Source organism: Haematobia irritans, chromosome 2, assembly GCF_050003625.1.
Source record: "Haematobia irritans isolate KBUSLIRL chromosome 2, ASM5000362v1, whole genome shotgun sequence".
In the NCBI taxonomy this organism is placed as follows: Eukaryota; Metazoa; Arthropoda; class Insecta; order Diptera; family Muscidae; genus Haematobia; species Haematobia irritans.
The window spans coordinates 53,043,593-53,115,681 of NC_134398.1; the positions used below are offsets into that span (position 1 = coordinate 53,043,593).

The following is a 72,089-nucleotide window of genomic DNA, read 5'->3' on the forward strand; positions in this document are numbered from 1 at the left end:
CACTCATCTTTAGCATTTTCAAAATGTTATGATTTTTGCTCGGCATTTTGAAATGATGCAACAGCTGTTAAAGGATTCATTTTGGAGTAGTTTTCTGTCTCATAAGTACCATTGAGAGATATTGATGGATGCTGTTCTTGCTGCTGCTGATCCTGTTGTTGTTGTTGATGATGTTGCAATAAAAAATTACGCGATTGCATTTGAAAATATCTAAAGAGAATGTTTGAGTATCAGTAATGTACACCGCCTGGAGTTGCAGAATTTGGATTAGAGGTTGTCGTATTCGCCGCATCGCCAAGCCAGGAATCAGGACTGGGTGGGAAATCGGGAAAACCTTGTTCAGGACTAGAGTCATTACTAAGATCCGATACAGCACTGCCAGGATGTAAGCGGGATTGTGATTTAGCTCCATGTAGATTCGATGTGGAATTATGATCTATGAATGAGAAATAGGAAATAGAAAAAAGAAAAAATAATGAATTAATACAACAATAAATACTAGGGTGGCTGATATGTTTTATAAGAAAATTCAGGTTGCTATCATTTCTAAACCGCTCGTGTGACAGATGACAAATTTATTCGAGTGAGTTTTTATTTTATTGTTTACAAGCTTAAAAACCATTTTGATCTATTGCGTTCAGAAATAAAGTTATTCGTGATGGAATTGAATGGAAAACAGCTAATGTTTATCATTTCAACCTCCAACATTTGAATATGAATAAATTTTTCAAAATTCAAAAAAATTAGACAACAAAGACAAAAACGCCAGAAATTAACCGAAAAGTGCGTGTTAGATTTGTTCGAAATCAAAGCCGTGGTACACACAAAAAAATTTCACGAAAATTTTTCCAATTAAAATTTTAATTGAGTTTTAAAAAATATTCAATTAAAAATTTAATTGATTCAACAAATTTTTTTAATTGAAACAAAAATCAATCACAAAAATAATAGTATAAATTAATTTTTTAATTGGATCAATTAACTGTTTAATTGACCTTCAATTAATTTTTTAATTGATACTATCATTTCTGTGATTGAAGACATTTCAATTAAAAATTAATTGGATCAACTAATTTCGTGATTGAATCAGAAAAAAACTTTTTTGTGTGTAGAAAACTTGCCCTTGAGTTGAACATAGCGTGAGAACGGATGCAACACATATTGAAGAAAATACTTGGAATTAAGCCTTTGAATTCCAAACAGAGGAAGAACTAACCGGTGACAAAAAAAGTAAATCGGAAAATCCAAGGAGTTGCTTCGCATGTGCGAATGTGTCCAGTTACCGAATTAAGTTTTCTCCAATGAGAATGGTGCAATTTGTGAAGAAACAAGAAAACGACGTCTTTCCTTGTCATGGGAACGGATCCTAACAGACTATGCAGGAGAGCAGAAAGGGTTCTAAGGATGGCATATGTCTGGGCAAGACCCAGGTGCCTGAATGTTAACCCGGAGTATATAAAATTATGGATTTTCACTAGAATGACCAAAATTGTCCATTATATTAAACTGAGTTTTTTGGCCAAGACGATATCAGTGTCTGATAAAGCCTACAAATGTTGGTCACTGTGTAGAAGATCGGTGGGTCATGAATCCACTGGATATATGCGAGCGTAATAATACCAGCAATGACATATGCGTCTGCTTTCTGGTGGACATCAATGGAGACGAAGTGAAACATAGAATTTTTACAACGGGTCCAACGGTCATGTTGTCTTAGCATAACTGGGACAATAAATACCACGTCAGAGCCTTGGAAACGAAACTGGACTTAAGACCTATAGAGGTCCAAAAGCGTAGCCGCAAGGGCTGCGATGAGAATGAAAACATTGGGAGAATGGATGGAAACACGAAATTTGACGAATCATCAAAGGATACAAACAAACAAAATTTTTTTCTGATTCAATCACGAAATTAATTGATCCAATTAATTTTTAATTGAAATGACTTCAATCACAGAAATGATAGTATCAATTAAAAAATTAATTGAAGGTCAATTAAAAAGTTAATTGATCAAATTAAAAAATTAATTCATACTATTATTTTTGTGATTGATTTTTGTTTCAATTAAAAAATTTGTTGAATCAATTAAATTTTTAATTGAATATTTTTTAAAACTCAATTAAAATTTTAATTGGAAACATTTTCGTGAAATTTTTTGTGTGTACTAGGGGAAATGGTGGGCGAAATGGCAGATGTCGCAACAATCCATAATGATATAACTGAGGAGATCATACCTGCCGAGTGTGACATTTTGACACCAATAAAATGATCCTGGGCTAATGGAACCCCAAAACAGATATCAGAGGGAAATAACTTCTACAACGTTGAATTGAAAATGGATGAGAGGACGGGACTGGTCGTATATATTTAGAGGACCCAGACACCGAGAAGATATTCCATTTACACGGTAACAGCACAATTCTGCAGACAGAAATGCGTGCCATAACAGAATGTGTTAAATGACTCGAAATGAAGTTAAAAACAGAGATTGCGGTTCGATCGTGAATTAAATATATTGGAATAAAAAAAGCATAATCAACGAATACGGCATGATTCGCATCATATGGAACATGCTGGAATAAGAGGAAACGTAAAGACAAATGAACTAGCGATAAGAGCTGCGACACATAGAGAAGGGGACTTAAAGAACGCAAAGCTAATAGAGCCAACGCGGGCCGAGTTGGATGAATTGGACCAATGCAACGGTCGGTGTCAACCTGACAGGCGATAAAATGACACCATGCGCTGTTAAAACAACAATCAGCGTTCATGATCTGAAAACGCAATAGTTACAAATTTATAAAACAAAAATTCCTCTAACAGTCGCTTTAGCACATTGCATCAGAGAGAATAAAAATACAAGAGGACGAAGGTTTATCGTCTGCAAAAACAACAAATATCAACCGTATAGATGCCTGCAGCCTTGGTACTACCGACGTTGCTGTCGAAGCGCTGTTTTTATAAATTATTTATAAAGGCATCGGCTGACAAAAACTGCATGATATTAGAGAAATTTTCCTCATGACTGCAACCTACTGACGCAGTTTCGCTTCGCAGTTTCGTCCTCTTGTCTTTTTATTCTCTCTGATTGCACCACCGACGGAGTTGCCATAAAAACGTGTAACGATTTTTTTAAGAGATTTCGTGGCCAAAGAAAAACGAAAGCCGTTCATGAAATCGTGAACGCCCGTGGATGAAAACGTCAACATTCCGTTTTGATTTTTCGTGAACGTTTCCGTTTCATTTTGTAACCACGATTTTTTCTATTAGTGTGGGAGTAATTACCGAGCATGCAGAATTGAGAGCACACCTGTGCCCAATAGGAGCAGCAGATAATGGAGCATGTAGGGCGTGTTTTGTGGATGATGAGACCTAGGAACATTACTTTTGTCACTGCCTTCGCCATATCGGCGACGATGTGATTCGAGACCTGGCTCAGCAGAAAAAGTTATAGCGCAGAGAAAACAATTTTACGAACATTTTTCCGATTAAAATTTTAATTGAATTTTAGAAAATATTCAATTAAAAATTTAATTGATTCAACAAATTTTTTAATTGAAACAAAAATCAATCACAAAAAATAATAGTATCAATTAATTAATTTTTTAATTGACCTTCAACTAATTTTTTAATTGATACTATTATTTCTGTGATTGAAGACATAACGGAGTAACGGAGTGAGATGATGTAACGAACGATGGTCGCTCTCCGCTCGTATTCATCGACCTTGGGTCAAAATAAATGCCGAATTTTACCGGGAAAGGCAATTAAAGCCCAGGGTAGACGAACATTTCCGCTTCATACAAGAAAGGTGGTTCCTAGCTACATTTCTACCGCACAATGGTTCTAAAATCTCTGGAACTCAATCTGTTGGACTTTTGCCCATGAGGAATTTTGGAGAGTAAATACAAAAGAACTGATTATTTCAAGATGGCGCTCCCTCAGAAATGGGCCAATATACCACAAAGCCACTTTTGCGAAGCGTGTGATGGCTTTTCCGGCTGTTTGAAGGTCATAATTCGAGTCACAGGTAATCAATTTGAGCAAAACTAAACGGATTCTAAAATTTGATGTTATATCCGTCAGTTTTAGATTTTGAACAATAATATTTAAAAAATATATTGCTTTACTTTGTTGCAATACATATCTGTCACCCTCTAATATCATTAGGTTTGTTAATTAACATAGACATTTTGAATGTATAAAACTCTTCTCACTTACCTATATTTGTATAAACGATATTGTCTGGATATGATCCAAATGAATGATTTTGCCCCACAGGTGGTGGTGAACGACTAGATGGATATTGTGAAGGACTCGAACTACCGTGCAGATATGAGCCACGCAATGAATGTGGTGAGGCTCCTTCATCCAAACCCAAATTGACGGTACTATAGCTGTCATTACTAAGGTCTGCAATTAGAGATATTTTTGTTTTTCAATCAGTTACGTATGTATATAAAATAAAATGTGTACGAATTAAATATTTACCATGGTGACTAAAACTATCATAATCCACTTTAAGATCATCTTTGTCTAGGAATTTTTCAGTTCTTGGCGAGCAATTGCCTTTCATTGAGCGGAAATATTGACTCCATCGTGTTCGTCCCGCATCCTTTTTCAGGCGTTTTTCTTTCGCTCTTCTGTAAAATAAGAAATATAATAGATATGAAATAAATAAATAGCAAATTGAATATAAATTTATTGTTTTTGTTGTTTTAGACTTTTCTCTATGGTTTTTGTTTGAATTCAATACTAGGCCTGTTTTCTTTAGTACACGATGCAACATTTGTATAAGAACATCTCATCAGAGAATATCTCGTCAGTCTTTCCAGTGACGTAAAGTGACGTGTCTTTGATTCACAATAGCAATTAATTGTGATTGATTAACCCTTTGACTGCCGGTGTCAACTTAGGAGGACGTTCGAAAACGGTAACAAACTCGATTTCCTCACTTAGTTTCGATTTATTTCTCGATGTTAGTTTAACGTAGAGGTTTTAATCCAAATAAGCTATAAATATTACCCATATTAAGCCTAGTACTTAGATCACGTTTTCGCACGAAAAACTGTTATACTCCACATAAAAACGTTAAGCCTAGTACTACGATCGCGTTTTCGCACGAAAAACTTTTATACTCCATATAAACAACGCTAGCGCGGAATAAATGCGAAATCTTTGTTTTGAGCATTTTCAAACACATATTTATACAACCCTGGATTTTTGGCACGAAAAAATAGGCAGGCTATTATATTGTATAAATAAGTCAATATCCCTGTGTTAGAGACCCTATTTACGGAGATAGATGAAGATATTCGTTTTTCGCAGAAACGACCTTAGTACTAAGCATTACACAAAGACTTTTTCAATTAAACAACAAGTGAGTAAAGTAGAAAGTCGGGCGGTGCCGACTATATGTATCATACCCTAAACCACTCCTACTGAATTAGTAAACATTGTTTGTGGGGTATCAATGGTATTGGTTTGTTCCATATTTAAGAACATTAAGGAGTACATGGTTATGGGAGTTTTGTCACAATCTGAACAGAAATGTCTGATATTAGGACCTATAGTTAGTATGCCACTAATATTGAGTCCTTTATTAGAAAGAGGAAATCGCTCAATTAGTGTGAAACAGTACTACCTTTTATGCATCTATACTGCATGAACTGGTTGCAATAACGGAAACGAATGATCATAAACTAGTTTGATTACTCGTTTACGTTATTGCCACCGATTCATGCAGTGTTGATGCACTGCCTACTTTATTGTATACCAAAAAGCGCAACTAACTTTTACTGCTGAAGTATTTTTTGCTTTTTATGTTAGCTCCCATATCTAAATTTCATCCGATTTTTTCCAAATTCAATAGGGTTCGTCCCTTTACCAAAAAAAGCCACATACAAAATTTCATCAAAATCGGTTAATAATTGCGACCGGAATCCTGCGAACAACAAATACATGGACGGACGGACGGATACCAACCGCTAGATCGACTCAGGAGGTGATTCTGATTTGATCGGTGTACATTTTATGGGTTTAAAATGGGAGCCACCGTGGTGCAATGGTTAGCATGCCCGCCTTGCATACACAAGGTCGTGGGTTCGATTCCTGCTTCGACCGAACACCAAAAAGTTTTTCAGCGGTGGATTATCCCACCTCAGTAATGCTGGTGACATTTCTGAGGGTTTCAAAGCTTCTCTAAGTGGTTTCACTGCAATGTGGAACGCCGTTCGGACTCGGCTATAAAAAGGAGGTCCCTTGTCATTGAGCTTAACATGGAATCGGGCAGCACTCAGTGATAAGAGAGAAGTTCACCAATGTGGTATCACAATGGACTGAATAGTCTAAGTGAGCCTGATACATCAGGCTGCCACCTAACCTAACCTAACCTAACCTATGGGTTTAAAATCAATATTTCTGATATGCACATTTTTTGGCAGATCAAAGTTATTATACCTTGATCACTATGTGGTTTAGGATATAATTAATTGTATCAACTTTTTAATCAAACTAGAAACATTAATTCAGTTAAGTCAATGATTGAAAACGTCAAAATCTTTAATATAAAAATTAATTGATACAATTAAATTGTTAATCAAACTAATCAAAAAATAATTGATACCATCAGTTTTTTAATCAAAGTAATAGCACAAAGTCAATTAAGAACGTGGTTGAAAATAGTTACGTCTTTAAGTAAAAAATCAATTGCTAGAATAATTTTTTGGATTAGAAATTTTCATTCTATTCGATCTTTCTTTTACTCAATAGAAAATAATTATTATTTTCTATAAATTTTTTGAAAAAAAGTTTTTTTTTTGTAATCAAGATCAATTAAATTTTCATATCAATTAATTGTTTAATTAAATTTTTGTTATTATTTAAATTTCCATATCAATTAATTGTTGAATTAAATATTTTTTATGCCCAATTAAAACTATGATTGATACCATCATTTTCGAGATTGAAGACATTTCAATTAAAAAATTAATTGGAACAATTAATTTTAAGATTGAATCAGGAAAAAAACTTGTTGTGTGTTGTGAGCACTTAAATGCATTTTTATAAACATCTTTAAACTTAAAAACTAAAGCTGAAAATTTTCGGGTTCTTTTTTGTATTTTTTCTCACACTTCCCTAGATATTACAGGTCACAATTCAAGAAAATAGTTTGCAGAACAAACTGATATAGCTTTTGAACTAATTGAGGTAAGTCTACAAAATTACAAATTAGTACAAGTAAAAGGGAAGAACAATTACTGTTTTTAAAATTAGGTTTATTTCGGTAGTGAAAGTGTTAATAATGTCATATAAAAAGTAAATCGCACTTTTTTCCTTCTTCGTATTTGAACAACTGATGCCAGAATTGCGAATTTAGAATTTACATGTTCTGAATAAATGCTTATCCTCCACGGCTCGCTTATTCTCTACTGAAAAAACAAGCCTATTGTTCTTTATTGGATAATTTACGCATTCATGTACTATGGTACATACAAATGTACTCCCTACATTATAGTCTTGGATGCGTATCATAGATTAAATACGATATGAAGTTAAATAAATTTATATTTTTAAAGCTTTCATTATAAACAAAGATCCTTAATTCATTACATTTGCAAATCGATTCATTTTATTATCCTGGATTATTTGTGACAATTCAATATCTTAGAGAAAATTCTTATATGTTTTTTATAGTCTTATAAGTTCAATAGATAAGATAACATTACGATAATCTCATAAGTTTGCAATAGAGCTACGCAGTTGCTTAAAATAAAATATTTTCTATTATATTTTTTTTGAGGAATAGACAATGAGAGATAATACCATGAATGTCATTTCATATGATGTTCCTCACGTGAGTTTATGTTAAAGAACCAATTTATTTGATAATGCAATAAGACAGATAGCCTTAATGTTAAATAATATATTTTTCTTTAAATCAGGAACTGTTGTTTTTTTTATTACAAACTAGAAAAAAATGTTATTAAAACGTCTTAGTTCGTCGAACCAAACCTTGAATACCCTCGACCAGGGAGTATATACGGTACACCGGTACTTTCCATTGTACTATGTACGTACATAAAAATACATGTTTAATACTACCACTCAATGCTACTACTTAGCTACGAAGCGAATAAATACGAGGGACGAGATACTAAAAACAACAGACCAATTTTTAACACCTATTCCTTAATAGATAATATATTTATCCTCAATACTTATAGCATTTCAGAAGTCAAAGATATCGTATATCTGCTTTATCACACTTCTTCACACTTACCTATTTTGAAACCAGACTTGTACTACTCTCATATCTAAACCCGTATCCTGTGACAGCTGTTCACGAACATGACGCGCAGGTTTCGGACTATTATTATAGGCGGTTTTTAATGTTTCCAATTGTTTAGCGGTTATCGTAGTGCGAGGTCGTTTATTCGGTTGGTCACCATCTAAGGAACCATCCAAATATAAACCTAAACAATTAGAAATGGGACATCACATTAACATCTCTCTTCCTTGCGATGGCAATAGGACTTACCTTTCGCCTTGGCCTCTTCATAATCACGTTTACACACTAGCTTTCTATCTTCCATGAGGTAGAATTCATCGCCGGTATTGAGGGTGCGCGAACAGATCGTGCATAGGAAACATTGCAGGTGATAGACATTATCTTGAGCTCGTCGCACGACTTGCGTTGGCGGTATACCCATATCACAAGCGGAACATTTCGTTCCGTAGCGCCTATTAGAAGACCCAAACATTGGGAAAAAGGATGGTTATTATTAATTAATTATTTTAACAAGGAAGGAATATTAAAACAATGGAATAAGATAATAAACAAATGTAACTACACTAAAAAAAAAATGAAAAAATAAAACAAAAACGATTCCCAGATTTGACCTCCGGGACCTCTTAGATGAGTAAATTTCATCTGATCCCGTTGAAATTTGGTACGTGATGTTAGTATGTATATGCCTTCTACCAATCTGCAGAAAATTTGGACCACAATTTGGAGAAAATTTTACCAAGAAAACTACCACACCAAAAAAATCTTATTTTATAAAAGTTTATTTCCATAGAAATTTCTTCGAAAATGTTATTGCTATAGAAAACTTTGTGAAAATTTTATTTCTATCGAAAATTTTGTCAAAATTTTTTTTCTATAGAAAATTTTGTCAAAATTTTTTTTCTATAGAAAATTTTGTAAAAATTTTTTTCTATAGAAAATTTTGTAAAAATTTTATTTCTATAGAAAATTTTGTAAAAATTTTTTTCTACAGAAAATTTTGTAAAAATTTTATTTCTATAGAAAATTTTGTCAAAATTTTATTTCTCTAGAAAATTTTGTCAACATTTTATTTCTATAGAAAATTTTGTCAACATTTTATTTTTATATAAAATTTTGTCAAAATTTTATTTCTATAGAAAATTTTGTCAAAATTTTATTTTTTAGAAAATTTCGTCAAAATTTTATTTCTATAGAAAGTTTTGTCGAAATTTTATTTCTATAGAAAATTTTGTGAAAATTTTATTTCTATAGAAAATTTTGTAAAAATTTTATTTCTATGGAAAATGTTTACCAAATTTTATTTCTATAGAAATTTTTTTCAAAAATTAATTGTATAAAAAACTTTTTCAACATTTTGTTTCTATACACAATTTTGTCAAAGTTATATTTCTATAGAAAATTTTGTATTTTTATATTTTTTTATTTCTATAAAAAAATTTCTCACAATTTTATTTATATAGAAAATTTTATTTTTGTAGAAAATTTTGTCAAAATTTTATTTCTTTTTATTTGTTATTGTTGGTTTCTCTTCAATCATTATTGTTGTTTTTCATCTCAGCTTAAAACCATGCATTGACTAAACTACAAGTGTAGCTTAACCAACAGAGGAAAAGTATGCTTGTCAAATTTATTTGGGCAAAGCCCTATAGACTGCAAGATAGTTGGATGTACAGCTGTTTCGGAATTACAACATTCCTCATCAGCATCCTCTACTTGCAGAAAAACTATCAACCAATTATCAGAATTATTTCGCGTAATTCACTCGGCCCAAATAAATTTGACAAGCATACTTTTCCTCTGTTGGTTAAGCTACACTTGTAGTTTAGTCAATGCATGGTTTTAAGCTAAAATCAAAAACAACAATAATCAATTTTATTTCTATAGAAAATTTTGTCAAAATTTTATTTATGAAAATTTTGTCAAAATTGTATTTTTATAGAAAATTTTGTCAAAATTTTATTTTTAAAGAAAATTTTGTCAAAATTTTATTTCTATAGAAAATTTTTTCAATATTTTTTTTTTGTAAAGAGATTTTTTTCAAAATTTTATTTCTTTAGAAACTGTTGTCAAAATTTTTTCTCTATAGAAAATTTTGTCAAAATTTTGTTTCTATAGAAAATGTTATCAAAATTTTATTTCCATAGAAAATGTTGTCAAAATTTTATTTCTATGGAAAATTTTCTCAAAATTTAATTTCTATAGAAAATTTTAAAAAATTTTATTTCTATAGAAAATTTTGTCAAAATTTTATTTCTATTGAAAATATTTACCATATTTTATTTCTATAGAAAATTGTTTAAAAAATTAATTCTATAAAAAACTTTTTCAACATTTTATTTCTATACACGATTTTGTCAAAATTTTATTTCTATAGAAAATTTTGTCAAAATTTTATTTTTATAGAAAATTAGTCAAAAGTTTATATCTATAGAAAATTTTGTCCAAATTTTATTTCTTTTGATACATTTCTATAGAAAATTTGGCCACATTTTATATCTATAAAAAATTTTGTCACAATTTGATTTAGAAAATTTTGTCAAAATTTTATGCCTATAGACAATTTTGTCAAAATTTTGTTTCTATAGAAAATTTTATCAAAATTTTATTTCGATAGAAAATGTTGTCAAAATTTTATTTCTATGGAAAATTTTCTCAAAATTTAATTTCTATAGAAAATTTTTTAAAAAATTTATTTCTATAGAAAATTTTGTCAAAATTTTATTTCTATTGAAAATATTTACCATATTTTATTTCTAAGAAAATTGTTTAAAAAATTAATCCTATAAAAAACTTTTTCAACATTTTATTTCTATACACGATTTTGTCAAAATTTTTTTTCTATAGAAAATTTTGTCAAAATTTTATTTTTATAGAAAATAAGTCAAAAGTTTATATCTATAGAAAATTTTGCCAAAATTTTATTTCTATAGAACATTTTGTCAAAATTTTATTTCTTTTGACACATTTCTATAGAAAATTTGGTCCACATTTTATATCTATAGAAAATTTTGTCAGAATTTGATTTAGAAAATTTTGTCAAAAGTTTATGCCTATAGACAATTTTGTCAGAATTTTGTTTGTATAGATTTTTTTATAAGTTTTATATTTAAAGAACATTTTGTCAAAATGTTATTTCCATAGAAAATTTTGTTAAAATTTTTATTTTTATAGAAAATTTTGTCGAAATTTCATTTAAATAAAAGTTTTATTTCTATATATTTATTTTATTTCTATAAAAATATTTTCTCAAAATTTTATTTCTATAGAAAATTTTGTCAGAATTTTATTTCTATAGAATTTATTTTTTTAAATTTTATTGTTAAAGGAAATTTTGTCAAAATTTTATTTCTATATTTCTTTAAATTGAAAACGTAGACAAAACAAATATATACCATCGGAAGTATATAATTACAGTGAAACCTCCCAAACTGGGACACTCTCAAAATCGGTTACCTCCCACACATGCACAGTTGTATGGGGCCGTTTGCTATATTAACACATTAAAATTAACCTCTTAAACCTGGACAAAATTCAGACGAAAATTTTTTTCATATCATTCATATATCATATACCAACTTTCGACCTTATATATGTACTTGTTCTGTCTACGTTAGTTGCTGGTTTTTCTTTGATTGTTGCTGTTCATTATTATACCGAAAATCTACGACATTGAAAATATATTCATGGCTTTTTTAAACCATCTAGCGATTACTTTAAAACAATACTATAATTTTAAGTAACTTAACAATGTACGGAAATTTACTTACTTAAAAAAATCCTCCTTACAAAACAATTGCCCATTACGGGCAAAGCATTTATCATTCAACTGGGCATGACACTCGCTACACTGCAAACACTTCGCATGCCACGTCCTTTCCAGCACCTTCAAAATAAATCGATCCAATATCAGTTCATGACAACCTCCACATTTCGGTATCGTGGCTGTAAATAAATGATGAGAGGCAAAAAGGCAATGTGAGTAAATGAATGGGGAGAGAGATATATATATACATAGATGGTCACAAGGTTGTTGGTTGGATAAGGGGGATGGGGAGAGTAGCATGATGTTGATAAATGGACATATGTATATGTAAGAGTAGAGGAAAAAGGAAAATATAAAAGAATCCTAAATAAGATAAACTGAGTCTAATACAAAGCAAATCGTAAAAAGATAACAGGATTTTTGTCTTAAAAGATTTACACACGAGTAGCCTGAACCACATGTATATCTGTTGATAATTCTTTAAAGTGTTATATTACCATTTGAATTTTGTGAATTTTTATATAGCTTTGATTTAATATTTTGGTGCGTATTATTAAAATGATTTTGGGATACACATACATAGTTTAGGCTTGATATGGTGGCAGTCCGATATTTTACATTCACGTAGACTATATACATATATTCCATTGTAATAAGTACCACAGTTGATTAACTTTTCTATTATCAATCAGTGCTGCCCTGAGAGCCACAGTGGTGAAATGGATAGCATGTCCGCCTTGCGCATAAAGGGTCATGGGTTCAATCCCAGGTTAACATTTATCTAAGTGGTTCTGGATTATAAAAGTGAGGTCCCATGTCGTTTAGATAAACATAGAATCGGGTCAGCAGCAAACTTAAAGTCAAAATAACAAACTCTCCAAACACACAAAAATAAAAACAAATTTATATGACCACACATACATACACAGTCTCACACAAGTATGCATACGGTTAAAGAATTTATATATTATTTAAATAATCAAATTTTAAAAAATATGCATATATATCCTTTAGTTTTAGTAAATTAATTTGAAAATCAAAGTATTTGTTAATTATCAAGGAGATTTTTTGGTGTGGGTTATAAACAACAACAAGAAACATACATCTACAATGAAAATGCCCACAGCGTTGAAAAAAATCAAGTTTGAGTACTAAAATCATAGTTGTACAAGGTAGCGTAGTGGATTTTGAACGAGATTTTGTTTAAATCCCATTCAAAATTGGAGATGTTTTTCATATCTCTATTTTTAAGAGGCTTTTCTTTGAAACCTTCCTGAATTTGGATATTTAAGTTTCGTTAACACTTTTTTAAAGGACTTAGATAGCACATGAAGCTGAGAAACGAATAAATTCCTCCGCTGACAAAAATGTTGACCTGATATGAAAGATTATGCAGCTTAAATTTTAGGAGATGCAATTTACACAGAATTTAAGATAAATTTCTTTAAAGTAATAAAAAAATTTAAAAGAAAATTTATAATCATTGCTTCAAACAATGTTTTCATTAAATTTAGGACTCGAATCTTGTAAATTTGCATCCCTCAATTTTTCCCCATTAATTCAAAATCATCTCGTTATTTAACTTGGCCAGTACATATAGTTAAGATAGATCATATCAGTCAATTTTTGACGTACACTGAAAAGAATATTGTCGTGAGGCCAAAGATTCCATGTCCTTAAAATACGAATGCGAATATTGCTTTGCACTGAAAATACATTTCTCTGATATAAAGTTCTTTGTCGTTGTCCAGAAAGCGAAAAAATTTTCAATAAAGTAGGTTTGTCCTTACTATTAAGTGATTCGACTTAAAAATGGATATCTTAAAATGAAACAAAATTTTGTTTAACTAAGGACAATTTAGCTTTAATAATTCTGAAATAAATTCTTTGAAATTAATGAATTCTAAAAGTCTTTAAATTTGTTGATTTTTCGTCTCTTGGCTTCAAAATCGGTTTATTTTAAAGACGTTTTAAACATAATATCTACTTGAAGTCGGGTCTGAATTTGGAAATTTAAGTCTTCGTTTACACATTTTAAAGGACATTGATAGCACATGACGTTAGGCACAACTTTAAAATCACTTCCAAAAATGTTCTTCCTAAGATATTTTTTTATTTTACCTACACAGAAATGTCTTTTAACTCAATTTTTTATAACTCGCTTTTTTCATATTTTTAATGGGTAATTTTAATTTTGTTTTGTTTCAAATTGGTTCAAAATAGAGTAAGAATTAATAAAATTATATACAATGAAAAAAATATTTACGTGATATTAAAGATTACGCAACCTAAATTTTAGGATGCGAAATTTACAAAATAATAAGGACAAATTTCTTTAAAATAATGAAATTTTAATTAAAATAAAGTTTACAATCTTTGCTTCAAAGATTTTTTGCATTAAATTTAGCACAAATTTTGTAAATTTGCGTCCCTGCGTTAAAGTCGCATGTCTTTGAACAAAGGCTAGTTTTCATTAAAGTAAAGAAACACATTTTTGATTTAAAGAAATTGTCCTTAAATTAACTGAAATATTGAAACTTTAGATTTAAGATAAAAACACTTCAAATATAGGCTAAGACCTATTTTGAGGATTTAGCGTCTTTGGTTTAAAGTTTTTTTGGAATTAGGAAACCAATTTTTACTTTGAAATATCCGTTATAATTTGGATTTTTAAACTGGCATTTATTTGTACGTGACGACCTTTATAAATAAACCTCGAAAAGTGAATGAAAATTTGATAAATGAGATCTGTACCCTAATTTTAATTTTATTGGTCCCAGATTTAAAGCCTGATAGGTCGCTAAAGAATTTCTTTATTTTAAAGAAGCCGCATCTTTGGCTCGGAATCAATACTAAAATCCTTAAGGGAAGGTCAAAATCTTTGGATCCAAGTAAACATTTTTTTGAGTGTAAATATGTAAATTTTGTAAATGTTAAACTATTCTTGAAAAATTGCGAATTTCTTAAAATATTAGAGGTCAGTCGTTGAAACACTGAAAATAGCATGCCCGGTTCCAAAGATTTTGTCTTTACTCCAATGATTTTGGTATTGATTCCGAGCCAAAGAAGCGAAGAATTGAAGTAAGGATAATTTGAAGACAGAATTGTCTTTTAAATTTAAGTTTTGCTTACTTGATTCTAGGTAGCAAATTTTTATTTATATGTTTTTTCTGTTTCTTTCTTCATGTTTTTTGTTTCTTTTGTTCTTGTTTTTGTTTTTTTTTTTTAATTCGGACTTGACGTGAAGTAGAAATTATCCTATCTTTCAAGTAAAAATCGTTTTTAAAATAAAGTGTTGAAAAACATCTATTTTTAAACGCATTTTTGCATATTCATTAATTTTAAAGAATTTTTCATAATTATTAAAGACAACTTGACCTTAGTCAAACAAGCTGTTCTTTCATTTTAGGATACCCATTTTTAATTCGAATCTCTTAATTATAATAAAAAAATTACTTTATAAAAAAGTTTTTTAGGCAAGGAAAAAACTTTATATCAGAGAAATGTGTCTTCTACATTGAAAAAAATATTTACGTGATATTAAGGATTACGCAAACTCAATTTTACGATGCGCAATTTACTCACTATTAAGGACAAATTTCTTTAAAATAATGAAATTTTAATTAAAAGAAAGTTTATAATCTTTGCTTCAAAAAATTTTTTCATTAAATTTAGGACACACATTTTGAAAATTTGTGTCCCTTCATTAAAGTTGCATGACTTTCAACTAAGGCAAATTTTCATTAAAGTAAAGAAACACATTTTTGATTTAAAGAAATCGTCCTTAAATTAACTGAAATATTGAATCCTTAAATTTAAGATAAAAACGCTTCAAATATAGGCTAAGACTTATTTTGAGGATTTGGCATCTTTGGTTTAAAGTTATTTTGGAATAATTTGGATTTTTAAACTGGTATTTGTTTGTACGAGAATAGCTTTATTAATATACCGGGAAAATAGAATGAAAATTCAATAAATGAGATCTGTATCCTAATTTTAATTTTATAGGTCCTAGATTTAAAGCCAGATATATCGCAAAAAATTTCCTTATTTTAAAGAACCCGCATCTTTGGCTCGGAATCAATGCCAAAATCCTTAAACGAAGGTTAAAATCTTTGGATCAAAGTAAATTTTTTTGAGTGTATGCTATGCAGAAAGTGCATTCGTATTTTAAGGACATGGAATTTTTGACTTCTCGACAATATTTTTTCAGTGAATGCATTAAACATCATAAGAAAGTAAATAAATTGTTTATTTTTCAAAATATCACAATTGTTTTTATACCCTCCACCATAGGATGGGGGGTATAATAACTTTGTAATTCCGTTTGTAACACATCGAAATATTGATCTAAGACCCTATAAAGTATATATATTCTGGGTCGTGGTGAAATTCTGAGTCGATCTGAGCATGTCCGTCCGTCCGTCCGTCTGTTGAAATCACGCTAACTTCCGAACGAAACAAGCTATCGACTTGAAACTTGGCACAAGTAGTTGTTATTGATGTAGGTCGGATGGTATTGAAAATGGGCCATATCGGTCCACTTTTACGTATAGCCCCCCATATAAACGGATCTCCAAATTTGGCTTGCGAGGCCTCTAAGAGAAGCAAATTTCATCCGATCCGGCTAAAATTTGGTACATGGAGTTAGTATATGGTCTCTAATGACAATGCAAAAATTGGTCCACATCGGTCCATAATTATATATAGCCCCCATATAAACCGATTCCCGATTTGGCTTGCGGAGCCTCTAAGAGAAGCAAATTTCATTTGGTACATGGTGTTAGTATATGGTCTCTAACAACCATGCAAAAATTGGTCCACATCGGTCCATAATTATATATAGCCCCCCATATAAACCGATCCCCCGATTTGGCTTGCTGAGCCTCTAAGAGAAACAAATTTCATCCGATCCGGCTGAAATTTGGTACATGATGTTAGTATATGGTCTCTAATGACCATGCAAAAATTGGTCCATATCGGTCCATAATTATATATAGGCCCCATATAAACCGATCCCCAGATTTGACCTCCGGAGCACCTTGGAAGATCAAAATTCTTCCCATTCGGTTGAAATTTGATACGTGATGTTAGTATATGGTATCCAACAACCATGCAGGAATTGTTTCCTATCAGTCCATAATTATATATAGCTCCCATATAAACCGATCGCCAGATTTGACCTCCGGTGCCTTTTGGAGAAGCAAAATTAATCCGATCTGGTTGAAATTTGATATGTGATGTTAGTATATGGTATCCAACAACCATGCAGGAATTGGTTCCTATCAGTCCATAATCATTTATAGCCCCCATATAAACCGATCCCGATATTTGGTTTTGGAGCCTCTTGGAGGAGCAAATTTCATCCGAGTGAGTTGAAATTTGTGGATGACAGTCTTTCGTAGAAGTTTCTACGCAATCCATGGTGGAGGGTACATAAGATTCGGCCTGGCCGAACTTACGGCCGTATTTACTTGTTCTAATTCACATCCGAAACACTGAATTCGGCTCACATCATAAGAAGTGATGCATGCTGTTGAAATGGTGGACATTCGTCCTATGACAAGCCCATGTAAAATTCATCGCTTCTGCGCTTCTGGATCCAAAAAGAAAATTTTCATTACTTTTTTGGCAACGCTTTTTTCCTTGTTAACTTATTTGATATGGCAAGTTCTTTGCAAATTCATTTCTTTGCATAATCTCATAAATATCACTCGTTTTTATTATTCTAGGGACCACCAGCACTGCCTGTTTCTTTATCATTAATACAATCCTTTAACCCAATTTCAGTTCATTGTTATTGTGTAAGCCATCAAAGGCAAAAAATAGCCCAGAAAACAAGCCCCAAAATTGAATGCCGAATGAACACAGAAACTGTTGTATGACTCTTAAAGGCAGTTGTTTATTGGCACATGTTAACTTGCATACACTCCAAGCATTCTATTCATATTCATGTATGTCCTTTTGGTAAAAGGATATACACGTCGTCTAAGGATGTTTCCATATTCCTCTAGACTTATGGCCAAACATTTGCCTGGTGAAGAGTGTAATGGGTTTTGATGGGGTCAAATAGGGGGTTTACCACCCGCTCTTTAAGAATGACACACCTTTGTGTTTTGTTTAGTTTGCTTAGATATATGGATGGCTAGATGAATGGATAGATGGACAGACAGACAGACGAGTGAATATGGTTGTTGGGATTATCATATGACTGTGCCACACCTCAGGCTGAACTGCTTTGTGCCATAGAGCTCTTTTGTAAGCAATCAACCAACCATCCATCCATTCCAACACCCATTTGTTTCACCGATGGCCTTAATGTTCTTCTCGCTACTCTTCTTCGTTTTGGTTACGCGAACGTGACATTCGCATTGTGGTGCATAGTGGCGTTTATGAACTATAAAGTCACCTTTTTATATGCCGGCGTTTGTTGTATAATTTTATAAAATACCTCAAAATTAATTGATTGCCGGTTTTTATACCCTGGGCCACACTGTGGAACAGGGTATTATAAGTTAGTGCATATGTTTGCAACACCCAGAAGGAGACGAGATAGACACATGTTGTCTTTGGTAATAATGCTCAGAGTGGGTCCCTGAGTCGATCTAGCCATGTCCGTCTGTCCGTCCGTCTGTCTGTGAACACATTTTTGCAATCAAAGTCTAGGTCGCAGTTTTAGTCCAATCGACTTCAAATTTGGCACAAGTTTCTGTTTAGGGTCAGAGTAGAACCCTATTGAAATCGGTTCAGATTTAGATATAGCTCCCATATCAGAGATGGTCTGTATCAAACTTTTTTAGGTTTGCGACTGTCGCAAAGTTGTAAACGTCACATACACGTCGCAATTGTAGAAAAAGTAACAAAAGTCGCAAACTCAAAATACTTTAGTCGCGTCAGCTAGGCAGCGAATTCGATGATAGCCAAGACGATGGTATGTGCGAAGAAGTTGCAATTCTTAGGAATGTTCACAATTTTCGGTTTTAGTCCCCACATTTTCCCTATTGCCTTTTGCACGAGTACAGGGTAACCGTGGATTTTCTCGTCCTTTCTTAGCTTTAAGTTAGTCTCCTGTCTAATATAACCCCAAGGTATTTTGCACACTCACCAACGGGAATTTCGATACCACCTAAGAAAATAGGCTTGACCATGGGAAAACTTTCACAAATTTCTGTAGAAACTCACAGCGAATGCTGTCAAACTAAATTAAAAAATTTTCAGGATTTCTTCTATTCAAAATTTGGTTTTCTACAGTAGGTTTACGACTTTTGCGACATACGTATTATACCGTCGCAAATGTATGTCGCAAAAGTCACAGTTTGTGACAGGCCAACCCTGTTCCATATATATCTTTCGCCCGATATGCACTTATATGGACTCAGAAGCCAGTGTTTTACCTTGACTTGCTTGAAATTTTGCACAAGGGAAACAATTAGAACTATAGTCAAGTATGCCAAATTTGATTGAAATCGGGTCAGATTTAGATATAGCTCCCATATATATCTATCGCCCGATATGGACTTATATGGCCCCAGAAGCAGAGTTTAAGCCCAATTTGGTTGAAATTTTGTCCTAAGAGTACAACTAGTAGTGCAGTCAAGTGTGCTAAACTTTATTGAAATCGGTTCAGATTTAGATATATCTCCCATATATATCTTTCGCCCGATTTTACGCCATATAACAACAGAGGTCAAAGTTGTAGTCCGATTTACGTGAAATTTTTCCCACACCCAGAGAAGGAATTAGAGGTGTGCACGTGAGTAATAGTTTAATCACGCTCACGCACACTCACGACTGAAAAATCATACTCACGCACACTCACGCACGATATTTTTTGGTAGGACTCACGCTCACGCACACTCACGAAAAGAAAATTTGTACTCACGCACACTCACGCACGAAAACGTCGTGACTTACGAAAAATACCGTGACTCACGAAAAATATCGTGACTCACGAATAATTTTATGATTAATTTACCTTACCGAAGTGTCTGAAAACATGAGCATTATTAAAATCGAGAGTGTTATTAAACTCTTAACATCCCAGGTGTCACTAAAATTGTAATTGAATTTAATGGCGTTTTCTTTTCTTGTAAAAAATGCACACTTTTTTTTTGCATTTTGCCCGGAAAATGTACTCTTTAGGTTCTTTTCTAAAAAAACAGGCAAAAGTGCGAAAAGGCTTCGAATTCTGTTGTGAAAATAGCGCCACCCATAGAGGCAAATTACGGGCATTTTCAGCACTGCCAACAAACGAGAGTGCTGCGATTGCCCTGTTTCCTTCTTTGAATTCTTTTCTGCCCGCTGAAATGATAGCATTTTTTTAGGTTTCTGGTAACATTTTAAAAATGCGCATTCTGTACAGACAAAATGAAGGCAAAGCACTTTTTTCAGAAAAGAAAACACCATAACTCTTAAGCTTTTTATGTTGGTGAGCAGGAATATTTTCGTGAGTGTAATTCGTTACTCACGCACACTCACGAAGATATTATTTTCGTGACTCACGCTCACGCACGACATTTTGGTTTGTTAATCACGCTCACGCACACTCACGTTGTTGTCATGAGCGTGACTCACGACTCACGCACGAATCACGAAAATTTTCGTGAGTCACGACAATTTCGTGTCACGTGCACACCTCTAGAAGGAATATGATTACCTCAAACATGTTGCGGTGATCATATTCCTTCTCTGCGTGCAGGGAGTAGAATTAAAATACTAAGTATGCATGTCAAATTTGGTTGAAATCGTTTCAGATTTCGATATAGCTTCCATATGTTTTGTTTTTCCGATTTGTGCAAAAATGGCCAAAATACCCACATTTTCCTTATAAAATCGCCACTGCTAAGTAGAAAACTTTTAAAATTGATTCAAATTTTCCTTTATTTCTAATACATATCTTTCGACCGATAAATCATAAATACACTTTTGCAAATTCAGTGCAACGGCTGTTGAAATGGTGGACATCTGTCCTATGCCAAGCCCATGTTAAATGCATCGCTTTTGCGCCAATATTGCACCACTTCCGGATCCAAAAAGAACATTTTCACTACTTTTTTGGCGACGCTTTTTTTTGCTGGGATATGGATTATTTATTGCTATTTGAGTTGTTGTGCTATCAACAAAACAAATAAGTTTTTGCCAAAGTCTGACAGTTTTAGTGCACGCTTGTTGATTTTTTCCGCCAAAAATATACAAATAGTGAAGAATGCGAAAAATATCGGTTGCCACGGAAAATCAAATTGTCGAAATGACAAAAAATAATGAGTCAGCGCGGAATATAGCAAGAACTTTAGGATTTGCTACCGGACGGTGCTTCAAGTACGAAAAAGAAGAAATGCTAATCCGCTTGATGTAAAAAATCGCGACCAACTTTTCTCACGGAGAGAGATGAACGAGCCATGGAACGTTTATTGGCTAATAAAAAGGCAAAAACACCAAAACAAGCTGCTGCCGCAATAAATAAACCCGTAAGTGGATGGAAAGCACGAAGAGCGCTTAGAAGAATTGGTCTAACATCGGCTATTAAGCAAAAAAAATAACAAAAACAGCGTTATCGGACAAAAATGTAAAAGCTCATCGTCATTAAAACTATATTTTAACCAAAAATTATATTATTTTAAAGAAATTTGTCTTTAATATTGTAAAAATTTTTTTCTATGCACTCAAAAAAAAGTGAACCCTCTATTTCACTAAAGCCAATTTAACTTTATTTTAGTTCATGGAATTATTATGTTTGGAGAAAGTTCCCTTTACTCTAACAATATTTTGCGTACGATAGTTAAATTAACTAAAACCGAGGGAAAAAATATACACAAATGAAGCATAAAGATTAACTAAATTCGTGTCTTCCACAAAATAGTTCAGTATTTCTTTAAATGTGCAAATTTTACTACAAATGCGTTCATCATGAACTTCGTATGTCACTAAAGACATTCTTGCAATTTTTAACTAAAATTTTTTTTCCTTCAAACTTCAAATTTTTCTTTAACAAGTGAGAAAACTTTACGTCTAATAAATTTTCTTGAATTTGTCGAAAAATATTTTTTTATGATGCCACGACGTGATGCCAGCGTTTGTTGTTTAGTTAAAATTTTCTAAAAGTATTCAAAATTTTCTAAAATTAACCGAAAGCTTTCTTCCCGGTGGGTTCACTGTTTTTTCAGTGCGGAAATAAAATTTTGACAAAAATTTCTATAGAAATAAAATTTTGACAAAATATTCTATAGAAATAAAAATTTGACAAAATTTTCTATAGAAATAAAATTTTGACAAAATATCCTATAGAAATAAAATTTTGACAAAATTTTCTATAGAAATAAAATTTTGACAAAATTTTCTATAGAAATAAAATTTTGACAAAATTTTCTATAGAAATAAAAGTTTGCAAAATTTTCTATAGAAATAAAATTTTTATTACACTGAAAAAAATATTGTCGTGAGGTCAAAGATTTTGTGTCTTTAAAATACGAATGCAAATTTTGCTTAGCATAGAAGACGCATTTCTCTAATATAAAGTTTTTTTTTCTTGTCCAAAAGTCGATAAACTTTTCAATGAAGTCGTACTGTCTTTATAATTAAGTGATTTGAATTAAAAATGGGTATCATAACATGAAACAAAAAATTTTTGGGCTAAGGTCAACTTGACTTTAATAATTCAGAAATATTCTTTAAATTTAATGAAATTGTCTTTAAATTAGTTGTCTTTTTTATCTTGACTACAAAGCAAAAAATCGTTCAAATATAGGACATGTTTTTCAAAACATTATTTTAAGTTTTTTTATTTAAAGTTTTTTACTTGAAACCTGGCATAATTTCTACTGGAAGTCGAGTCTTATTTTGGAAAATAAAGTTGTCGTTAACTCGTTTTTAAAGGACTTTGATAGCATATGAAGAAAAAAAAGATGAGAAAGCGAAAAATTAAAATTTGCTTCTTAGAAGCAAGTACACAAAACCCAAATTTAAAAGAGAAGTGTGTCTTAAAAGTATCCTTACTTGTATTCTCCGCTTCATTGGCTCGGAATCAATACCAAATTTTTTAAAGTAAAGATAAAATCTTTGGAACCGGGCATGCTTTTTTTTCAGTGTATATTTCATGTTAGCCTGATACCGAAACATGCAATTGACGTCCAAATGAATTTTATCTAATTATACAATTATTTTTCGAGCTTTATGGAGACCCAGCAAAAACTAGGTAAACACATCTCATTACAATTTGCATTACCAATAGTAAAAGTGTCATTACACGTTGCATTACAATCCGGTGAGTTATAATGACAATAATAAATACTTCCCGGTACTATTTGATAATTCTCAAAATGTAATGCAGTTGGCTGTTAATAACTTAATAAAATATAAAAATTATATGAAACAGAATATGTAACGGTAATTCTGAAGATTTTTCATTTAGGAGTATTCTTCATAAATAATTCATAATAATTGTGTTTTAAATACATACCATATTATATTAAATAAATACTTTAAACAACCAATTTTTATTTCCATTTTAAGCGTGAATTTAGTTCACGTTTAATTTTACTTAAATGAATATATTACCCCATGTTCTAATATTCGGAATCGCAAGTCGAAAGAAATTACTTTTCTTATAAGAAAATAACAAGATACCCTCGGTCTTTAATCCAATTTCATTTTAAACATCTCACTAAAGACAACTATATAATTTTTTTGATTTTTTATTTCTACAATATTGGTTCCTACTCAAGTATTGTTCATCTTACAGCATTACTCGGCGTATTTTGATCCAATGTAATCGGGGAATAAGTGGTTATTTTACAAACTTTTGTATATCTACAAATAAGTGATTACATATTAGGTGAACATATGCTCCAAATGCACTACTTATTTCATGGCCGAAGGTATGCTTGGGGTGAAGTACTTTCCTCGTAGGACATGCGTATGTAAATTTAATCCGAAACGATTCCAATTTATAAGTGGTTATTTCTTTTTGATTGGGGTTACCTACAAGATTACCGGGTAATGAGAGTTTTTGCTGGGGAGATATAGATTAAGGAACATGGTTAATAGAGCCATTGAAAAGACAACGCCAATATAGAACTACAATTTTTACAAAATTTTTTATGGAAGTAAAATTTTGCAAAAATTTTCTATAGAAATACAATGTTGGCCAAATTTTCTATAGAAATAAAATTTTAATAATTTTGATTGACACGTTTTTAAAGGACTTTAATAGCACATGAAGAAAAAAATCCAAAAAAAAAACGAATAATTTAAAATTTGTTTCCTAGAATCAAGTACGTGAAAGCTAAATTTAAAAGATATTTCTGTCCTAAAAGTATCCTGACTATTCTCCGCTTCTTTGGCTCGGAATCAATACCAACATCATTAGTGTAAAAACAAGATCTTTGGAACCGGGCATTCTGTTTTTCAGAGTACATACAGATCTCTTTTATAGAATTTTATTCTCTTTTTTCGATTTAATAAGAAGAGATTTTCAAGTAACATACAAACAGAACCCACTTTAAAACAGATACTTGAAAGTAACAACTTGTTTTAATTTAAATATTTTAAAATTTTAACCAAAGATTTCATGTCCTTAAAATACAAATGCAATTTTTTCTTAGCATAGAAAACGGATTTCTCTAATATAAACTTTTTTTTCCTAGCCTAAAAGTCGATAAACTTTTCAATAAAGTCGTATTGTCCTTACAATTAAGTGATTTGCCTTAAAATTTGGTACCATAACATAAAAGAGAATTTTTTTGGGCTAGTCAACTTGACTTTTATAATTCAGAAAAATTCTTTAAAATTAATGAAATTGTCTTTAAATTTGTTGTCTTTTTGCATCTTGACTACAAAGCAAAAAATCGTTCAAATATAGGACATGTTTCTCAACGTTTTTCACTTGAAACACAGCATAATTTTTAAGGGAAGTCAAGTCTTAATTTTAAAAATAAAGTTGTCGTTAACTCGTTTTTAAAATACTTTGATAGCATATGAAGAAAAAATCTGAAAAAGCGAAAAATTAAAATTTGCTTATTATTTTTCATGTTAGCCTGATACCGAAAGGGCCCAAAATTGAGTTATCTATCCCAGCCAGATCTATACTGAAGACTGTGGAAAGGTTCATTCGCCCGAACCGAAACATGTACGGTATAGGCGGGTATAGATTTGCATCTGGCGTTTTCTTTTCAATGACTCATTAATAAAAAGTTCCTTAATCTAAAATTGTCCATTAAGCTCGAATAATAATTGTAAAATTAAAGATAAAATTTGCTTCCTAGAAGCAAGTACACAAAACCCAAATTTAAAAGAGAATTGTGTCCTAAAAATATCCTTACTTGTATTCTCCGCTTCTTTGGCTCGGAATCAATACCAAATTTTTTAAGGAAAAGACAAAATCTTTGGAACCGGACATGCTTTTTTTCAGTGCGTTTTGATTCAACTCCTTTATTAAATATTAAAAAGTCATATTGACTATTAAAAATTTTCGCCGAGAAGCTTGTTGTATTTGACGTTGCGGAGAAAATGTTTCGCCTGCCGCCTATCGCAATGGTTATATTTACACACTAATGTTGATTTTATAATACTCCTTTATTAGAAGAGCTTCTGGAAGTAGCATTCTACATTTTACTCAATTTCAGCATCCCTATGCTTCGCTTACATTTTAATGAAAATCCAAAATGTCCAAAAATTTTCTTGAATTTATAAAAGAATATCGTTTTATTGTTATCATATCGGCGCTTGTAATATGATTTAGTTAAACATTTCTTAACTTAACCTGCAATATCTTTCATGTGGTTTAACTTTTTTAGGGTACTATGACTTAAACATGGGTACGTTCACAGCATAACAAAACATTCATGAATATGAAATATCAAAATTATAAATGTCAATTCAAATGTTCTGTTATTTATTATTATGAATAAAAAAATCAAAGAATGCAGGTTAAAATCTCACCAACAGATTTGTTATTAAATATTTTAATGTATTATTTTCTTTTGTCTTTCACGTAATGTAAAATTAACAACCAATTAAAAAAATGGAAGTGAAAAAAAAAACAATATGGCTTAAATATCCACTGAGTTGAAATAGTTAATTTTATTTTCAATGTTTTTTTTTTACTTTTCAATGCTTTGTTGCAAATATTAAGTATCCTAAATTAAACATTTCGCTTAAAACGACCAACTACACTGAAAAAACAGTGAACCCACCAGGAAAGAAAATGTTAGTTAATTGTAGAAAAATTTGATTAATTGTAGAAAAATTTGACTGATAAACGGATATGTCGCGCCAATTTCGCAAAAATAAGTAAAAAATTTTCGACACATTTAAGAAAATTTATTATACAAAATTATTATTTTTCACATAGTAAAGAAAATTTCATAGTTTGAAGAAAAAAAATGGGAGTTCAAAATTGCTTAAATGTATTTAGTGTCATACGAAGTTCATGATGGACGCATTATTGGTCAAATTTACAAATATTAAGGAATTCTGAACTATTTTTAGGGATTCGTGTCGAATCTAGTTCATCTTTATACTTCAATTGTATATAATTTTTTCTTCTGCTTAAGTTAAGGTAATCTACGTACGCAAACAATTGTTAAAGTCATGGAAACTTTCTTAAAACGCAATAATTCCATGAACTAACAGAGAATTAAAAAGTAAACTATTTGGTGAGAAATCGTGTGGATTAGATCAGTGTTGCCAGTATTTTCCGGCCTCTTATCGCCGAAATGGAACGCTTTCATCCCTAAAAATCCCCAATTTAATTTAAAATTTCCTACAAAAATCCCCAATAATTTTTTTGCAAGTTCTTTTGAAAAAAAGTAAAGAATTAGACTCTGCTGTCGAAAATCCGTAAAAAATAAAAATTTGAAAAATATGCAATTTTTGTTATACGAGTTTGCGAGTTACAAAAATATGAAGATTTCAACACAGGAGGTGGGTGCTCAAAATATCATCCAAATCAGTGATGTACGCAGATGAATCATTATGAAAAAAATTCACAATAGTAATAAATTTCTTAGGAAACAGAGGAAATTCTAATATAAATGCCGTTCAATAAAGAGGAGGAACGTTTTTTTTATATTTTGAAGATTCTCTGTACTTATTTAAGCCTTTTTTAAGCATGTAGAAGTAAAGAATTTCATATAAACCATAATTCTTAATCTTATTTATTATATTGAACAGATTTCGAAAACTCATCACAAAAATCCCCAAATTTGTGGAAATTCCACACCAAATCCCCAAGTCCCCAACTCAAAAATGTTGTCCCCATCCACAAAAAAATATCCCCGATTTGAGGAAAAATCCCCAATACTGGCAACATTGGATTAAATTTTCGTGTTTGCACTTTCGTGAGAATCACAATGCAATTTATGCTCACAATATGGCAACTTTGTTGTTTGTTTGATCTTTGCTTTACGTTTTTTTTTTTTAATTAAGAAAACATCGTGAGACCAAAGATTTCATGTCCCTAAAATACGAATGCGAATTTTGCTTGGCGTAAAAGATGGCAAAATTCGAATTCGTAAAAATTTTGCTCGAATTTTTTCTCGAACAGATCTGCATATTCCACTTTTTGACATTTCCACAATGCGTTGTTGAAATAAACAATAATGCAAATATTTGGTTTGTTTTTAACTACCAATAATTACAGGAAAATATAAAAAAATAAACATTCTCATAAAAGAAAAAAAAAAACAATAAATAAATAAAATAAAAGAATTACTTATTGGCGGCAAATAATGACCTTGGCATATACCGAAAAAAGCATGCCGGGCTATAAAGATTTTGTTTTTACACTAATGATTTTAGCATTGATTCCAAGCCAAAGAAGAGGAGAATTGCATTTTTAAGACAAATATGCATTTTAAATTTAATTTAGGTAACAAATTTTAGTTTGTTCGCTTTTTCTATTTTTTCCATGCGCTATTAAAGTTCTTTAGGAACGTGTCTTTAAAATAAAGTGTGGAAAACCCTCTCTTAATTGTAAACGATTTTTTGCTTTGTTGTCAAGATGCATAAAGACAACAAATTTAAAGACAATTTCACAAATTTTAAAGAATTTTTCACAATTATTAAAGACAAGTTGACCTTAGTCAAACAAACTTTTCTTTCATTTTAAGATACCAATTTTTAAGGTGAATCACGTAATTATAAAGAAAAATGCTTTATAGAAAAGTTTATCGTCTTTTGGACAGAGAAAAAAACTTTATATCAGAGAAATGCGTCTTCTATGCGAAGAAAAAACCGCATTCGTATTTCAAGGACATGAAATTTTTAGCCTCACGACAATATTTTTCTCAGTGTAGGGGACATTGTAGTTTCGAACAAAAAATAATAAATTAAACAAAAAAAAATTAGTTTTTTTGCAATAAAAAATTTGCTAAATTTAGAGGCAGTTTAACGATGGATTGTTTTCTGTTCTGAACTTAATTGGAGGTGGAAAGAGGCAGATAGATCTTCACTGCACTCAACAAAATTTTTACTTGAATTTAAAGATTTTGACCTTCCCTATGGATTGTGGTATTGCTTCCGAGCCAAAGATGTGTCTTCTTTAAAATGAAGATTGGTTTTGGGGAACTTTAAATCCAGGCTTTATAAAATTAAAATTATAATTACGGTACATATCTCATTTATCGAATTTTCTGTCTCTTTTGCCGCTATATCAGCAAAGGTATTCGTGTAGAAATAAATGTCAGTGTACAAATCCAAATAAACAATCCAAAGCAAAAAAAAATTTTACAAATTTCACAAAAACTCTAAATCAAAGATAGAAAATACTTAAAATAAATATTAGCTTATTTTTGAATCTTTTTTAATACTTGATAAAAATATTATTTCCTTAAACAAAAATTGGCTTTCTTTAATTTAAGTGAAATCTGCCGACTTTAACGGAGTAATGCCAATTTCAAAAATTCGTGTCCTAAATTTAGAAAAATTTAAGAAAACAATTTTTAAAGCAAACATTTTGAACTGTTTTTTTCATTGAAATTTCTTTATTTTAAATAAAATTGTCCTTAATATAGTGTTAATTGCCTATGCTAACTTTTTTTTGAACATAAGATGTAAAACAGTTTAAGACTTAGTCACCCAGCAAAAAAAAAATTGGAAGTTGTTCTAAATGCATAACTTTAAAAGTACTTCCAAATATGTTCTCGAAAAGATGTGCTTTATTTTAACTACAAAGGAAGTTTTTTTTAAATCAAATTTGTTTAATACCCTTTTTTCACATATTTTTAATGGGAAATTTTAAATTTTTTGTTTCAATTAATAAAATTAAATTTTGTCGAAAGAAATTCTAAATCCATTCTAGAAAAATTGCGAATTTGTTAAAATATTTGATGTCAAATTTTTGAAACGTTTGAAGCTTTAGAATGCATTAAAAATCTTAAAAAGTTATAATTTTTTTTTTGCAAAATATCACAAAATTTGTTTAATTTATACACTGAAAAAAGCATGGCCGGTTCCAAAGATTTTGTCTTTACTCTAATGATTTTGGTATTGATTTCGAGCCAAAGAAGCAGAGAATTGGAGTAAGGATACTTTTAATACAGAATTGTCTTTTAAATTTAAGTTTTGCATACTTGATGCTAGTCAGCAAATTTTAATTTATTCGTTTTTCTGTTTTTTTCTTCATGTGCAATTAAAGTCCTTTAAAAACGTGTTAACGACAACTTAAGTTTTCAAATTCAGACTCGTCTTCAAGTAGATATTATGCTATTAAAATAAAGTGTTGAAAAACGTCCCTTATTTTTAAATGCTTTTTTGCTTTGTTGTCAAGATGCAAAAAGACAATTTGTTGTCTTAATCTATAGACAATTTCTTTAATTGTGAAGAATTTTTCACAATTATTAAAGACAAGTTGATAGTAGTCGAACAAAATTTTCTTTCATTTTAAGATACCGAGTTTTAATTTGAATCACTTAATTATAAGGAAAAAACGACTTTATAGAAAAGTTCATCTTTCGGATAAAGAAAAACACTTTATATCAGGGAAATGCGTCTTCTATGCTAAGCAAAAAAAACGCATTCGTATTTTAAGTACATGAAATCTTTGGTCTTAGGACAATATTTCTTCAGTGTATCCAAAACACAGGATTCGGATCACACCTAAAGAAATAATGCAAATTCAGTGCAACGGCTGTTGAAATGGTGGATATCCATCCTGTGACAAGGTCATGTTAAATTCATCGCTTCTGTGCCAATTTTGCACCACTTCCGGATCCAAAAAGAACATTTTCCATATGATCTTATAAAAAATAGAATAGTGTGAAACCTCTCAAATTTGAACACTCTGAAAAGCGGCCACATCTCAAAAGTGGAAAATTTTAATGAAGCATATTATGGTAATGCATCATTAGAATTAACCTCTCTTAAGAGTTTACCTCCCAATGATTAGCATGCCCGCCTTTCATACAATGGGTCGGGGGTTAAATCCCAGTTTCGATTAAACCCCAACAAGTTTTTCGGCGTGCTTGTGAAATTTCTTAGTATATTAAAGCTTCTCCTAGTGGTTTCGGCATACTGTGAACCAACGTTCGGACTCGGCTATAACCCAGCAAAAAAATGGAGCACTATTTCAGCAGGTAAGGGAGAAAGACAGTACCAACTGCTTACAAAACAACCGAATCAGCGCTGATTTTTGTGGACGATGTCCCGATTTATAGCAGCTTCTACATAGCGCTATCAGCTATGTTCAATTTAATAGAAAATTGCACAGAAGTGATATAAAATCTTGAGTATAGCATTGTTGGCATGAAGGAAAACAGCACTACCTTTCATGCATATATACCGCATGAATTGGTTGCAATAACGTAAACGAATGGTAATAAACTAGTTTGATTACTCGTTAACGTTATTGCCACCGATTCATGCAGTGTGGATACACTGCCTACTTTATTGTATACCAAAAAGCGCAACTAAACTCGTACTGCTGAAGTATTTTTTTGCTTGGAAGCGCGAGGTCCCTGGTTATTGAGCTTATCCCAGATTTGGTCAGTACTCATTGATAAGAGAAAAGTACACCAGCTGTGGTATGTGGCTGGCACTATATCTAACATAACCTAAGGTCAAAATATTAGGGGACCCTGTGTGTCCACTCTGAATGGTATTCCATTTTCAGAAATTTTCTGTCTTTCTTTTGTAGCAAAACCAAGAAAAAGGATCTTAAATCTCAAGAGATGCTTTTAATCTCAAATAGTGTTGAAAGCATTTTAGCGGCGGCAACATCTGTTGTTGACTTTAGCATTTGTAAAAAAACACAACAATATCCTTATGTAGAGTTAATCCTTGTTTTAATCCTTTTAAGATTCTCTTGATGTCTATGATGATACGATTTTAATCCTTTTGGGCACTTTTTACTTAAACACTTACACAATAAAAACTCTGGCAATTGACTTAGATTTATAGGCGGTATACGATCATCACATTTATCACTGGCACTACTGGACAAAAAGTCACTTTTAAACATCATTAGTTTCAAAAGTTCCATGCTCTCTCCCTATAGCAACAAACAGCACCGACGGTGGTTGGTGGTATAAAAAAAAACAAACAGCACGAAAAATGATGCAACTCTAATATTTAAATATGAAAATTCTGCTACAATGGCGGTGAAATGAACACAACACTGATAGGCATGTTAATGCATATAAGTTGCAAATATATGTTGGTTTTTTTCTAATAGCACTTTATTTTGTTTTAATTATTTTTCTTTTGGTTAAAAATATTTTAAGTTTCCTTTTAGATATATAAAAAATTCAAGAATTTTCGTTTTCGTAGATATATCGAATTCTATTCTATTTGCTATGATTAACGAAGTCCGAGCTGGTTTTTTTGTATTTTTTTGCTTTATTTTACTTTACACGCCTTTATCATTTGTTTTTGTTTTTATTATGATTTTCCTTAAATATTTCTTAGAGGCTTATCTTTTTTTTCCACTTAATTTTTTGATAATGCCGCGGTTATATTTTCTTTTTTTTTTCAGTATTATTTTGTGGCTTAAAGTTTGCTGGGAAAAAAACGAACGAACGAACGAAAAAATTCCGTTGTTGTATGTTTTTGCGTATGGCGTGTAGATGGCCCGCGCTCGTATCACGGATGGTATCACTGTTTCACGTTGCGATTTCGACTGATTGGGAAAAAGGTGGAGAGCAAGTGTCTGGTTGGAATGCATACGCAACGGACAAACCGAGAGCGTACCCCTTGTTATTGTGGTATTGGTGGTTGTGGGGTTGGGCGCAAGTGTATTCGCCAAACAGATGACAACAATACAACAGAGCAGAGACGATAACGTGGTCGCTGCCGTCAATGTCGTTGTCACAGTCTCGTAAATGTGCTTTTAGGGGTGGTAACACCATTGTAAAATGTTCGTCTTTCCCCTTCCTGATAGTGGTGGCTGTTCTTATTCTAGGGTTTTGCTTTACGTTTTGGTTGGACTCGACTGATTGTTAGTGCGTCTGCGGTTCACACACACAAGACCACTATGGCAATGGAGACATTTAAAAAAGCACTCATACGCACAGACACACTGACGTTCGCTATGCGTATCAACACAAATAATCACAAACACAAGACGGAGACAAACCAGACAGTCCAACCAACAATCTACCCTTAAACAACACAATTTGCAGACAGCTACGTTTGGGTATTTGCCTTTGTTGTAAAGGTACTTTCCAATTGGAAGTACGACACAGTTGATGGTGGTTGGCAAAAAATTCTCCAGTAATTCTAGGTGAGTATACATGTGTGTCCCTGTGTGTAAGACAGTTTACATTTCCGTTTCCAATTGTGCAGATTTAGCCATATGCTGTTGTTAAAAAAAAACATGGATTAAGAGAATAACGAGGGAAATAACATTAAATGAGAATCGTAAATATGAGATAACTTCTCTCACTCTCAGATCAGAATCATATGAATGTAGAAACACAAGCAGACACACACACACACACATCTTATCAACATTCGAGAATAACACCTGATAGAGTATAGAGCGCAAAGCGTTAAAGCAGTAGCATATCAAAAAGTTGGTATGTTTTGTCTGGATTGGTTGTCGTCGCATGAGTGGAATATCACTATAACTTTCCTGCTGTCTGAGAGCTGAGGTTGAGTGTACTTCTAGCTGTGTGTTGAGAGAGTTTATTTGGTTTGTTGTTTTTGTTATTGTTGGCTTGTTATCTGTCGTCTTGTATGAGTTTTGCTCGAGTGTAAAGCTATTTCTATTTGGATTTGTTTGTATGTTTTTGCTTGTACTCGATAGGGGTTTTTTTTCTGTCGTTCTATCTCTTTTGACTTTTTGCAATATTCGGGGAGTGGTCTTTGTGTAAATAGAATACAACAACATGGAAATCGTTATCAACAATAGATATGTATAAGTGTAACACCAACAACAAACCAAAAAAGGCAACGCGCAACAGTGACAACAACAACAATAACAACAATAGTAATAGCAGCAAAGTTTTTGATGGGCTCCCTCCTTAAGCGAGGCACGCAGTGACAATATTTGAAATACTATGCAAACCACAGATAAGAGAATTACAATAGATGCACAGTGGTCTACAATGCATAGAGATAAAAATTTACTTGCAAGTCAAATTGTAATAATATATATGTACACTGAAAAGTATCTATTATAAAGAATGTAATCTTTATTTGTTACACATTTCTTTGATGTAAAGAAATGTTAAGTAAAATTTAAAGGAATTTTGTAAATAAAATGGATATCCCTAGCGAAGACATTGACTACTTATTAAGGGACGAAAAACGAAAGTGGCATATAATGGGAGGCAAATCATTTTTACACTGCAAAAAGAAACACGTTTTGGTAGATTTTTCAAATACTCCTCCTCAACGAAGAGTTACTTTATATAGAAATAAAATTTTGACAACATTTTCTATAGAAATAAAGTTTTGATAAAATTTTCTATAGAAATAAAGTTTTGATAAAATTTTCTATAGAAATGAAATTTGACAAAATGTTCTTAATAAATACAATTTTGACAAAGTTTTCTATAGAAGCAACATTTTGACAAAATTTTCTATAGAAATAAAATTTAACAAAATTTTCTTTAGAAATGAAAATTTGAGAAAATTTTCTATAGAAATAAAATTTTGACAAAATTTTCTATAGAAATGAAATATTAACAAAATTTTCTAGAGAAATAAAATCTTGACAATATTTTCTGAAGAAATAAAATTTTGACAACATTTTCTACAGAAATAATTTTTTTTTTAATTTTCTATAGAAATAAAATTTTGACAAAATTTTCTAAAGAAATAAAATTTTTTAAAATTTTTTATAGAAATAAACTTTGCACAAAACTTTTGACAAATTTTCTATAGATATAAAATTTTGACAATATTTTCTAAAGAAATACAATAAACTTTTGACAAAATTTACTATACAATAAATTTTTGACAAAATTTTCTATAGAAATAAAGTTTTGATAAAATTTTCTATAGAAATAAAGTTTTGATAAAATTTTCTATAGATATGAAATTTGACAAAATGTTCTTAATAAATACAATTTTGACAAAGTTTTCTATAGAAACAACATTTTGACAAAATTTTCTATAGAAATAAAATTTAACAAAATTTTCTTTAGAAATGAAAATTTGAGAAAATTTTCTAGAGAAATAAAATCTTGACAATATTTTCTAAAGAAATAAAATTTTGACAACATTTTCTACAGAAATAATTTTTTTTTTTTAATTTTTAATAGAAATAAAATTTTGGCAAAATTTTCTATAGAAATAAAATGTTGAAAATTTTTTTATAGAAATAAAATTTTGACAAAATTTTCTAAAGAAATAAAATTTTTTTATAGAAATAAACTTTTCACAAAACTTTTGACAAATTTTCTATAGATATAAAATTTTGACAATATTTTCTAAAGAAATACAATAAACTTTTGACAAAATTTACTATACAATAAATTTTTGACAAAATTTTCTATAGAAATAAAGTTTTGATAAAATTTTCTATAGAAATAAAGTTTTGATAAAATTTTCTATAGAAATGAAATTTGACAAAATGTTCTTAATAAATACAATTTTGACCAATTTTTCAATAGAAACAAATTTTTGACAAAATTTTCTATAGAAATAAAATTTAACAAAATTTTCTTTAGAAATGAAAGTTTGAGAAAATTTTCTATAGAAATAAAATTTTGACAAAATTTTCTATAGAAATGAAATATTAACAAAATTTTCTAGAGAAATAAAATCTTGACAATATTTTCTGAAGAAATAAAATTTTGACAACATTTTCTACAGAAATAATTTTTTTTTAATTTTCTATAGAAATAAAATTTTGACAAAATTTTCTAAAGAAATAACATTTTTTTTTAATTTTTTATAGAAATAAACTTTTCACAAAACTTTTGACAAATTTTCTATAGATACAAAATTTTGACAATATTTTCTAAGGAAATACAATAAACTTTTGAAAAAATTTACTATACAATAAACTTTTGAAAAAATTTTCTATAGAAATAAAGTTTTGATAAAATTTTCTATAGAAATAAAGTTTTGATAACATTTTCTATAGAAATGAAATTTGACAAAATGTTCTTAATAAATACAATTTTGACAAATTTTTCTATAGAAACAAAATTTTGACAAAATTTTCAATAGAAATAAAATTTAACAAAATTTTCTTTAGAAATGAAAATTTGAGAAAATTTTCTATAGAAATAAAATTTTCTATAGAAATGAAATTTTAACAAAATTTTCTAGAGAAATAAAATCCTGACAATATTTTCTAAAGAAATAAAATTTTGACAATATTTTCTACAGAAATATTTTTTTTTTTTAATTTTTAATAGAAATAAAATTTTGACAAAATTTTCTATAGAAATAAAGTTTTGAAAAAATTTACTATACAATAAACTTTGACAAAATTTTCTATAGAAATAAAGTATTGACAAAATATTTTATAGAAATAAAGTTTTGACAAAATTTTCTATAGAAATAAAACTTTTACAGAATTTTCTATAGAAATAAAATTTTGACAACGTTTTTTATAGAATACAATTTTGACAAAATTTCCGTGGAAAAAATGTTGACAAAATTTTCTATAGAAATAAAATTTTGACAAAATTTCCTATAGAAATAAAATTTTGACAAAGTTTTCTAAGAATAGAATTTTGACAAAATTTTCCATGGCAAAAATGTGGACACAATTTTCTATAGAATAAACAAATTTTCTATAGAAATACAATTTTGACAAAATTTTCTATAGAAATAGAATTTTAACAAAGTTTTTCTATAGAAATAAAATTCTGACAAAATTTTCCATGGAAAAGAATGTTGAAAAATTTTTCTATAGAAATAAAATTTTGACAAAATGTTCTATTTAATTTTAAATTTCGCCAGTTTTACATTTCCGGATAATGAGTTGTCAGGACTTCTGGGCCAAATTTCATATCAATATTATAAGTAATATATTCACGTTTGTGCTTACCAAAAGGCCAAGTATAAATTTTTTTACTCAGATAAAATATCATCGTTATTATAAATAGTGTTTGTCCTTAAAATACGAATACCACTTTTACTTAATGTAGAAGACACATTTTTCATATATAAAGGTTTTGAATTCGTCCTTTAAATAAGAGAAAAAGTTTTGTCCTTTAAATAATATAAAATTCTATAGAAACAACTTCATTAAGCCACCCTGATTCAATGGTTAGCATGCTCGTCTTGCATACAAAGTGTGATATGTTCAACATTGTCGAATATGTAAGTTAAAATATTCTAAATAGTTTCCCTATTATAAGTGGTGATATTTTTGTTCTTTTCGAAACCCTCAGAAAATAGTATACACATATTTTTATAGGCGATTTATCTTTTGTTTAGTTCATGAAAATAATTTAATTTTAGTTAAATTTTGCCAATTTTGAGAAAGTTTTCTTTGTTTTAGTTAAATTAAAAATTTCTAAATAATTCCCACATTGTATTTGGTGTCAGATTTTATTAAATATGCCAAAGACAATATTGTCTGCATTTTTTTATTTTTGAAACCCTCGGAAAAAGGCAAGATTGAGAAAATTTTATTTAAATTGTATATGGTTTGAACTTCTTATATTGCTAATTTTTTGCTTAAAAACATTGAAATTTTCTTTAGCAATCGAAAAATTTATTATTTTTAATAATAATTAAAGTTTAATACTTTTCATTAAATTGAAGAAAATTTAATAAAAAGTATTAACTTATTTGTATCATATTGCAAATATAAAAATATTTTGATACACATTTTCTACATTTTCTCATTCCTACAAATCTACATTTTCTCCCATGGTGGGTTCACTTTGGCTGCTGGGTGATGGGGGCAACTAAACATTCCGGGCATAATAGCAAAATTTATATATAAAATTGCCATTTGTTTCTCAATATTATTTCATCCCAAATATATGTATGTTAATTGTGACTGTATCACAAGTAGTAAAATGACCTGTGATCTCGGAAATTTATAAGCGAACCTCGTTGAATAATTCAAAGGATCTTAAAGAAAATACGAAAATATATCTATCTCAAAAGTAAGGCAGATTTCTTTATTTCTTCATATAGAAAATGCAGTAAAAAAAAAGAAAACAAACCTCTAAACTTTCATGTTTTTTTGCTTTTTGGGTCCACTTGAAATGCAATATTAAAGTTGCAAAGTGCATGAAGACTATTTTTTTCTATTTACATATGTTGGTGTGTGGTAGATTAAGATGTATGTATGTACTTGGTTCTTTCCAATGTGCGCCATTACAAGACTCGAGAACAAAAAAAGAAACGTCATCCGAGTCCATTTGTATGTAAATGTATTCTGTTAGAGTTACCTTTGAGAGGAGTGTTGAGAGAAGAGACTAACGTTATTTGTGGAGTTTTTGTGTGTTCTGTTCGTCATATCCTAGTTAGTTAGTGTTGATAGTGGGAGGAAGGTCGTTTTCCCATGTTGATGCATATGGGTGTGTGTGTGCCTGTGAGTCAATTCCTTTGCTCATTGTCGGCCATTAAGCTGTGTGAGTGTCGAAATGGTTTTCGTGGCCTTTTTGTTTGTTTGTTTTTTTTGATTCACTTTGCTTTTGACTTAACTAACAGCTGTTGTTTTGCACAAATTTAATATACGAACCATAATAGTTTTCTATAAATGACTTTTAAGCTGCAATGTGTGTTCGTTCGTGTCATGTAAATTTTTATGGTATATTACGGCTTTTAGAAAATCCATAAAGATTATAACGACATTATCGAAATAAATATTTTTATTCGTTGCTGTTTTAGTTAGCATTGGATTTCATTGACACTTAATAACACAAGTATAATTCTGTAAAATAACTCACATTGAGGGCGCAGTTTTGTACAAAAACAAATGTGATCTTCTTTTAATACTTAGACATTCCCTTAAAAAAAGTGAACCCACTTTGACACAAAATGAAGGTAGTAATTACAAAACATAACAAGGCCAATCGAGTTTCAAATAATAAATAATAAAGCTAAAGTAAGATTGATACTCGTAGTTGTTTTCTTTTAGTTCTAATAACTATATTTAATATTTTCTCAACTGTGTATAGTTAACTTTCACTGTCAAAATGCCTTCAGTGCCCAGCAAAAAAAAACGTCGCCAAAAAAGTCGTGAAAATGTTATTTTTGGATCCGAGATTTGTGCAAAATTTACGCATAAGCTATGAATTTAGCATGGCCTTGTCATATGACGGATATCCATCACTTCAACATCCGTTGCACGGATTTTGCATCACTTCTTAAGATGTGATCCGTTTTCAGGGCTTTGGTTGTGAATTAAAAAATTTTGTGATATTTTGCCAAATAAATAATATTTATAATTTTTATGATTTTTTAATGCATTCTAAAGCTTGTCTGAAATGGGTGACCTCAAACATTTGTAAAAATTCGGAATTTTTCTAGAATGGATTTAGCATTTTATTCGACAAAATTTGAATAATTTTATATATTCTTACTCTGTTTTTAACCTATTGAATACAAAAAAAAAATGTTGAAATTAGCCTTTAAAAATATGAAAAAAGTCAGTTATAAAACAAGTTTATACCCTGCACCACTTTGTAGATCTAAATTTTCGATACCATATCACATCCGTCAAATGTGTTGGGTGCTATATAAAGGGTGATTCTTTTGAGGTTAGGATTTTCATGCATTAGTATTTGACAGATCACGTGGGATTTCAGACATGGTGTCAAAGAGAAAGATGCTCAGTATGCTTTGACATTTCATCATGAATAGACTTACTAACGAGCAACGCTTGCAAATCATTGAATTTTATTACCAAAATCAGTGGCAGAAAATCCGCTTTTTTATCGACAAATTTTGTTCAGCGATGAGGCTCATTTCTGGTTGAATGGCTACGTAAATAAGCAAAATTGCCGCATTTGGAGTGAAGAGCAACCAGAAGCCGTTCAAGAACTGCCCATGCATCCCGAAAAATGCACTGTTTGGTGTGGTTTGTACGCTGGTGGAATCATTGGACCGTATTTTTGAAAAGATGCTGTTGGACGCAACGTTACGGTGAATGGCGATCGCTATCGTTCGATGCTAACAAACTTTTTGTTGCCAAAAATGGAAGAACTGAACTTGGTTGACATGTGGTTTCAACAAGATGGCGCTACATGCCACACAGCTCGCGATTCTATGGCCATTTTGAGGGAAAACTTCGGAGAACAATTCATCTCAAGAAATGGACCGGTAAGTTGGCCACCAAGATCATGCGATTTGACGCCTTTAGACTATTTTTTGTGGGGCTACGTCAAGTCTAAAGTCTACAGAAATAAGCCAGCAACTATTCCAGCTTTGGAAGACAACATTTCCGAAGAAATTCGGGCTATTCCGGCCGAAATGCTCGAAAAAGTTGCCCAAAATTGGACTTTCCGAATGGACCACCTAAGACGCAGCCGCGGTCAACATTTAAATGAAATTATCTTCAAAAAGTAAATGTCATGGACCAATCTAACGTTTCAAATAAAGAACCGATGAGATTTTGCAAATTTTATGCGTTTTTTTAAAAAAAAAAGTTATCAAGCTCTTAACAAATCACCCTTTACAAGGATTTGTCCCAAATACATACATTTAAATATCATTCGATTTGGACAGAATTTGATAGACTTTTACAAAATCTATAGACTCAAAATTTAAGTTGGCTAATTCACTAGGGTGGAACACAATTTTAGTAAAAAAAATATGGGAAACATTTAAATCTGAAGCAATTTTAAGGAAACTTCGCAAAAGTTTATTTATGATTTATCGCTCGATATATATGTATTACAAGTTTAGGAAAATTAGAGTCAGTTTTACAACTTTTCGACTAAGCAGTAGCGATTTTACAAGGAAAATGTTGGTATTTTGACCATTTTTGTCGAAATCAGAAAAACATATATATGGGAGCTATATCTAAATCTGAACCGATTTCAACAAAATTTGGCAGGCATAGCTACAATGCTAATTCTACTCCATGTGCAAAATTTCAACTAAATCGGAGCAAAAAATTGGCCTCTGTGGTCATATGAGTGTAAATCGGGCGAAAGCTATATATGGGAGCTATATATAAATCTGAACCGATTTCAATCAAATTTGGCACACATAGCTAGAATGCCAAATCTACTCCCTGTGCAAAATTTCAAGCTAATCGGGATAAAACTCTGGCTTCTGGGTCCATATAAGTGCATATCGGGCGAAAGATATATATGGGAGCTATATCTAAATCTGAATCGATTTCAACTAAATTTGGCACACATAGCTACAATGCTAACTCTACTCCTTGTGCAAAATTTCAACTAAATCGGAGCAAAAAATTGGCCTCTGTGGTCATATGAGTGTAAATCGGGCGAAAGCTATATGGGAGCTATATATAAATCTGAACCGATTTCAATCAAATTTGGCACACATAGCTAGAATGCCAAATCTACTCCCTGTGCAAAATTTCAACCAAATTGGGTCAAAAATCTAGCTTTTAGGACCATATTAGTCCATATCGGGCGAAAGATATATATAGGAGCTATATCTAAATCTGAACCGATTTCAATCAAATTTTGCACACTTGACTATACTACTAATTTTACTCCTAGTGCAAAATTTCAACCAAATTCGGCCAAAAATCTGGCTTCTGGGGCCATGTAAGTCCATATCGGGCGAAAGATATATATGGGAGCTATATCTAAATCTGAACCGATTTCAATTAAATTTTGCACACTTGACTACACGACTACGTGTTATGTTAATACAAAATTTCAAGCAAATCGGTATAAAACTCTGGCTGGTGGGTCCATATTAGTGCATATCAGGCGAAAGATATATATGGGAGCTATATCTAAATCTGAACCGATTTCAATAAAATTTGGCACACTTGACTATAGTACTAATTGTTCTTCTTGTGCAAAATTTTAAGCAAATTAGGGTAAAACTCTGGCTTCTGGGGCCATATAAGTCCATATCGGGCGATATATATATATATATATATATATATATATATATATATATATATATATATATATATATATATATAATATATATATATATATATATATATATATATATATATATATATATATATATATATATATATATATATATATATATATATATTATATATATATATATATATATATATATATATATATATATATATATATATATATATATAATATATATATATATATATATATATATATATATATATATATATATATATATATATATATATATATATATATATATATATATATATAATATATATATATATATATATATATATATATATATATATATATATATATATATATATATATATATATATATATATATATATATATATATATATATATATATATATATATATATATATATATATATATATATATATATATATATATATATATATATATATATATATATATATATATATATATATATATATATATATATTATATATATATATATATATATATATATATATATATATATATATATATATATATATATATATATATATATATATATATATATATATATATATATATATGAGAGCTATATCTAAATCTGAACCGATTTCTTCCAAAATCAAAAGGGATCTATTCTGAGCCAAAACACATACTTGTGCCAAATTTGAATTGGATTGGGTTGGACTAAAACTGCGACCTAGACTTTGATTACAAAAGTGTGTTCACGGACAGACGGACAGACGGACATCGCTATATCGACTCAGGAACCCACCCTGAGTATTTTTGCCAAAGACACCATGTGTCTATCTCGTCCCCTTCTGGGTGTTGCAAACATATGCACTAACTTATAATACCCTGTTCCACAGTGTGGAGCAGGGTATAATAAATAAAATAATAATATACGGGAACGGGGATCATTGTTCACCAAAATTATTGATACCATCTCAAATCCTTTAAATTTGTTGCGAGCTATATAAAGGTTTATATTCCCAAATGCATGAATTTGAATCTGAACCGATTTAGACAAAATTGTATACACTTCTACAAAACCTATGTAATTAAAATTTAAATTTAACGTTATAGGACAAAACACAATTTTTTGTAAAAAACAAATAAGAAAAGTCTGAAGTCAGGCGGGGTCGACTATAATATACCCTGCACAAACTTTGTATTTAGATCTACATTTCGATCTAATCTCAAATTTGTTGAGTGCTTTATGTAAAGGTTTATGTTTCCATTAACCAATATTTAAAATTGACCAGATTTGGACAATATTTTGTTAGACTTCTATAAAATCTTGGACACAGCTAATGCCTTGGTCACAGTGTGGCGCATGGTATAAATATGAGAAATAATTATAATTTGTTAGGCAATTTCGAAAAAATGCATTAATGATTCATCAGCCAATAGATATGTATTAGAAAATGTGAGTCATTTTTAAACGTTTTCGTCTTAGCAGTGAGTATCAGGGAGCATCAGTAAGAAATACAATTTTGGGAAAATTTGCTACAGAAATACAATTTTGAGAAAATTTGCAATAGATATAAAATTTTGAGAAAATTTGCTATAGAAATAAAATTTTGACGAAATTTTCTATAGAAATAAAATTTTGGCAACATTTTTTATAGGAATATTTGACATATGTATATAGGTATATGGTCTTAAAATAAAACTAAACAAAAAACAAATCGATTGTATAGAAATACAATTTTGACAAACTTCTCTATAGAAATAACATTTTGACAAAATTTTGTAAGGAAATACAATTTTTACTAAATTTTCTATAGAAATAAAAATTTGAAAAAATTTTATATAGTAAATAAAATTTTGCAAAATTTTTTATAGAAATAAAATTTTGACAAACTTTTCTATAGAAATAAAATTTTGATAAAATTTTCTACAGAAATAAAATTTTGGCAAAATTTTCTACAGAAATAAAATTTTGACAAAATTTTCTATAGAAATAAAATTTTGACTAAATTTTCTATAGAAATAAAAAATATTAAAAAATTTATTATAGTAAATAAAATTTTAACAAAATTTTCTATAGACATAAAATTTTGACAAAAATTTCTATAGAAATAAAATTTTGACAAAATTTTTTATAGAAATAAAATTTGGACAAAATTTTCTATAGAACATATGTGACATATGTAGATAGGTTTATGGTCTTAAAATAAAATTAAAAAAAAAAATCGATTGTATAGAAATAAAATTTTGACAAAATTTTCTATAGAAATAAAATGTTGACAAAATTTTGTATAGTAATAAAATTTTGACTAAATTTTCTCTAGAAATAAAATTTTGAAAAAATTTTTTATAAAAATAAAATTTTGCAAAATATTTTATAGAAATAAAATTTTGACAACATTTTCTATAGAAATAAAATTTTGACAAAATTTTCTATAGAAATTAAAATTTGAAAAAAATTAATATAGTAAATAATTGTTGTTGTTTTTTTGATTTCACCTTAAAACCATACATTGACTAAACTACAAGTGTTGCTTAACCAACAGAGGAAAATAATGTTTGTCAAATTTATTTGGTAAATAATATTTTCACAAAATTTTCTACAGACATAAAATTTTTACAAAATTTTTTATAGAAATAAAATTTTGATAAAATTTCCTATAGAAATAACATTTTGACAAAATTTTCTATAGAAATAAAATTTTGATAAAATTTTCTATAGAAATAAAATTTTGACAAAGTTTTCTACAGAAATAAAATATTGACAAAATTTTCGACAGAAATAAAAAAATTAAATTTTGGCAAACTTTTCTATAGAAATAAAATTTTGACAAACTTTTCTATAGAAATAAAATTTTGACAAAACTTTCTATAGAAATAAAATGTTGATAAAATGTTCTATAGAAAGAAAATTTTGACAAAATATTCTTTTGAAATAAGAACGCCTTCCAGTACCAACTTACAAGTTACAAAAATTAAATGTGATTTCTTTCTGGTTTGTTGAAGTACACGGATGTCTTCCAGTACAAATTTGTAATGATTATCAAAAATTATCGGGTTCTCGCCAATATGTTAATTCAGTTAAAAATGTACGAAGTTGTTTCATACAAACTACAAAAAAATTGAAGAACTTTTTTTCGTGAAAAGAACGAAATCTTTCGTGAAAAGAACGAAATCTTTCGTACTCGTTCCGTTTACAAAGAAATTTGTTTCAGGGAAGTCAAGATACAAAATGCCAACAATATTAAACACAATTTTATTAATTTTGTAGAATTTTTCAGAACTATTAAAACCAAGTAAAACAAAATTTTCTTTCATGTCAGGATATCCAATTTTAACTATAAGTACAAATCGACTTTTTTGAAAAGTCGATCGACTTTTAGGCAGGGAAAAAACTTTATATCAAAGAAATGGGTCTAAAAAAATTGGATTCGCATTTGAAGAACATGAAATCATTGGCCTCAAAACAATATTTTCTTGAGTGTGAACTGAGTAAGATCGACTTCAACATTCCCTACATTCAAAATTAAGTGAACACTATATTTCACTAAAGCCAATTTAACTTTATTTTTCTTAATGCAAATGCGTACGTCAGTTGAATGAACTAAAAAACGCGATAAAATTAAGCGTAAAAAATTTTCTAAATTCGTACTTCGCACAAAATAGTTTATTATTTCTTTAAATTTGTAAATTTTACTACAATTGCGATCATCTTGAACTTATGGTACTAAAGACATTCTTGCAATTTTGATTACCAATTTTTTCCTTCAAACTACAAAATTTTTTTAACAAGTGAAAAAAAAAATAAATATGTTTAGTCAATTTTCTTGAATTTGTCGAAAAACATTTTCTTATTTTTGTGATACCGGCGTGGGGTCAGCGTTTGTAATACTGTTTAGTTAAAATTTTCTAAAATAAACCGAAAGTTTTCTTCCTGGTTCACTTTTTTTTTTTCAGTGTAGTTTTGCCTACAAAACGTCAAAATGGACCTTAGGAATTGTAAAAGCCTCAGTCAGCAATTGCAAAATTAATTCACAAACAATACGACATTTCAAATAATCAAAAAATTTGTGTGTTAATTGCGAGACCCTTCAAAATATCTTTCACTTAATTACATCCGCAATTTTTTGTAAAATAAACAGGACAGACTAAGATTTTATGGCCATCTTCCAAACCCAGCAAAAAAGTGTCCCAAAAAGTATTGAAAATGTTATTTTTCGATCCAGAAGTGGTGTGAAATTGGCGCAGAAGCGATGTATTTAACATGGGCTTGTCATAGGATGGATGTCCACCATTTCAACGGCCGATGCACTGAACTTGCATAACATATAGATTGCTAATATTTCAGCCTGTTTTGTAATGCTATTAACGGTGCGTATTTGTAAAATAATGATTCCTTTTATACCCTCCACCATAGGATGGGGGTATATTAACATTGTCATTCCGTTTGTAACACATCGAAATATTGCTCTAAGACCCCATAAAGTATATATATTCTTGGTCGTGGTGAAATTCTGTGTCGACCTGAGCATGTACGTCCGTCAGTCTGTTGAAATCACGCTAACTTCCGAACGAAACAATCTATCGACTTGAAACTTGGCACCAGTAGTTGTTATTGATGTAGGTCGGATGGTATTGAAAATGGGCCATATCGGTCCACTTTTACGTATAGCCCCCATATAAACGGACCTCCAAATTTGGCTTAGGATTGCTCTAAGAGAAGCAAATTTCATCCGATCCGGCTGAAATTTGGTACATGGTGTTAGTATACGGTCTCTAACAACCATGCAAAAATTGGTCCATATCGGTCCACTCATCCGATACGGCTGAAATTTGGTGCATGGTATTAATATATAGTCTCTAACAACCATGCAAAAATTGGTCCAAATCGGTCCATAATTATATATAGCCCCCATATAAACCGATCCCCAGATTTGAACTCCGGAGCCTCTTAGAGGAGCAACATTCATCCGATCCGGTTGAAATTTGGTACGTGGTGTTAGTATATGGTCTCTAACAACCATGCAAAAATTGGTCCATATCGGTCCATAATTATATATAGCCCCCATATAAACCGATTCCCAGATTTGGTTTGCGGATCCTCTAAGAGAAGCAAATTTCATCCGATCAGGTTGAAATTTGCAACGTGGTATTAATATATGGACGCTAATAACCATGCCAAAATTGGTCCATATCGGTCTATAGTTATATATAGCCGATCCCCAATCACACAAAAATTGGTCCATATCGGTTCATAATCATGCTTGCCACTCGAGCAAAAATAATCTAGAAAAATTTTATTTCTATAGAAAATTTTGTCAAAATTTTATTTCTATAGAAAATTTTGTCGAAATTTTATTCCTATAGAAAATTTTGTCAAATTTTATTTCTATAGAAAATTTTGGCAAAATTTTATTTCTGTAGAAAATGTTGTCAAAATTTTAATTCTATAGAGAATGTTTTCAAAATTTTAAATCTTTTGAAAATTTTGTAAAAATTGTATTTCTATAGAAAATTTTGTCAAACTTAATTATATACGTATTTAATCGGCCATTTTAAGTTTAATATATACCACGTATGGACTACGTGGTATAAATTACGGTATTAGGAAGTTTTAAGATACCTTGTCATCGGCAAAAGTTACCGCAACCCAAGTAATTCGATTGTGGATGACAGTCTTCAGTAGAAGTTTCTACGCAATCCATGGTGGAGGCCTGGCCGAACTTACGGCCGTATATACTTGTTTTTAACTATTAGTGTTATTTTATTTGTACATGGACGAAAAGACTGTTTTCATATATTTCGGTGTAAAAATGATATGTTTGGAACTCAAATATTTAACATATTACTTTTAAGTGCAAGCATATAATGGTCATATAGACTACCCAGCAAAAAGTTTCGAAGTTGTTCCAATGGCACAGCTTTAAATTCACTTCTTAAAATGCCCGACCAAAGATGTCCTACACAGCAAGTTATTTTAATTCACTTTTTTCATATTTTTAAGGGTTAATTTTAACTTTGTTTAACACCACTTCAGGATCTAAAACTAACATTTTTAATATTCGTTTGGATACTCTTTTGTTGCTGGGTAGCATAACATATTTGCGACATATGTTATGCTACCCACTCATTAAAAATATTTCGTAGTTTGAAGAACAAATTGGAGTTCAAAACTGCAAAAATGTCTTTAGTGTTATAGGAATTTAAAGATGGGTGCATATTTCGTAAAATTAACAATGTTAATAAATTCTGAACTATTTTGTGGGATACATGAATTTAGCTAATCTTTATGCATCATTTCTGTATGATTTTTTACTCTGTTTTAGTTAATTTAACTAACGTGCGCAAAAAATTATTAAAGTCATCGAATCTTTCTTAAAAGCTACTAATTTCACGAACAAAAAATGAATTAAATCGGTTTTGCTGAAATATTGTAACCACTTTTTTGAGTGTGAAGAAAGAGATAAATTGGCTGGATTTTGACGAAAATTTAATGCTGATTCCAAAGATTTTGTCTTTAAACTAAAGATTTTTGGTAAAAATAATTGCGTGTGCCGTGACTCGAACCTGGATTTTCTGCTCCACACGCATTAACAGTCGCCTTATCACATTGCACCACCGTCGGAGTTTCCATAACAACGTCTTAAGATTATTTTAAGACTTTTCATGCGTAAAGAAGAACATCATAGCCAAGATTGCATTGGGAACGGCGTTGATAAAAAATGCTAAAATATAAACGAGATGGTGGTAATCATGTGTGGCATATATCTAGCGTTAGTTTTGGGGACGCGTCCTCAAAATTCACGATGCGTACCCTGCTGTCCTCATAACTAACGGTGCGTAGGAAATCGCCGAAATAAATGGAATATGTGGTCCATATAGTGCAATTTTGGGTTAGATGAGCTTAAAAAGATGTGGAGAATATTTCAGACTCGTAAAATCATATATACTTTTGTGTCCCCAAAATTAACGCAAGGCATACATATATATATATATATATATATATATATATATATATATATATATATATATATATATATATATATATATATATATATATATATATATATATATATATATATATATATATATATATATATATATGAGAGCTATATCTAAATCTGAACCGATTTCTTCCAAAATCAATAGGGATCTATTCTGAGCCAAAACACATACTTGTGCCAAATTTGAAGTCGATTGGACTAAAACTGCGACCTAGACTTTGATTACAAAAATGTGTTCACGGACAGACGGACAGACGGACATCGCTATATCGACTCAGGAACCCACCCTGAGTATTTTTGCCAAAGACACCATGTGTCTATCTCGTCCCCTTCTGGGTGTTGCAAACATATGCACTAACTTATAATACCCTGTTCCACAGTGTGGAGCAGGGTATAATAAATAAAATAATAATATACGGGAACGGGGATCATTGTTCACCAAAATTATTGATACCATCTCAAATCCTTTAAATTTGTTGCGAGCTATATAAAGGTTTATATTCCCAAATGCATGAATTTGAATCTGAACCGATTTAGACAAAATTGTATACACTTCTACAAAACCTATGTAATTAAAATTTAAATTTAACGTTATAGGACAAAACACAATTTTTTGTAAAAAACAAATAAGAAAAGTCTGAAGTCAGGCGGGGTCGACTATAATATACCCTGCACAAACTTTGTATTTAGATCTACATTTCGATCTAATCTCAAATTTGTTGAGTGCTTTATGTAAAGGTTTATGTTTCCATTAACCAATATTTAAAATTGACCAGATTTGGACAATATTTTGTTAGACTTCTATAAAATCTTGGACACAGCTAATGCCTTGGTCACAGTGTGGCGCATGGTATAAATATGAGAAATAATTATAATTTGTTAGGCAATTTCGAAAAAATGCATTAATGATTCATCAGCCAATAGATATGTATTAGAAAATGTGAGTCATTTTTAAACGTTTTCGTCTTAGCAGTGAGTATCAGGGAGCATCAGTAAGAAATACAATTTTGGGAAAATTTGCTACAGAAATACAATTTTGAGAAAATTTGCAATAGAAATAAAATTTTGAGAAAATTTGCTATAGAAATAAAATTTTGACGAAATTTTCTATAGAAATAAAATTTTGGCAAAATTTTTTATAGGAATATTTGACATATGTATATAGGTATATGGTCTTAAAATAAAACTAAACAAAAAACAAATCGATTGTATAGAAATACAATTTTGACAAACTTCTCTATAGAAATAACATTTTGACAAAATTTTGTAAGGAAATACAATTTTTACTAAATTTTCTATAGAAATAAAAATTTGAAAAAATTTTATATAGTAAATAAAGTTTTGCAAAATTTTTTATAGAAATAAAATTTTGACAAACTTTTCTATAGAAATAAAATTTTGATAAAATTTTCTACAGAAATAAAATTTTGACAAAATTTTCTACAGAAATAAAATTTTGACAAAATTTTCTATAGAAATAAAATTTTGACTAAATTTTCTATAGAAATAAAATTTTGACTAAATTTTCTATAGAAACAAAAAATATTAAAAAATTTAATATAATAAATAAAATTTTAACAAAATTTTCTATAGACATAAAATTTTGACAAAAATTTCTATAGAAATAAAATTTTGACAAAATTTTTTTAGAAATAACATTTTGACAAAATTTTTTATAGAAATAAAATTTGGACAAAATTTTCTATAGAACATATGGACAAAATTTTCTATAGAACATATGTGACATATGTAGATAGGTTTATGGTCTTAAAATAAAATTTAAAAAAAAAAATCGATTGTATAGAAATAAAATTTTGACAAAATTTTCTATAGAAATAAAATGTTGACAAAATTTTGTATAGAAATAAAATTTTGACTAAATTTTCTCTAGAAATAAAATTTTGAAAAAATTTTTTACAGTAAATAAAATTTTGCAAAATTTTTTATAGAAATAAAATTTTGACAAAATTTTCTATAGAAATAAAATTTTCTATAGAAATTAAAATTTGAAAAAAAATTAATATAGTAAATAATTGTTGTTGTTTTTTTGATTTCAGCTTAAAACCATACATTGACTAAACTACAAGTGTAGCTTAACCAACAGAGGAAAATAATGTTTGTCAAATTTATTTGGTAAATTATATTTTCACAAAATTTTCTACAGACATAAAATTTTTACAAAATTTTCTACAGACATAAAATTTTTACAAAATTTTCAATATACATAAACTTTTGACAAAATTTTCTACAGAAATAAAATTTTGACAAAATTTCCTACAGAAATAAAATTTTGACAAAATTTTCTATAGAAATAAAATTTTGACTAAATTTTCTATAGAAATAAAAAATATTAAAAAATTTAATATAGTAAATAAAATTTTAACAAAATTTTCTATAGACATAAAATTTTGACAAAAATTTCTATAGAAATAAAATTTTGACAAAATTTTTTATAGAAATAAAATTTGGACAACATTTTCTATAGAACATATGGACAAAATTTTCTATAGAACATATGTGACATATGTAGATAGGTTTATGGTCTTAAAATAAAATTAAAAAAAATCGATTGTATAGAAATAAAATTTTGACAAAATTTTCTATAGAAATAAAATGTTGACAAAATTTTGTATAGAAATAAAATTTTGACTAAATTTTCTCTAGAAGTAAAATTTTGAAAAAATTTTTTATAAAAATAAAATTTTGCAAAATATTTTATAGAAATAAAATTTTGATAAAATTTTCTATAGAAATAAAATTTTGACAAAATTTTCTATAGAAATTAAAATTTGAAAAAAATTAATATTGTTGTTGTTGTTGTTTTTTTGATTTCAGCTTAAAACCATACATTGACTAAACTACAAGTGTTGCTTAACCAACAGAGGAAAATAATGTTTGTCAAATTTATTTGGTAAATAATATTTTCACAAAATTTTCTACAGACATAAAATTTTTACAAAATTTTCTATAGACATACAATTTTTACAAAATTTTCAATAGACATAAACTTTTGACAAAATTTTTTATAGAAATAAAATTTTGATAAAATTTCCTATAGAAATAACAGTTGTACAAAATTTTCTATAGAAATAAAATTTTGACTAAATTTTTTTATAGAAATAAAATCTTGACAATTTTTTTTTATAGAAATAAAATGTTGACAAATTTTTCTATAGAAAAAAATTTCTGCCAATATTTGATATATGTAGATAGGTTTATGGTCTTAAAATAAAATTAAACAAAAAAAAAATCGATTGTATAGAAATAAAATTTTGACTAAATTTTCTATAGAAATAAAAATTTGAAAAAAATTTTATATAGTAAATAAAATTTTGCAAAATTTTTTATAAAAAAAAAATTTTGCAAAATTTTTTATAAAAATAAAATTTTGCAAAATTTTTTTATCGAAATAAATATAGAATCATTGTTATATTTTTGTTAATAACCATTGTGAAAGTAAATATTGTTAAATGTTTAAATTATGATATTTTATAGATAATATCGCGCTGAAGATGATCACCGAAGGTGTATGGAAATATCCGAAATAGCAATATTTCAATAATAAAACAATGAAAAACAATTTCAACAGCATTTTTCATTTATCATGACCTCAAGCCAAACGGAAAATCCCAATAATTATAAATAAATTTTTGACAAAATTTTCTATAGAAATAAAATTTTGACAAAATTTTCTACAGAAATAAAATTCTGACAACATTTTCTATAGAAATAAAATATTGACTAAATTTTCTATAGAAATAAAAATTTGCAAAAAAAAAAATTAATATGGTAAATAATATTTTAACAAAATTTTCTACAGGCATAAAATTTTTACAAAATTTTCTATAGACATAAAATTTTTACAAAATTTTCAATAGACATAAAATTTTGACAAAATTTTTTATAGAAATAAAATTTTGATAACATTTCCTGTAGAAATAACATTTGGACAAAACTTTTCTATAGAAATAAAATTTTTACTAAATTTTTTGTAGAAATAAAATTTTGACAAAATTTTCTATAGAAATAAGATCTTGAAAAAATTTAATATAGAAATAAGTTTTAGACAAATTTTTCTATAGAAAAAATTTCTGTATATGGGGGAGCCACCGTGGTGCAATGGTTAGCATGTCCGCCTTCCATACACAAGGTCGTGGGTTCGATTCCTGCTTCGACCGAACACCAAAAAAGTTTTTCAGCGGTGGATTATAGCACCTCAGTAATGCTGCTGACATATCTGAGGGTTTCAAAGCTTCTCTAAGTGGTTTCACTGCAATGTGGAACGCCGTTCGGACTCGCCTATAAAAGGAGTTCCCTTGTCATTGAGCTTAACATGGAATCGGGCAGCACTCAGTGATAAGAGCGAAGTTCACCAATGTGGTATCACAATGGACTGAATAGTCTAAGTGAGCTTGATACATCGGGCTGCCACCTAACCTAACCTAACCTACACTCAAACAAAAGTTTACTTGGATCCAAAGATTTTGACCTTCCCTTAAGGATTTTGGTATTGATTCCGAGCCAAAGATGCGGCGACTTTAAAATAAAGACATTTTTTACGGACCTCCCTGGCTTTAAAGCTAGGATCAATAAAATTAAAATTGGATACAGATCTCATTCATAGAGTTTTTATTTTCTTTAAGCAATATATTAATAAAGATATTTATGTACAAACAAATTCCAATTTCAAAATCCAAATTATGCCAGGTACTTCAAAGTAAAAACAGTTTTCTTAATGCTAAAAAAACTTTAAACGAAAGATGCAAATCCTTAAAATAAGTATTAGCCTATATTTGAAGCGTTTTTGTCTTAAATTTAAAAATTCAATATGTCAGTTGAGTTAAAGACGATTTCTTTAAATTAAAAATGTTTTTTCTTTATTTTAAGGAAAATTTGCATTACTTCAAAAATCTACAACTTCAGCAGAGAGACGAAAATTTTCAAGACTTGTGTCCTAAATTTAATAAAAAAAAAATTTGATGCAAGGATTATAAACTTTCTTTTAATTAAAATGTCATTGTTTTAAAAAAGTTTGTCCTTAGTATTGCGTAAATTTTGAGTCCTAACATTTAAGTTGCATAATCTTCCATATTAGGTCAATATTTTTTTCAGTGTAGGTATATGGTCTTAAAATATAATTAAAACAAATAATAATATAATCGATTGTTCGAAATATTTCAAATAAATTGTTATGGTGGTGGGCAATAAAATGAATCGATTCAGCCCATCTGCTAGTCTAACATTCTAGGAAACATAAAATGATATCCGTAATTGGAAGTTGCTTTTCGTTTACAGTCATATCGTACATTGATCACATGAATGACCCAGTGGAAACTAATTTGGGTAAAAACTTGTTTAGTTACAAAATTGTGAAGTGTTTTAAAAAATATAATTTAGCCTGAGTCGGAGTCGAGCAAAATTTTTGCGTCTCCAGCAAAATCTGCAGACTCCGACTACGATTCCACAGCCCTGGTACCCACACCAAGCAGTCCTAATACTCTATATATATATTTTTTAATTTATTTACACTAAATAAATAAATCAAATCAAATACTAATGAACATAATGAAAGTAACTCAAAGCCTACGATGTTATACCTCTATTCTTGTAATTAGCTTAAACCTTAATTGTAACCAAATTAAATACAAAATTAAGCTCATTAGGAACGATATTTTTAATATTATTAGGGTTGTTAACTATTCTTCTATGCGTAAGAAGTAGCAAAATCGAAACACATTAGTAGCGATTTGGAATATTGTCAAATATTGTGACAATTTATTAGCGACACAAATTTTTAAATTAGCTAGTCCATTTGTATTGTCTCTGGTGAAAAGATTTAGTTAAGGCTAAGCTCACAATAAAATTAGGGAATCGATGTGTCGAGTGTGTTCATTTGTTATTGTACTTTTCTGTTTGGCAGCCTTTTTATTTTAAGCGTCATCAGTTTCGTAGTTATTGTGCATTTCAAAAAAAAAAAAAAAAAACACATTTTTTGCTCTTTCACGTCAGTTCTCTTCACTTATTGTTGCCATTTTCATTCAACTGTTGTTTGTTCTTTTTTCGTTTCTTTTTGTGCATTGCCCCATACAAACACATAACACCAACGACATCACGTCAAGAAAAAAACAAAAAAAAAATGTGAAAATGTTCATAAAAATGAAAATAAAGTAATCGACATACAAATGTACGGGACGGACGGGAATACCAAATGAAAAAAAAAAAACAGAAAAAAACAAACAAAAAAGGATACATTAACAACAATAACCCCAACGACTATGAACATCAACACAACCAAATGCTCTCGCACAAGTCGTAAAGTGCGCTTAAATTGTGAGTTCTGTGACATGAATTTCGAAAAATTACACTTAAATATGAGAATGTGGAATATGCCAACAACGAGGACAAACAACACAGCAGCAGCAGCAATGCAAATGGTAATGTGTGGTGGGTCCATTTTCGTTTCGATTGTGTGGCGTATACGTTATACAGTGCCATGTAAGCGTATGAGTATTATTCGTATTAGTACCCGCTCACATGTACACACACTAATGGGCCCACACACAATACAGCCATTGCAAAAATAGTCTTTGCTCAGATCGAATATATGCAAATGTACGGAAAATAATCGTCACTATGCTGGTGTGCGTATCATGAACTAAAGTTGTCATATGTCGTTGAATGGATTGTAGAGTATGTTTAATTGAAAATTTAAGATATTTTACGAGAGAAAAATTTTAGGGATAACTATGAATAAAACAAAATTAAACAAGTATATACGGCCGTAAGTTCGGCCAGGCCGAAGCTTATGTACCCTCCACCATGGATTGCGTAGAAACTTCTACTGAAGACTGTCATCCACAATCGATTTACTTGGGTTGCGGTAACTTTTGCCGATGACAAGGTATCTAAAAACTTCCTACACTCTAAGAAAAATATGTTTTTCATATGTTCCGATATAAACAAAGTGTGTTTCGCGCACAATTTTAAAACACAATATATTTAAGTGCAAACATGTAATGTTCCTAAACTAACACTAAATGTTTGGGACATCTATGTTAATATGTTAAAATATATTATGTTTGGGGCATAAATGTTTCATAAAAATCATATGTGTGAATGCAAACATATATAAATTTACAAATTTCGACTAAACATACATATGTTGTGATATTTTATCCAAAGCGACAGAGAGAGTATAGAGAAAGAAATAGAGATGGAAACCGGGAGAGTTGACGAAAGATGTCAACATAACACAGCGAAAGAATCCAAAGAGAAAAATTTTGGTGAAACTGCTTGTATGTTGTTTCGGAAAACTGTTTTATGATAAGGCCAAAAATTTGATATGCTTAAGTCTAAATATTATTTAATTTGAATAAAGAGAATGGACATTCGGAACCAAGAGAATAGACATTTGAAAAAAAGCATGTGTTTTCGCCTTGAGAGCAGCATTTTATGTATGTGTGGACATGTATTTTGTTTATCATTTTGGCATTATGGGAACATTTTTTTTCTTGGTGCGTTAAAAGAAATCAGGGGTCTTCATAAAAATAACGAAAGGGCACTATACTCTTTTTAGAGTTGGGACAGTAAAATGAAATAAGGAGGAAATAGTGAAAAATTACACAGTAAAATGTATAAAAACAAAGTTTAGTTCCTATTTATTAATAAGTAGTCCCAGAGGAGTTGACGGACACCTTCAAATATAAAAGCGGGCATTACGTTCGAGTTTTGCAGCTAAAACAATTTAAAAAGTTTATTTTCTTTAAAATGAATTATTAAAGAAAAATAAAAGGCATTTTAGACCGATGGTGTTAAATGCTAGTAAAAAACTGTTCACGCCTAAATAAATTTATGTTTATATTACAAAATTATTTATGTATGTTACTACTCGACTCCACGTTCTTCTTTTGTTAGAGTTTTTGAATTCCTTCCAAATTTTAAAGTTTTGTACCAAAAACAGTTTTTTGCTACAAAATTGTTATTTTTGCAATAAAAAATAATATTTTATCCAAAAATCAGTCCATTTCGTTTATATCAAGCACTGTTAATTACTATAAATCTTTAATAACCCACATTTCGAAGTTTCATTATAAAAATTTTATATAGTATAAATAAAAATAAAAAAAAAAAAGTGTTCGGTGGGAGCAGGGATATAACCCACGACCCTTTGCATTCAAGGCAGACATGCTAACCACTGCTCCACGTGGCAAACAAATGTATGTTTCTGTTAAATAATGTTATGTTTGCATGGGCTCGTGGGCGCTGCAAACTATGCTATATAAATGTAACTTATAACGATAATTATCTGCTGGTGACCATAACAGCTACGTAGCCCAGTGGATTGTGTGTTGGCTTACAAACTGTATGGTCCTCGGTTCGATTCTCCGTGCAGGCGAAAGGTAAAATTTAAAAAATTTATAAAAGTGAATAATTTCTTCAACATTATTTGTATTACAGAAAAAGGTGCCAAGAATTAAAATATTTCGTGGAAGTGAAAATAACGAGTATGTTAGGGAATGAGCACAATCGTCTTTGGGAAAATTTCTTCCAAGCATATAATATTTTTGGGCTCAAAATGCTTCCAAACATATAATATGTTCACATAAAACAAACATATTAATGTCTCGGCAGTATCCAATAATATATGTGCTTCCTGCAAAATATGTTTGGAACATATGTTAAGGAAGCGATTTTTTTGAGGGTGTAATACCGTAATATATATACCACGTAGTCCATACGTGGTATATATTAAACTTAAAATGGCCGATTAAATATGTATATAATTAAGTTTGACAAAATTTTCTATAGAAATAAAATTTTGACAACATTTTCTATAGAAGTAAAATTTGGACAAAATTTTCTATAGACATAATATTTTGACAAAATTTTCTATAGAAATAAAATTTTTACTAAATTTTCAAAAGATTTAAAATTTTGACAACATTCTCTATAGAATTAAAATTTTGACAACATTTTCTACAGAAATAAAATTTTGCCAAAATTTTCTATATAAATAAAATTTGACAAAATTTTCTATAGGAATAAAATTTCGACAAATTTTGCTAGATTATTTTTGCTCGAGTGGCAAGCATGATTATGAACCGATATGGACCAATTTTTGTGTGATTGGGGATCGGCTATATATAACTATAAACCGATATGGACCAATTTTTGCATGGTTATTAGCGGGCATATATTAACACCACGTTGCAAATTTAAATCGGATCGGATGAATTTTGCTCGTCCAAGTGGCTCCGGAGTTCAAATTTGGGGATCGGTTTATATAGGGGCTATATATAATTATGGACTGATATGGACCAATTATTGAATGGTTCTTAGAGACTATATACTAATATCATGTACCAAATTTCAGCCGTATCGGATGAAATTTGCTTCTCTTAGAGGATCCGCAAACCAAATCTGGGAATCGGTTTATATGGGGGCTATATATAATTATGGACCGTTATGGACCAATTTTTGCAGGGTTGTTAGAGACCATATACTAACACCACGTACCAAATTTCAACCGTATCGGATGAATTTTCCTCCTCTAAGAAGCTCCGGAGTTCAAATCTGGGGATCGGTTTATATGGGGACTATATATAATTATGGACCGATATGGACCAATTTTTGCATGGTTGTTAGAGACCATATATTAACACCACGTAACAAATTTCAGCCGGATCGGATGAAATTTGTTTCTCTTAGAGCAATCGCAAGCCAAATTTGGGGGTCCGTTTATTTGGGGGCTATACGTAAAAGTGGACCGATATGGACCAAGTTTTGCATGGTTGTTAGAGACCAAATACTAACACCATGTACTAAATTTCAGCCGGATCGGATGAAATAGCGAGGCAAATAATAGCGTCTTAAAAAAGGCCGTAGTTAAAGTGACGAAGGATGACGTTAGTGTAGAAAAAATAAGGATGACTTTCGAGAGTTAATATATTTTATTGCCTATTTTATGACGATTATGGTAGTAAAGTTTATAAGTTCAGTTAGCAAACTATCGCATTAAGACATTGTTAAACGCAGCCTAGGAATTATTTCACACTTTATTTATTAAAGCTCTAATATACTGAGGATAATAGTATGGTGTATATTTGCTCAATTCTCGTTATATGGTCTACAGAAAAAAGGTTATCATTGATCTAAAGGATTTTGGTATTGATTCCGATCCAAGGAGATTTTTTGTGAAGGTATCTACACGCAAATAAAGAGGATCTATCTTGGTGCAATGCCCGCCTTGCATACATAGGGTCGTGGTTTCAACCAGGGCTGTGGAGTCGGAGTCTGACGATTTTGATAGAGTCGGAGTCGTAAAAATTTTGCCCGACTCCGAATCCGGATAAACTAAATTTTTTAAAACACTTCACACTTTTGTAACTAAACAAGTTTTTATGCAGATTAGTTTCCACTGCCTTATTCAATGTACGGTATGACTGTAAATGAAAAGCAACTTCCAATTACGGAGATCATTTTATGTTTCCTACACCCTCAAAAAAAATCGCTTCTTTAACATATGTTCCAAACATATTTTGCAGGAAGCACATATATTATTGGATACTGCCGAGACATTAATATGTTTGTTTTATGTGAACATATTATATGTTTGGAAGCATTTTGAGCCCAAAAATATTATATGCTTGGAAGAATTTTTCCCAAAGACGATTGTGCTCATTCCCTAACATACTCGTTATTTTCACTTCCACGAAATATTTTAATTCTTGGCACCTTTTTCTGTAATACAAATAATGTTGAAGAAATTATTCACTTTTATAAATTTTTAAAATTTTACCTTTCGCCTGCACGGAGAATCGAACCGAGGACCATACAGTTTGTAAGCCAACACACAATCCACTGGGCTACGTAGCTGTTATGGTCACCAGCAGATAATTATCGTTATAAGTTACATTTATATAGCATAGTTTGCAGCGCCCACGAGCCCATGCAAACATAACATTATTTAACAGAAACATACATTTGTTTGCCACGTGGAGCAGTGGTTAGCATGTCTGCCTTGAATGCAAAGGGTCGTGGGTTATATCCCTGCTCCCACCGAACACTTTTTTTTTTTAATTTACACATTTATATTTATACTATATAAAATTTTTATAATGAAACTTCGAAATGTGGGTTATTAAAGATTTATAGTCAGTAACAGTGCTTGATATAAACGAAATGGACTGATTTTTGGATAAAATATTATTTTTTATTGCAAAAATAACAATTTTGTAGCAAAAAACTGTTTTTGGTACAAAACTTTAAAATTTGGAAGGAATTCAAAAACTCTAACAAAAGAAGAACGTGGAGTCGAGTAGTAACATACATAAATAATTTTGTAATATAAACATAAATTTATTTAGGCGTGAACAGTTTTTTACTAGCATTTAACACCATCGGTCTAAAATGCCTTTTATTTTTCTTTAATAATTCATTTTAAAGAAAATAAACTTTTTAAATTGTTTTAGCTGCAAAACTCGAACGTAATGCCCGCTTTTATATTTGAAGGTGTCCGTCAACTCCTCTGGGACTACTTATTAATAAATAGGAACTAAACTTTGTTTTTATACATTTTACTGTGTAATTTTTCACTATTTCCTCCTTATTTCATTTTACTGTCCCAACTCTAAAAAGAGTATAGTGCCCTTTCGTTATTTTTATGAAGACCCCTGATTTCTTTTAACGCACCAAGAAAAAAAATGTTCCCATAATGCCAAAATGATAAACAAAATACATGTCCACACATACATAAAATGCTGCTCTCAAGGCGAAAACACATGCTTTTTTTCAAATGTCTATTCTCTTGGTTCCGAATGTCCATTCTCTTTATTCAAATTAAATAATATTTAGACTTAAGCATATCAAATTTTTGGCCTTATCATAAAACAGTTTTCCGAAACAACATACAAGCAGTTTCACCAAAATTTCTCTCTTTGGACTCTTTCGCTGTGTTATGTTGACATCTTTCGTCAACTCTCCCGGTTTCCATCTCTATTTCTTTCTCTATACTCTCTCTGTCGCTTTGGATAAAATATCTCAACATATGTATGTTTAGTCGAAATTTGTAAATTTATATATGTTTGCATTCACACATATGATTTTTATGAAACATTTATGCCCCAAACATAATATATTTTAACATATTAACATAGATGTCCCAAACATTTAGTGTTAGTTTAGGAACATTACATGTTTGCACTTAAATATATTGTGTTTTAAAATTGTGCCCGAAACACACTTTGTTTATATCGGAACATATGAAAAACATATTTTTCTAAGAGTGTAGAATGTTAGACCAGCAGATGGCCTGAATCGATCCATTTTAATGCCCACCACCATAACAATTTATTTGAAATATTTCGAACAATCGATTTTATTTTTCAATTTTATTTTAAGACCATATACCTATATACTCGTACATATGTTGAATATTGAAAAATTTTTTTTGACAAAAATTTATTTTGTCAAAATTTTATTTCTATAAAAAATTATGTCAAAATTTTATTTCTATAGGAAATTTTGTCAAAATTTTATTTCTGTAGAAAGTTTTGCAAAATTTAATTCTATAGAAAATTTTGGAAAAATTTAATTTCTATAGAAAATTTTGCAAAACTTTTATTTCTATAGAAAATTTTGCAAAATTTAATTCTATAGAAAATTTTGGAAAAATTTAATTTCTATAGAAAATTTTGCAAACTTTTATTTCTATAGAAAACTTTTCAAAATTTTATTTATATATAAAATATTGCACAATTTTATTTCTATATAAAATATTGCACAATTTTATTTCTATATAAAATATTTCACAATTTTATTTCTATAGAAAAATTTGTCAAAATTTTTTTCTATAGAAAATTTTGTCAAAATTTCATTTCTATAGAAAATTTTGTCAAAATGTTATTTCTTAAGAAAATTTTGTTAAAATTTTATTTTTGTTATTTTTTTTTTTTTTTTTTTTATTTCAGCTTAAAACCATACATTGACTAAACTACAAGAGTAGCTTAACCAACAGAGGAAAAGAATGTTTGTCAAATTTATTTGGGCAAAGCCCTATAGACTGCAAGATGGTTGGATGGACGCACGTTTCGGAATTACCACATTCCTCATCAGCATCCTCTACTTGCAGCAAAACTATCAACCAATTATCAGAATAAATTCAGGCAGTTTATTAAACCCAACAAAAACCACACTTGAACCCTCCGAAAAAAGGTTTTACATTGATAGCCGGCTTATGCCGAAATAAATTCGAAACAAACATATCTCTTTTCCTATGCCACTGTCAAATCATCGATTTGAATTCACATGGCTGGGTTTATTTTGAGCGTGCCTCCTCTTCTTTTTCCATTTGTTTTGTTTTGTTATTGTTGGTTTTGTTCTTTAAGCATTGTTGTTATTTTTTTTTTTATTTCAGCTTAAAACCATACATTGACTAAACTACAAGAGTAGCTTAACCAACAGAGGAAAAGAATGTTTGTCAAATTTATTTGGGCAAAGCCCTATAGACTGCAAGATGGTTGGATGGACGCACGTTTCGGAATTACCACATTCCTCATCAGCATCCTCTACTTGCAGCAAAACTATCAACCAATTATCAGAATAAATTCAGGCAGTTTATTAAACCCAACAAAAACCACACTTGAACCCTCCGAAAAAAGGTTTTACATTGATAGCCGGCTTATGCCGAAATAAATTCGAAACAAACATATCTCTTTTCCTATGCCACTGTCAAATCATCGATTTGAATTCACATGGCTGGGTTTATTTTGAGCGTGCCTCCTCTTCTTTTTCCATTTGTTTTGTTTTGTTATTGTTGGTTTTGTTCTTTAAGCATTGTTGTTATTTTTTTTTTATTTCAGCTTAAAACCATACATTGACTAAACTACAAGAGTAGCTTAACCAACAGAGGAAAAGAATGTTTGTCAAATTTATTTGGGCAAAGCCCTATAGACTGCAAGATGGTTGGATGGACGCACGTTTCGGAATTACCACATTCCTCATCAGCATCCTCTACTTGCAGCAAAACTATCAACCAATTATCAGAATAAATTCAGGCAGTTTATTAAACCCAACAAAAACCACACTTGAACCCTCCGAAAAAGTTTTTTTCAACATTTTATTTCTATAGAAAATTTTGTCAAAATTTTATTTCTATAGAAAATTTTGTAAAAATTTTATTTCTATAGAAAATTTTGCAAAATTTAATTCTATAGAAAATTTTGCAAAATTTAATTCTATAGAAAATTTTGGAAAAATTTAATTTCTATAGAAAATTTTGGAAACATTTAATTTCTATAGAAAATTTTGCAAACTTTTGTTTCTATAGAAAATTTTGCAAAATTTAATTCTATAGAAAATTTTGGAAAAATTTAATTTCTATAGAAAATTTTGCAAACTTTTATTTCTATAGAAAATTTTGCAAAATTCAATTCTATAGAAAATTTTGGAAAAATTTAATTTCTATAGAAAATTTTGCAAACTTTTATTTCTATAGAAAACTTTTCAAAATTTTATTTCTATATAAAATATTGCACAATTTTATTTCTATATAAAAGATTGCACAATTTTATTTCTATAGAAAATTTTGTTACTATTGATAATTTTTTCAAGAAATTATTTCTATGGAAAATTTTGTCAGAATTTTATTTGTATAGAAAATTTTGTTAAAATTTTATTTCTTTGTAAAATTTGGTCCAAATTTTATTTCTACAACATAATTTGTCAAAAAAATTTTCTCAAAATTTTATTTCTATAGCAAATTTTTCAAAATTTGAAGTATTTGAGATTTTATCGAAATGTAGATCTAAATACAAAGTTGTGCATTGTATATTATAGTCGGTCCCGTCCAACTTCAGATTTTCCTTATTTGTTTTTTATTAAAATTGTGTTTCGTACCATAACGTTAGATTTAAATTTTAAGTACATAGATTTTGTAGAAGTGTATACAATTTTGTCTAAATCGGTTCCGGTTCAAATTCGTACATATGGGAATATAAACCTTTACGGTACCCCCCGCAATAGAACTACAAATTAGAGGTATTAAAATGAGATTAATTATATTACCTGGAGTCGGAGTCAAGGCTGATGAAAAATGCTGGAGTCGTAAGTGGTTTTACAGCAATGTGGAACGCTATTCGGACTGGGCTATAAAAAGTAGGTCCTTTGTCATTGAGCTAAACATAAAATCGGGCAGCCCACAGTGATAGGAGAGAAGTTTACCACTGTGGTATCACAATGGACTGAATAGTCTAAGTGCCACCTAAACTAACCTAACCTACACGCAAAGAAAAAAAAACCGTTTTGAAAAGTGTATCGAAAACGTTGTTCTTTTGTCATTTTTTTTAATTTCTTTGAAAATTTCAAACTATTATCTCCCAAAAAAAATATTTTTATTTTTGCAATAAAAACAAGTAAGGAAAGTCTACTGTCGGCCGGGCCGACTATAATATACCCTGTAGCCCAATGTAGATCTACATTTTCGATACCATCTCAAATCCTTCAAATTTGTTGGGAGCTATATATAAAGATTTGTGTTCCCATATACATATACTTAAATCTGACCCGATCTGAACCAAAATTTGTGAGACATCTACGGAATATAAAATTTAAGATGGAACATAAAAATGTTAGTAAAAAAATTTGAGAAATATTTAAATCTAAGGCATTATTTTTTGGTAATTTCGCAAAATTACATTTATGGTTTATCGGTCGATACACAGAAAAAATATCACTAAAATATTTCCAATTAAAAAGTGGATTGTACTTTGAAATTTTTTTCAATTAATAAATTAATTGATACAATTAATAAATTAATTGATACAATTAATTTTTTAATCAAGATAGAACCCTTAAGTTAATTAAGTCAATAGTTGAAAGTTTTTTAATTTTTAATTAAAAAATTTACTGACACATTTTAATCAAACTCAGAAGTCTAAGTCAGTTAAAAAAGTGATGGATATTTATACCCTCCATCATAGGATGGGGGTATATTAACTTTGTCATTCCGTTTGTAACACATCGAAATATTGCTCTAAGACCCCATAAAGTATATATATTCTGGGTCGTGGTGAAATTCTGAGTCGATCTAAGCATGTCCGTCCGTCCGTCCGTCCGTCCGTCTGTTGAAATCACGCTAACTTCCGAACGAAAAAAGCTATCGACTTGAAACTTGGCACAAGTAGTTGTTATCGATGTAGGTCAGATGGTATTGAAAATGGGCCATATCGGTCCACTTTTACGTATAGCCCCCATATAAAGGGACCCTCAGATTTGGCTTGTGTAGCCTCTAACAGAAGCATATTTCATCCGATCCGGCTGCAATTTGGTACATGGTGTTGGTATATGGTCTCTAACAACCATGCAAAAATTGGTCCACATCGGTCCATAATTATATATAGCCCCCATATAAACCGATCCCCAGAAGAAAATTTCATCCGATCCGGCTGAAATTTGGTACATGATGTTGGTATATGGTCTCTAACAACCATGCAAAAATTGGTCCATATCAGTCCTTAATTATATATAGCCCCCATATAAACCGATCCCCAGATTTGGCTTGTGGAGCCTCTAAGAGAAGCATATTTCATCCGATCCGGCTGAAATTTGGTACATGGTGTTGGTATATGGTCTCTAACAATCATGCAAAAATTGGTCCACATCGGTTCATAATCATATATAGCCCCCATATAAACCGATCCCCAGATTTGGCTTGCGAAGTCTCCAAGAGAAGCAAATTTCATCCAAGCCGGTTGTAATTTGGAACATGGTGTTAGTATATGATCTTTAACATCGGTCCATAATTATATATAGCCCCCATATAAAACGTTCTCCAGATTTGACCTCCGGAGCCTCTTGGAGGAGCAAAATTCATCCGATCCGGTTCAAATTAGGAACGTGGTGTTAGTATATGGTCGCTAACAACCATACCAAAATTGGTCCAATCACATAAAAATTGGTCCATATCGGTTCATAATCATGGTTGCCACTAGAGCCAAAAATAATCTACCAACATTTTATTTCTATAGAAAATTTTGTCAAAATTTTATTTCTATAGAAAATTTTGTCAAAATTTTATTTCTAGAGAAAATTTTGTTAAAATTTTATTCGGTTCATAATAAAATTTTCATCATTTTCAAAATTTTATTTCTATAGAAAATTTTGTCAAAATTTTATTTCTATAGAAAATTTTGTTCAAATTTTATTCGGTTCGTAATCATGGTTGCCACTCGAGCCACAAATAATCTACCAAGATTTTATTTCTATAGAAAATTTTGTCAAAAGTTTATTTCTATAGAAAATTTTGTTAAAATTTTATTTCTGTAGAAATTTTTGTCAAAATTTTCTTTCTATTGAATATTTTGTCAACATTTTTATTTCTATAGAAAATTTTGTGAAAATTTTATTTCTATAGAAAATTTTGGTAAAATTTTATTTCTGTAGAAAATTTTGTCAAAATTTTATGTCTACTTTGTCAAACTGAATTATATACGTATTGGATCGATCTTTTTTGATTTAATATATACCACGTATGGACTTACATACAATTTAGAAGATGGTGTTAGGAGGTTTTAAGATACCTTGCCATCGGCAAGCGTTACCGCAACTTAAATAATTCGATTGTGGATGGCAGTGTTTAGAAGAAGTTTCTACGCAATCCATGATGGAGGGTACATAAGCTTCGGCTTGGCCGAACTTACGGCCGTATATACTTGTTGTTGTTAATTTTTGAATAAAAATTTATTTCAAACAATAAATTTTTTAATCAAACTGAAAACACAAAGTCAGATAAGAAAGCAATTGCAAAAAGTTACTTTTTTATTAAAAACATTAATTGAGTTTTCCAATCAACATTAATTAAATTCTTAATGAATCAATTAAAAAATTAATTGAAATTTTCAAATTATATCAATTAATTTTTTTATTCCCAATGAAAACTGTGATTGATACTATCATTTTCGTGCACCCAGAGAAGGAATATGATCACCTCAAACAAGTTTTAAGAGCAAAATGTTATTTTTGGGTGGTGACCATGTAACATGGTTTTCGCAACCATGTTATTTTCTCGGAAATCACGTATGTGATTTCGGCAAGCAGGTTATGTTTGACGAGAAAATAACATTTTAGTGACAAACATGTTACATGGTCACCATACAAAAATAACATTTTGCTCTTGAAACATGTTTGAGGTGATCATATTCCTTCTCTGCGTGTGATTGAAGACATTTGAATTAAAAAACTAATTGGATCAATTAATTTCATGATTGAATCTGAAATGTTTTTTTGTGTGAAATATATATAGAGCTAACATAAAAACGAATTTTGACAAAAAATGTGTTTTTCTTCGTTAGACCGGCGACTTATCAGCCAACCTGTTATAGAAAAATTTGAGTTATTTTTATAATTTTTCTATAAGGAAAATCTGTGTATTTTGGTTTTTTTACCCTGATCTGACAATGTCATTTATGGGGGCTCTGAGCCGATTTTGACACACATTTCAAAATTTTGCACACATTGCTAAAATGTCGATAGTACTGTCTGTGCAAAATATATATCTAAATCTGAAACGATTTCAACCAACTTCGGCATGCATAGTAATAATGTCAATTTTACTTTATATGCAAAATTGCATGTACATCGGAGTGAAATATATGGTAGATATATCTAAATCTGAACCGATAGTATAGTAAAAATGTTAATTCTATTCGGAAAAACGGACAGACGTACAAGGCTAGATCGTCTCAGGGGCCCACCCTGGAAATTTATTTTATTCGCAAAAGTGAATTTAAGATTTATCGGTCGATAGATATGTATATTGGAAAATTTGATTTTGAATCATTTCTACAATTTTTCGAAATAGCAGTGGCGATCTTACAAGACAATAGTAACTCAATTCGGAAGAACATAAACATGCGAGCTATTTCTAAATCTGAACCGATTTCTTCCAAAATCAATAGTTTTATTTTTTTGTTAACTTGTCGGGAGATAAGCATACTTTTATTTGGATCCACAGAATTTGCAACTAAACACATTTGGATTCGTTGAATTTGTTTTGGATGCTGATTAGCTGATGGAAGATTGAACTTGCAGCTTGTGTTGGTGTTTTTCACTGAATTATAAAAAAAAAAAAACAAGTAAGGAAAGTCTAAAGTCGGGCGGGGCCGACTATATTATTCCCTGCACCACTTTGTAGATCTAAATTTTCGATACCATATCACATCCGTCAAATGTGTTGGGGGCTATATAAAGGTTTGTCCCAAACACATACATTTAAATATCACCCGATCTGGACAGAATTTGATAGACTTCTACAAAATCTATAGACTCAAAATTTAAGTCGGCTAATGCACTAGGGTGGAACACAATGTTAGTAAAAAAACAAGTAAGGAAAGTCTAAAGTCGGGCGAGGCCGACTATATTATACCCTACACCACTTTGTAGATCTAAATTTTCGATACCATATCACATCCGTCAAATGTGTTGGGGGCTATATAAAGGTTTGTCCCAAATACATACATTTAAATATCACTCGATCTGGACAGAATTTGATAGACTTCTACAAAATCTATAGACTCAAAATTTAAGTCGGCTAATGCACTAGGGTGGAACACAATGTTAACATAGTAAAAAAATATGGGAAACATTTAAATCTGAAGCAATTTTAAGGAAACTTCGCAAAAGTTTTTTTAATGATTTATTGCTCGATCATACACACAAAGAAAATTTCATTAAAAGTCGGCCAACGAAAAATGTTCATTGATATAACGAAATATTTTCATTAATACAATGAAAATATTCGTTAATAGTACGAAACGTTACGTTGATTGGCAGAAAATTCGTTATATTAACGAAAATATTCGTTGTATTAACGAATTTGTTTCATTGGCTGACTTTTAACGACACATTTCGTTAATATAACGAAATTTTTTCTATTAGTGTATGAGTGTAAATCGGGCGAATGATATATGTGGGAGCTATATCTGAATCTGAACCGATTTCAATAAAATTTGGCACACTTGACTATAGTACTAATTGTTCTTCTTGTGCAAAATTTTAAGCAAATTAGGGTAACACTCTGTCTTCTGGGGCCATATAAGTCCATATCGGGCGAAATATATATGGGAGCTATATCTAAATCTGAACCGATTTCTTCCAAAATCAAAAGGGTTCTATTCTGAGCCAAAACACATACTTGTGCCAAATTTGAAGTCGATTGGACTAAAACTGCGACCTAGACTTTGATTACAAAAATGTGTTCACGGACAGACGGACATGCTTATATCGACTCAGAAGCCCACCCTGAGCATTTTTGCCAAAGACACCATGTGTCTATCTCGTCTCCTTGTGGGGGTTGCAAACATATACACTAACTTATAATACCCTGTTCCACAGTGTGGCGTAGGGTATAAAAAACATTGGAAAGCTTAAAGAAACTATATACTTCTCAATTGTTTGTACAAAAATAAAGCCAGCTGATCACTTTGAATAATAATACGCCTGTTACAACTTGGTCCGTTCAAATCTCCCAATCAGCTAAATGAATGCTTATACACTGAAAAAAATATTATCGTGAGGCCAAAAATTTCATGTCCTTAAAATACGAATGCGTTTATTGCTTAGAATAGACGCATTTTTTATACCCACCACCATAGAATGGTGACGGGGGTATAATAAGCTTGTCATTCCGTTTGTAACTAGGATTGCCAGACGGCCGGGATTCGCCTGGATTGTCCCGGAATTTCGTCTCCAGGAAGTGTGCCGAATCTTTCGCAAAATTTGCCAAAAATCTCGGAATTGCAATTACTCAAGGTATACGAGTATGTTTAATTTTTTCATTTCTTAGAAAAGACAATGATTTGAAATTAAATCGCTTTCAAAAATATTTTTGATTTTGGATTTTCATACTTTTTAAATTCACATGTGTCTGTCAGATTTTGTACCATTTCATTCAATCTCATCACTATGAGAAACAAATCAAATCACTGTGTATCAGCTGGCACTTGTACAAAAAAAATATACGCAAATATCTAGTTTTATTTCAAATTCATATTTTTCTGCGAAATAAATTTTTACAAATTATAAGTCAAACCTATACTCCCTGCCAACACTGCAAAGTTCGATTTTATCCCTATCACTATCATAGACTCTTTAGTGACACTATAACAATCCCCAACTCTGATGCAAAATATATCCAAACCATGTCCATGGCGATATCCAAATTCCTAGTATCGAAAGACACTATAAAATAATCAGCCATTGTCATCTCAGAGCTTAAGTTTGTTTGCCAAAACCGAACGTAATAGGCCAGTAAATATGAGTTTAGGTTTCCATTTTTAAAATACAAACTTTCCCAAAAATGCTTACGTCTGATGTAAAATCATCGCTGCCATCTTGGGAGAAAGTTTCAGAGGCTTCAACATATTTAGGAATTTCAAAGTCTGCAGACAATAACGACTACGCCATGGCGTTTATGTAAATTTACCAAGTGATGAAATATGGGCAATTATTTTCGAAAAATGTGACTGTTTTCGCTTGTCCCGATAAATCCTGAAATGTCGCCGGATTTCTGGCAACCCTATTTATAACACATCGAAATATCGACTTCCGACTATAAAAAGTATATATATTCCTGATCAGGGAGAAATTCTAAGACGATATAACCATGTCCGTCTGTCTGTCTGTCAGTCTGTTGTAATCACGCTACAGTCTTCAATAATGTAGCAATCGTGCTGAAATTTTGCACAAACTCGTCTTTTGTCTGCAGGCAGGTCAAGTTCGAAGATGGGCTATATCGGTCCAGGTTTTGATATAGTCCCCATATAAACCGACTTCCCGATTTGGGGTCTTGGGCTTATAGAAATCATAGTTTTATCCAATTTGTCTGAAATTTGAACTCTAGAGGTATTTTAGGACCATAAAGAGGTATGCCAAAAATTGTGAGTATTGGTCCATATTTTGGTATAGCCCCCATATAGACCGATCTCCCGATTTTACTTCTTGGGCTTATAGAAACCGTAGTTTTTAACCAATTCGCTCGAAATCTAGAGGTATTTTCGGAGCATAAAGATGTGTGCTAAAAATTCTGAGTATCGGCCCATGTTTTGGTATAGCCCCCATATAGACCGATATCCCGATGTTACTTCTTGGGCTTCTAGAATCCGAAGTTTTTATCCAATTTGCCTGAAATTGAAAATCTAGAGGTATTCTAGGATCATAAAGGGGTGTGCCGAATATATTGAGTATCGGTACAGTTTTTGATATACCCCCCTTATAAACCGGCCCTCCGATTTGGGGTCTAGGTTCTAGAACTACAATTAAATGTGCTGAATACTGTGTGTATCCTTCCATGAACTCCCGATTTAACTCCTCGGGTTTCTAGAAATTGTAGTTTTTATCCGATTTGCCACAAATTGAAAATATACTCGCATTTTAGATCCATAACAAAGTGTATGTTATATGATTTAATTTTATCGGTCCATTTGGTAAAGCCTCCATATAGACCGATTTTTCTTATTGAGGGTATAGAAGGCGCACTGATCATGAAAATTATTTGAAACTGAATGCAGAATTTCCAGATTTTACTTCTCGTAATTATTTAAATAATTGGGATGAAAATCCACAGATTATAAATTTCAAATCAAGGCGTTATTTCATAATTTTCTTGCAATTACAAGAGATGTTTAAGATATGATTCCTCTAAAACTTAAACAAAAAATGGTTCTTATAAATTCAGAATCTGATCTAGTCTTCATAGGTAAAATCTTTACATTTATCTGTGGGAAGCGTACTGGTTGAACTGAAAGAAAATATCTGTCATCAAACCCCCTTGAAATTTTCAAAGGAAACTATTATATTTGATTCATGGTAGTGGGTATTTAAGATTCGGCCCGGCCGAACTTACTACTGTATATACTTGTTTTTTGTTTAAAAATTATAAAAATTTCCATCACTTTTTATACCCTGCGCCACACTGTGGAACAGGGTATTATAAGTTAGTGCATATGTTTACAACACCCAGAAGGAGACGAGACAGACATATGGTGTCTTTGGCAATATTGCTCATGGCCGGCCCTGAGTCGATCTAGCCATGGCCGTTTGTCTGTGAACACATTTTTGTAATCAAAGTCTAGGTCGCAATTTAAGTTCAATAGACTTCAAATTTGGCACAAGTATGTATTTTGGGTTAGAATAGAACCCTATTGATTTTGGAAGAAATCGGTTCAGTTTTAGATATAGCTTCCATATATATCTTTCGCCCGATATATACTAATATAACCCCAGAAACCAGAATTTCAGCTTGATTTACTTAAATTTTGCACAAGGAGTGCAATTGACAGTGTCGTAAAGTGTGCTGAATTTCGGTTCAGATTTAAATATTGCTCCCATACATACCTTTCCCCTGATATGGACTTATATGGCCCCAGAAGCCATAGTTTCGCCCTAATTTGCTTAAAATTTTCACAGGGTGTAGAATTCATATTGTAGCTATATATGCCAAATTTGGTTGAAATCGGTTCAGATTTATATATAGCTCCCATATATATCTTTCGCCCGATTTGCACTTATATGGCCTTAAACCAGAGTTTTGCCCGAATTTGCTTTAAATTTTGCACAGAGAGTAGAATTAAAATTGTAGTTTT

The 72,089-nt window shown here is 30.2% G+C and overlaps 1 protein-coding gene across 1 annotated transcript; it reads right to left on the reverse strand.

Annotated features, from left to right (window-relative positions):
* Positions 1-223: 223 nt before the first annotated feature.
* Positions 224-32,124, reverse strand: Lim3 (Lim3 homeobox protein). Its single transcript, XM_075294139.1, has 7 exons — positions 31,410-32,124; positions 12,058-12,232; positions 8,540-8,742; positions 8,282-8,474; positions 4,492-4,643; positions 4,222-4,413; positions 224-436 (listed from the first exon to the last, which is right to left on the reverse strand). The coding sequence occupies exons 1-7, from the start codon at positions 31,525-31,527 to the stop codon at positions 231-233; spliced, it is 1,239 nt and encodes a 412-aa protein (XP_075150254.1). The 5' UTR covers positions 31,528-32,124; the 3' UTR covers positions 224-230.
* Between the last annotated feature and the right edge of the window lie 39,965 nt (positions 32,125-72,089).

What these genes read in the sequence shown, in the direction of transcription:
- Lim3 (XM_075294139.1), bottom strand. Translation starts at nt 31,527, where the DNA reads ATGGAACTTTTGAAACTAATGATGTTTAAAAGTGACTTTTTGTCCAGT. An exon ending in ATTGCCAGAGTTTTTATTGT is followed by an intron (nt 12,233 to 31,409) that starts GTAAGTGTTTAA and finishes ATTTATTTACAG; the next exon opens with CCACGATACCGAAATGTGGA. An exon ending in TGATAGTTTTAGTCACCATG is followed by an intron (nt 4,414 to 4,491) that starts GTAAATATTTAA and finishes CTCTAATTGCAG; the next exon opens with ACCTTAGTAATGACAGCTAT.